This window comes from Myotis myotis, unplaced genomic scaffold (assembly GCF_014108235.1).
Source record: "Myotis myotis isolate mMyoMyo1 unplaced genomic scaffold, mMyoMyo1.p scaffold_m19_p_18, whole genome shotgun sequence".
NCBI classification, from domain to species: Eukaryota; Metazoa; Chordata; class Mammalia; order Chiroptera; family Vespertilionidae; genus Myotis; species Myotis myotis.
This window is the reverse complement of record NW_023416322.1, coordinates 10,085,470-10,155,294: the sequence shown is the minus strand read 5'-3', so window position 1 is coordinate 10,155,294 and position 69,825 is coordinate 10,085,470. Positions and strand designations below refer to the sequence as shown.

The 69,825-nt window shown below is 46.1% G+C and overlaps 4 protein-coding genes across 13 annotated transcripts in view; 2 read left to right on the top strand and 2 right to left on the bottom strand.

Moving 5' to 3' along the window:
• C4BPB (complement component 4 binding protein beta) overlaps positions 1-5,990 on the bottom strand; it is a 6,236-nt gene extending 246 nt beyond the window's left edge. Inside the window, exons 1-5 of one of the 2 annotated variants that reach the window (XM_036344574.1) lie at positions 5,635-5,990; positions 4,916-5,086; positions 3,347-3,523; positions 2,203-2,296; positions 640-766 (exon numbers count right to left, since the gene is read on the bottom strand). In XM_036344574.1, the coding sequence (XP_036200467.1) occupies positions 640-766; positions 2,203-2,296; positions 3,347-3,523; positions 4,916-5,086; positions 5,635-5,692 (627 nt within the window). In that variant the 5' untranslated portion in view covers positions 5,693-5,990. Of the gene's footprint in view, positions 1-639; positions 767-2,202; positions 2,297-3,346; positions 3,524-4,915; positions 5,090-5,634 lie in introns of both variants that reach the window. The other variant, XM_036344573.1, reaches the window with a different exon arrangement.
• Positions 5,991-12,206: 6,216 nt separating this feature from the next.
• On the bottom strand, positions 12,207-39,839 carry PFKFB2 (6-phosphofructo-2-kinase/fructose-2,6-biphosphatase 2). Of its 6 annotated transcripts, none has more exons than XM_036342769.1 (16): positions 39,703-39,839; positions 38,902-38,995; positions 37,349-37,456; positions 30,894-31,019; positions 30,056-30,152; positions 29,558-29,624; positions 29,344-29,418; positions 28,923-28,979; positions 27,934-28,058; positions 25,595-25,802; positions 25,037-25,183; positions 23,932-24,036; positions 23,052-23,181; positions 22,258-22,320; positions 21,952-22,016; positions 20,404-21,329 (listed from the first exon to the last, which is right to left on the bottom strand). In XM_036342769.1, exons 3-16 carry the CDS (start codon positions 37,437-37,439, stop codon positions 21,129-21,131), a joined length of 1,557 nt encoding a protein of 518 aa, XP_036198662.1. In that variant the 5' UTR covers positions 37,440-37,456; positions 38,902-38,995; positions 39,703-39,839; the 3' UTR covers positions 20,404-21,128. The 6 variants fall into 6 exon arrangements, with proteins under 6 accessions (XP_036198667.1, XP_036198662.1, XP_036198661.1 ...); XM_036342768.1 differs by having other exon boundaries at positions 38,902-39,143; positions 39,703-39,802; XM_036342770.1 differs by having other exon boundaries at positions 38,902-39,139; positions 39,703-39,741.
• A 1,007-nt stretch (positions 39,840-40,846) lies between these two features.
• YOD1 (YOD1 deubiquitinase) lies at positions 40,847-47,909 on the top strand. The gene is made up of 2 exons (XM_036342775.1): positions 40,847-41,219; positions 42,238-47,909. Exons 1-2 carry the CDS (start codon positions 40,874-40,876, stop codon positions 42,939-42,941), a joined length of 1,050 nt encoding a protein of 349 aa, XP_036198668.1. The 5' UTR covers positions 40,847-40,873; the 3' UTR covers positions 42,942-47,909.
• A 5,308-nt stretch (positions 47,910-53,217) lies between these two features.
• On the top strand, positions 53,218-65,137 carry CUNH1orf116 (chromosome unknown C1orf116 homolog). 4 transcript variants are annotated; one of them, XM_036342765.1, is made up of 4 exons: positions 53,218-53,375; positions 58,135-58,320; positions 60,819-60,993; positions 62,214-65,137. In XM_036342765.1, the coding sequence occupies exons 2-4, from the start codon at positions 58,216-58,218 to the stop codon at positions 63,875-63,877; spliced, it is 1,944 nt and encodes a 647-aa protein (XP_036198658.1). In that variant the 5' UTR covers positions 53,218-53,375; positions 58,135-58,215; the 3' UTR covers positions 63,878-65,137. The 4 variants fall into 4 exon arrangements, with proteins under 4 accessions (XP_036198658.1, XP_036198660.1, XP_036198659.1 ...); XM_036342766.1 differs by lacking the exon at positions 53,218-53,375 and adding an exon at positions 53,639-54,336; XM_036342764.1 differs by lacking the exon at positions 53,218-53,375 and adding an exon at positions 55,325-55,540.
• Positions 65,138-69,825: the final 4,688 nt, after the last annotated feature.

Genomic DNA, 69,825 nt, shown 5'->3' with positions numbered 1-69,825 from the left:
CGAACGGAGAGCCAGCTTGATATTCTGAAGATAATGAGTAGTGCCTAGGTCCGTGAATGGGGGCTCAGAACCAGGCTAATTTACAGAGGGATGCGGATCTTAAAGATGATGCTCAAATGCACTTACTATGATCCCAGTAGTAAACATAAACTAAAAGAGGAGTCTCAATGACAACTGATTTGTCACCCTAGCCAGTTTAGCTCAGTGGATAGTGTTGGTCTGCAGACTGAAGGGTCCCGGGTTCGATTCCAGTTAAGGGCATATACCCGAGTTGCGGGCTCAATCCCTAGTAAGGGGTGAGCAGGAGGCAGCCGATCAATCATTGATGTTTTTCTCTTTCTCCCCCTTCCTCTCTGAAATCAATAAAGATATGATAGACATGAGTTTATGTACCTTGCTCTATAAAGTACACAAGACAATGAGTCCTACTAACAGCACCTCGTCGGGTGGCAAATGGGAGCTACCATATATAAAAATGTGAGGTCATAGTTTATGCGCCCCATTCTACAATCAGGTCAAGGCCAACCCATTCCAAAGCATCCCAAATGGATCAGCTGTTTACTAAGCAAGTACTAGGAGCAATGCCAGGCCCTGAAGATCCAGCTGCGAACAAGACACACAAGAGCCTATACTGCTCACCAGTGCCTTCTCGTGTGCAGTCTGTGGAGCTGGTTTGGGAGCTTCTGGGATCAATTCACAGACCGGAGGTGCTCCGTTCCATTCCCCATCAATGCACTGCTGCTCTTGTGTGCCCACCAAGCGGTATCTGCACAGAAATTAGAATGGCCACAATGCTTAGCCTTTCCACCTTCTGAACTGGACAACGAAGGCTGGTTTTGTGTTGCTATATTTCGGTATTTCTTACTGTGATAGAACCCACCTCTCGGCCCTGGATCCACAAGGCATGTTGAAGCTCTCTCAGTATTACAGGGTGGTACTAAAGTAAAACCCCTTCCTGGGGTGTGGAGAGCCCAACTGATGAGTCAACCCATAAAATATGGAGAAGTGAGAAATTCTGAATATGTGCGTTTATACATACAGCTTTTGGGTGGGGAGGGTGAGGGAAGAACTTTAAATAAGCACCTGTCATCTAGGCTCTAAAAAGGAGTAGAAAGCTAGAGAGAGCCTTCAAATACATCTTAGTGAACTGGCTGAAAAGAAGCTGCAGCTTCTAATCAGAAAAAGACGTGAGAGTTGACTGCAGTCTGTTGACAGTACATAATGAGATTGAAATGCTAGTGAGGGCACATAACCCTGAGTCAATAACAATGAGGCAAGGGAAAGAAAAAGCTAGGCAATCTGTAAGGTGGGTGACCAGGCAGTCTAAATTAAGGCTAGACTTTAACTAGGGTATTTTAAGGACCTATATTCTAAATCTTTCTATTTCTGCAGTTCCATGTGTTCTGTGGTTCTTTGAGGGTTTTTTCTGAAGGTCCTTAGGAAAAAATATACATTTATAATATCTATTTTGTCTTACTTAACAGAAAAAAAGATGATACTTTAATTAGGATAAATAGGAAGGTGAATCTGTCTTCTAGGGATTGGGTGGAGCTGGGAGTCGACTAAGGCAGCTCTCAAAATTAGAATGAGCTCAGGATCCTGAGCAGTAGGAAATCAAGGGACTAGTTTGAGACAGACTGGGTGTGGAAAGCAGCTACAGCATTTGGACAGGTTCAAGCCTCGGACCAATGAGAGGGCACAATCCTCTCCTGGCAAAGCCACCTGCAAGTCCCAGCACAATTCTAGCCAAAGCCTATATGTAGTTATAAGCTTGACCTTATGGTCCAAACCTGTAGCCCCACGTGGCTGAGTGCAGGTGCATGTAATTGAGTAGATTTGAAATCCATGAGAATGTTGTACCCACGCCCTTACTTTACCTCATGGAATCTGGCTATAAAATAAAGACTTGGCTTGAAGGCTGTGGCACTGTCGCTAGCTCTCCATCAGAGAGGACAGCGTCCCACCCAGACCCAGCTTTCCTCTCTTGTCTGTCTTTTCTCCGTCCTTCACTGCCCCCTCTCAGGCTCACCAAACCTAGCTGTGCTGGTACAGCACATATGGTGCCCAACATAGGGCTAAGTATGGGGAACAGGGGCCTGTTCCCCCATGGTCATGCTGGCTTGGCACAACTGGGTCATTCCCAAAAAGAATGCTACTACTCAATGGGCAAGATCTTGTATTTGAAAGGCTGCATCCTCTTACCTGTCTTCACAGTGATAAGTAATGGTAGATCCTGAGTTGAAATTTTTTCCTTCATAATAGCCATGAGCTGGGTTCCCAGGAGGGCCACAGTCTCCTGAGGGGCAGGAGATAGGAGAGACAGTTTTGAAGTTCAGTTATACTCGATTAACAACACCCCCTACGTGTAATTGTCTATGCCAGCACCTACTATCTTCATAGCAGCACGTGTGGCATCTAGGGACATGTATGTTCTCCAGGCATTTCCTTCTCCTCAAAATCATATCTGTCCATGGGAAAGACCCCCTCCCTGGGCTCATCTTGAGTCATTAGCGATTTGAGAGTACTTTTCTGATTGGCAGGAGCTCAAGGAAAGGAAGGTGAAGTGGTAGAGATGCTAATTGTCAATATACAAGAAAAGAAAATTTAGCCCACAAACAGAAGTCGAAGAAGTAACTCTCTGAAACAGGAAATCAATAGTGTGAGCTCAAATGGAGGCTGACATCCCCCAAGGGACAGAGTTATACAATGAGGGCTTCATAAAAAAATTTTAAAAAAAGGAGAACAGAGCTTAGATCATTGAGGATGAGAATTGTGGAAACAGAGCTGGAGGAGGTACTGGATGTTGTGAGTTTTAGTTCTGGCTCTTCCAGTAACCACGTGGCACTAAAGAAGACATTTCATCCCTCTTGGCTTTCTTCCTAACCTATAGGATGAGCAGGTGAAGTGATATTATGCTTTCAGCTCTGAGCTTAAGTCTAAAAATGTTGATCAAGATTAAAGGCTAAATCAAGAATAATTACATAGGTGTATATTTACTGAAACATCAAGTTCTTCAACACATATAGCTGAGTAAAAACAGCAAGACATCGAAGAGTATGTATAATATAATATAATTTTTGTAAAACACCATCATATACAAACATATATGAACAACAATGAGAAAAGAAAAAAGCGCTGTTCACTGAAATGCTGCTCATTTCACGGGAATACACCACCGGAGCTGAGGCCCTGGTCCGTGAGCTCCCCGTGTTTCTGGGCTGTCTGTTAGATCCTAATCCCTCCCCAGATACACAAGAGAGGAAATCATCCAAGGGATGTGGCGAATGCCCCGCTGCCAGTGTTGATCAACATCTTTGGGATTTGCATTTGTTTCCACTGTACTCACTGCTTTTGCAGGTGGGAAAGGGAGGCACCCAGGTGTGGTCCTCGCGGCACTGGCTCCAATTGCCGCCTTTGAGGATGTAGTGCTCATCGCATGTAAACGTGATTGTGTCTCTCGCTTTCACAGGCCACCGGAAATTGAACTTGCCATTCAGCAGCACAGGGTCGGGACAGTGGCCCACTGAAGAAGAAAACAGGCGGTGATCTGAAAGGGCCAGGATGAAACCCACCACAGCGAACACTAGACCTCCTGGCGCTTCATTGAGAAAACAAGAAATTAGAGCTAAAACTGCACTTTCTTCCTAGGGACCATGATACCAAGTGGTATCAATCAGGGTGAGAAAAGACTGGATTGGCCCGAGTGTCCCTCTGGTCATTGTCACTCCTGTGCAGGACTAAGAGTGAAAAGGTCTTCTTGGTCGTGCACAAGAATGACAATGGGCGCTTGAACTTACTAAAAATAGTTAAGCATCTAACTGGAAATTACCAATAGCAAGCTCATCGTCCTGTTATGTAAAGCATTGCTCAAAATTCTGGAGCCTATGTTTGAAGCAAGTGTTTCCTTCTTGTTTATCCAGCCAAATATATACGTGTACTTATCATTTTTTACTTCATTTTGTTTTCTTAGGCATAAAAACAGGAGAGAGCCCTGGCTGGTTTGGCTCAGTGGATAGGGCATTGACCTGCAGACCGAAGGGTCCCGGGTTCGATTCTGGTCAAGGGCACATGCTCAGGTTGCGGGCTCAATCCCCAGTGGGGGTTGTACAAGAGGCAGCCAATCAATGACTCTCTCTCATCATTGATATTTCTATCTTTCTCCTTCCCCCTTCCTCTCTGATATCAATAAAAATATATTTTAAAAAAACAGGAGAGAATGCAGAAATGTGAATTTGGTCATATGAATAAAAGGTAAACAAGCTGGTGTTCTTTACTCTGGGAATAAAGGAGAATCGATCCAACTATTCCTAAAAGTAGTAATAACAAAGAGAATACGGACTACTTCTCCATCTCTACAGACACCACAAATGAGTTTTGTGAACTTGAGCAAGTCACGTGGATCTCAGTTATCACGTTTATAAATTGACGACATACATTTTTCTCAGTTCAAAGTTATAGGATGAAGGACGTAAAATGATACAACAGATTTACCTCCAAGTAATAATAATGCAAAGCAGAATTGTAGGTGGAAAAAAGATCAGTCATGTGCTGATACTTGTTGAAGCTTGGTGATACGTAACCACGCCTTCATTTTACTCACCCGTCTTTTGTATACATTTAAAATCTTCATAATATAAAAATTGCAAATCAGTATGACATCACAGTCCCCCCCCCCCCAAAAAAAGTCATCTTACTATTTGGTGGAAATTCTTTCCTTCTTGGAGGGGTGGTTGAGTCTATTCAGAGCTGATTAGGTACCTTCAAAAAAGTCCCGCCACTACAGTGCTTTACAAATGGATTCCTAGAAGTTGGGATTTTTGCCTGACAAAGTTTTAACATGAGCTCCTGGAGGTAGAATGTGAAAGAATACAGTGGGATGACAAGATGGACAAAGAAGCAGAAAGATCAAACTTACAGCGGCACCTGGGGGTACCGGCATTCCACTCCTTGGAGGCGTTGCAAAACAAGGTGCTCTCCCCTACCAGGTGGTAGCCCTGGATACAAACGTAGGTCCCCAGAACGTGTCCTTCTGCTTCCTTGGCAACAAATATGCTGTTGTCCACCGGGGGAAGTTCCGGACAGCTCTCTGCTGGAGGGAAAAGGAACCCGATCCACTGGCACCTCAGGGGCTGTGAGGTAGCCCTCGTTCGATCCCCCCATCTGACTCTCTTTTTGCTGGATTATTGATGCTGATCCCTTGTACTCTTCCATGTTCGGGTACATCCACATCCCTCCCTACCCTGCAATTCCCAAAGTTTTATTTTCGAAAGGGTAACCGGAATTTCACTCAAATTCAGCCGTAAGTTATCCACTCCTAAAGGAGCAATTCCCTTCCCAACAGGCATTCCTGCAGTTTGTATAAGACCAGTGAAGATTTTGAAACGGATATTGTTTTTGCTCCTAGAACAGAAGGGGAAAGCAAACAGGTAACCCCCACTTAGAGAGCAGACTTAGTCAATATTTACTAAGCCCCTATGGAGCACAGAGAACTCAGCCAAGTAACCTGAGATTTTTCAAGACGACAAATATATTTCATTGATTTCAATTTCTTTAAAATCCTAGACAGAATGCCTCCCAACCGACAGACTGAGAATCAAGTGCCTTGAAAACTGAGCGTAAGAAAAACATACATACCATCTGAGCCAGAAATCAGCCACACAACCACAAGATAGTACACAAACCGAAAAAACATCTTGTGATCAATTGCTTGACTCAGGCCGAAGTTAACTCAGCCTGAACATCTGGTTTGGATCAAAACAGGTCTTCTAGCACCGCTAAAGGTCAGACCGTCCAAACACCTCCCTCCTAGAGAACGAGTTGTATTGATTCTTCTTCCCTGGAAAGAATGCAAAAAGAAAAGAAAAAAAAGAAAGAAATTGTAACAGGAAATGAAGAACAGCTGTATGAAGTTGCTACAGAGAGGACTTTGCAAAAACATAACTGGGTGGGAAAAGAACAGCCAGTTTTAAAACTCAATTTCAGAAATTGCTTAGGTTCTGTTCATGCAAATCCAGCTGACCGGCCCCTTTGAAGTGCAGGCTTCTCCTTCCGTGACAGACGTGGGCGACAGGGCCTTGCCATGACCTTCACTTCTGTCAATATTTGCCATTGTTTAAAGTCCACCTTCTGCAACTCTCTCTAGCGTTGCTGGTGGAGAAAGGGGTGGCAATCTCTGATGCTTTTCCCGGTAAAACCCAACTCTGGGCACTACCTCATCCCCTTTCTCAAATACCAGCTCTCTCCAGGCTGTGAGCACACTGAAGACTGAACGCCCAGGGAAGTCAACTACCCTTACCTGTCTCTGATCTTCCTGATTTATGGCTTCCCAGCAAGGAGCTGGTCCTGGTGGATGCCAAACCTGAGAAGAACTCCAAAGTCCTGTATGTAAACTAGCTTTGGGCTCTCATCGCTCCTTGTTCGTGACTGTTACAGCAATTAGCTGGTTGTCCATGCTCCGTGGTAAAATACCTACCCAATTTTAGGTTTAAAAAAAATAGTACAAAAAATTGTAATAAATATAAAGTCTATAAGGGACACAGTAAGGCCTCAAATTTGATTCTCTTCACCAATTTGCATTAGTTTGAAATGACTTGTTCATATCTTTCTCCCACGTTGTGTTAACAACTCCAGATCTCCCACGTTAACTGTTAACGACTCCAGGACAGGGAGCGTGCCTCATTGGTCTGTTCCCTCCCTTCCTCTGCACTCCAGAATGCAAAGCAGAATTGTCTGCCAAGTGAATGGAAAGCAATGCAGAATCGATGAGAACAGCAGCCATCCAGAAACTTGACCACAGCCCCTCAAATCCAGACTGATCATTTATCATTTATCACTTAATGTATACTTACTGCCTTTATAGGTTTTCCATAGCTTATCTTTGGTCAACTGATATGTGAGTTGCTAGAGAGTAACACCTTTTAAAGTTGTTTTCCATAGTTAATAACATTCATAATGCTTATTAGTAAATAAAAATTACAGGCTCTTCTAGACCTTTAACATTAAGAGCAATTTAATCTAATCTATATTGTTTCCTGGAGAACTAGGGCAATAGGTCAGGTGCAGAATTGTATTGAGACTGGTTTGATTGCTTTACAAAGAATGGGCAGGCAGTAATTAGTGGAAGAGATCAGGTGAATGGGGAAGGGTAGGAAAACAAAAGCCAGCCATGCCTAGGCTAGGGGGAGGGTTGTGGGGAGTTCAACAAAGGGCGTACATGCTGTGGCGTGTGTGTGTGTGTGTGTGTGTGTGTGTGTGTGTGTGTGTGTGTAAGATTTTGAGAGAATTGGAGATAGTTTTAAGAAGTTCTACGCTATGTTATAAATGCATTCACTTTGCCCTTTGTCAAATCAATTCTCAAAATATTCAATTTGTTTCTCTAATTAGTTTTTTTTAAAAAATATATTTTATTGATTTTTTACAGAGAGGAAGGGAGAGGGATAGAGAGTTAGAAACATCCATGAGAGAGAAACATCAATCAGCTGCCTCCTGCACACCCCCCACTGGGGATGTGCCCGAAACCAAGGTACATGCCCTTGACCAGAATCAAAGCCGGGACCCCTCAGTCCACAGGCCGATGCTCCAGTCATAGTCACTGAGCCAAACTGGTCAGGGCTCTCCAATTAGTTTTTGTATATTGACTTGGTATGTAAATATAAATTGAGTATGTGTCAGAGATTTTACTCAACTCAATGAATGAGGGACCATTAAGATGCTATACCTAGTTCAAAGAAGAATTTGAGGAACAGAGATTAATGTAGTCAGTTAGGCAAAGGCATTCTGAAATCACTTTTCCAGTAGATGCAAAACTGGTTAATATTAGACAGGGCAACAAACTAATATTTGGAATCAGCTTTTCTAACTGATGAAAATGAATTTACTGGACAAAATCCATTTGCTTTGCTGTGATCAGAATCATTTGTATTGTTCTCAGAAAAGAATCACTTGCATTCTTAATTTTTATAAATTGACTTCTACTTTTTATAGTTAGTAGCAAATGAAACAGAATTACACATCCCTGTGCAATTTCTGGGGAAATGGTAATCCCCAGAGAGGGTCTGCTAGACCGTACTTAGTAATCCACTGAAAACTTTCTCCAATGATCTCTTTTGCCTAGTTCCAAGTTCTGAGTAATTTTTCTTAACATACCACATGTTCAACTTCTTAAGGCACACATATTTCACAGTGCCTAATGTATATTGTGTTTGTACAACAAATAATTTTAAAAAGTGGAAGAAAATTTTGTTTACTCCCACTTAGGCATAAAATAGAGCATTGTCATAGGAAATAATTGCAAATAATTCTCCATCTAAATGGTTTACTTCTGATTCAGAATTATTAGGACTTCAGAAAGGTCCTATATTGCTTATAATACTGTTTTACTAATATTTCTCCATGAAGTATAAAATTATTTCTACCAAGTGGGCTATCGAGACTATAAATGCCCTCACAGGTTAAGGTCAGGTTTTGCTTGACAAATAAACTAGAAGAAATCTTTCTTTCTAAAGCTATTTAGATTTTGCAATTACATATAAGGGGTTATAGAGTTATATGTTTTATTATGTGTCCAAGGTCAGATAAATTAATAAGCATTATAGGCTCTTCTAGACCTTTGAACATTAAGAGCAATTTAATCTAATCTATATTGTTTCCTGGAGAACTAGGGCAATAGGTCAGGTGCAGAATTGTATTGAGACTGGTTTGATTGCTTTACAAAGAATGGGCAGGCAGTAATTAGTGGAAGAGATCAGGTGAATGGGGAAGGGTAGGAAAACAAAAGCCAGCCATGCCTAGGCTAGGGGGAGGGTTGTGAGGAGTTCAACAATGGGTGTACATGCTGTCGTGTGTGTGTGTGTGTGTGTGTGTGTGTGTGTGTGTGTGTGTGTGTGTCTGAGATTTTGAGAGAATTGGGAGATGGTTTTAAGAAGCTCTACACTATGTTATGAATGCATTCACTTTGCCTTTGTCAAATCAGTTCACAAAATATTCAAATTGCTTCTCCAATTAGTTTTTGTATATTGACTTGGTATTTCTTGAATGCCTCACCAAGAAAAACCTGGGACAGAAAAGTAGCCTGTATGCAGATTATATGAGAAAAAATTAACATAAATTTTCAAAAGGTCTCATTGTTCATGAAATATTGTAGAGTTTGCTTTGGTTGTGAGTCAAGACAGCCGCGCACTATGGCAAGATCAGACTTGATGAATGAAAAGTACTCTCTCTTTAAGTGATGGCAGCATAACTGCAAAGACTACTGCTCACCTTGTTATCCGGACTTGCTGAAAAGTCCCTGCTACCAGATAGCTAACCCTTACCAATATCCATTTCATCCTTCTTCTTTAGTAATTAAACCCCATATTTATTCCTGGCACAAGACCACCTGAAATTAAAAAAAAAATCCCAGCCTGTCTTGCCTTGGACAAAACTTTGGCCAATGGGATGTGAGCATAAATGTTATATGCAACACCTAGAAAATACCCTTAACAGAAGTTGGTGTGCCCTTTTTGTTCCTTCCAGCTGACTGGAATATAGCATAGACCCAGTTCCCGTAGTTTGAGTAGCTATATTGTACGAGAGGTAGAATCTGACACGCTTTGAGGATGGTGAGTTAACATGTCAGAAGGACCTGGGTCCTTGATGGTTGAGGGAGCTCCAGTCTAGTCTCAGACTGCTAATCTCCAAAGTTCACTGTAGCTGACTGTAACCTTCCGTCACACAGAAGATGCTAGTACTTTGGGTTTGCTGACACCTTCCACTGAAAACAACTTCCATCTGAAACACGGACGAATGCAGAAAGTAAGGGTCAAACCATGGACTGATTAAAATGATCCAGAAACTTAAATTTGGAAAAGAATGTTTAATAGGCCTTATTAAATCATGCGTAGAGAGTGCTTCCCATCCCATCCATAAATTCTAAAAAGGCAATGGAATGGATGAGAGAGGAGAGATCTTAGGAAGCGAAAACTGAATGTAAACAATAATGTAAGCAGATCACTGATGAAGAAAACCCAAGTGGATCAACAAGGTATTTCCTGAAAGTGGGCAGGGTGGTTGGTGAAGGGCGTTACACTGTTCGAGGCTAGGCCTCATTAGATTTGGAATGCTGCTTCCCAAGGGTCCCTCTGTTTCCCTAAATTGCAAGGATAAATGCGCCTATCGAATCTGACCTGGCTTCATGGGTAAAGGTATTGCATACAACCAGAAAGGACATTTAAATGCCTTTGGGAATTCAGGAGGGAGTTCTGTCCATAATGATTAAAGTAATATAGCTGGTATGGGCTTAATGAGAATCAAAGAAGACAGTGCCTTGAAGTTTTTAAGAAAAAGAAAGCATTGCCCTGGCTGGATGCTCAGTTGTCTGAAGGCTAACCTTACACCAAAAAGTTGTGGGTTCGATTCCTGGTCAGGGCACATACCTAGGTTGCCGGTTCCATCCCCATTGAGATGTGGTCTGGAGGCAATTAATTGATGTTTCTCTGTTTCTCTTTGTCTCTCCTTGTCTCTCTCTTTATGTCTGTCTCTCTCTCTTTAAAAATCAATAAAAATGTATCTTCGAGTGAGGATTTTAAAAAAAATTACTCTCCATGATTACAACCTACTCAAATTCTTAAATAGTCCACACTGTCCAGTAAAAACAAAAAAGTAAGCATTTCCTAATTTCATATGTTCTCCTTCTCTGCTTAAAAAAAGTATCAAATGGATGTCTCAATTTTTTTTCATGTCAAAGAAAGGGAGATGGTGTGTGTGTGTGTGGGACAGAGAGAGAGAGACAGAGAGAGAGAGAGAGAGAGAGAGAGGTATGTGTTATCTAGCTCCTGGTGTCCCACCCTGATGCCCAGGGATGGGTTTGAGGAGGTCCTGACCTCCATAAATGGAATGCAAAACTTACACATGTCTACTTTTTTCTGAGGAGAGACCTTGGCTTTTGTCAAAATTTCAAGACGTAGAATGTAGGTTGGCTACATCGAGACCATGGTAATAGGTGATAGCCCAACTGCCACAGGAAGTGCCAATAAGGTTGTCACCAACCAGGACAAGCTAATGAGCCTGAAGGTTGACTCTTCTCACAATGAGCCGTCAGTGAAAACCCTGGAGAGGTTTACGACATGATGTAATAATTAAGGCTACAGAAATCAAGCAAATAATGACCATCACTGGGGCACTCACTGAATAGTCATTTTCTAATCCTGGTATATTTGTTAAGTTTCCAGCTATATTTAAAAATAGTGGTTAGCATGTTGTGTTTGTTGAGCCTTCACTATTACAAACCTTATGGTTTACCTTGTTCTGAGGTATGGGCTTTGACAGAAACTCAATCAGTGTGGAGGTGAGCCACTCAAAAAGGGTGTTCATTCACCTATTTGGAAAACAGGGTTAATGAATCCAGACCCTCTCTGCCTTCTACAAAGGATGGATTGGTTGGTGAATAAAACACCTGCAAAGGTGCTTAGAGATCTATGGAAATTATACCCTTGACACCCTCATTATTGTTACTCCTCCAGATATATTGCTAAAGCTGAGTACATTTAGCAATACTTATAATTATTGTCTCTCAATTGCACTTGGAGAACTGATAAATCGTTCTCATCCTATCAGATGCCTTGGACTAGAGAACTTGCAATTGTCCTACTGTTACTATGAACATTTCACTTTATCTCATCTCTATTGCTACTGACACTAATGAGAGTGTTCAATGTCCCTTTATCATAAACATTTACATAACTATTGCCTAATAATGGTTTTGGTCAAGGCTATTTATGAGGAAAGGCATCCCCAGTAGGGAGGGATGAGTTACAGAACTGCTGTTCACTTTTTCCTTTCCAATCATAAACTCTAGAAAGAGGACAGGGACTTCTTGTTAGCTATGGCATGGCAAGGCAACTAATAGGTGATCATTAAATATCTGTTGAATAAATTAATAAAGCTTTAGAATGCCGATAATGCATGACCGTAACGATCCCACTCCCACTGATATCATTTTGAAAAGCTAATGAACTTGATAAAGACAGGAGTCACCAGTTAAAACCATCAGTTGGAAATATATACACAATCTAGTAATTTGAGGATAATTTTAAAGAAGCTAGTTTCAAACACATTTTGCACGGTTGTTAATATTCTGTGTATGTGTAATGTATCCAATGTTATCTTCTTTTGTGTGCGATTTCAAAAATTGCACTTTTAGTTAAAAATAACTTTTATTGTATTTATTATAAAAGCAATACATATTACATATTTCAGCGTGATTTTATTGATCGAGCAGATCAACTTTTGTGCAGAGAAATGCATCTCTTGATTTATAGATAAAAATTTATGAGCAAAGCAGTATTCAAAGAAATCCGCTGTGCTTTAACATAGTTATTAGCCTTTTACAGAAGACATATATCTATATTCTGGAAATTTAATTTAAGGTAATACTATGAACAATAGACTTGAATGCTCCAACGACCTCAATTTCTACCAAAAAAAAAAAATTAAAAAAAATGACAACACAAATGACCGTACATTCTGATTAAATACATGCAAACACTACTATGGAGACTTGAAAAAATACCTTACATGGATGAATAAATAACTAAATAACAAATGATCTGATCATCTAAAGACAGTGTATACAGATGCAGGGACACCTGCATTCCAAGGACACAGCCAGTACAGTAGAGCACGCTCCAGGCAGCGAGATGAGAATCACCTGCTACAGAGCAGAGTCAGGAGCCTCTCTGAAGGCAGCTTCGTGCATATGAAAGCAGCTCCCGGGTGCTGGATGCTGAACTGCCTGCAGCCCAGCTCGTCGCATCTTCGGTAGCAGCCCCGTATCAACCACAGTATAAAAGAACCATTTGAAAAAAGCTACATTTCATTACTTTTCTGGCTACTCACCCTCTTGCCCAGCAAGTGGGCATCTGAGTGAAAAGGAATAAAAAATGTAACAGCTTAAAAACTTACCATTCTTGAAAGAAAAGGAAAAAAAGCAATGATTTTGAGTGTAAGATATAATAATATCCTTTGGAGCTATCATCCTCTTTCAGGGAGTGACATGAATATCTACAGACACATGTTTGCATATCTGATCATCACTGATCTAGGGGATAATTATCTGGCTTATGTTTAAGGGAAACCAGCTAACTAAGGGCTTGGTTCCCCTGCACCTCCAATATTTTACATGAGACAGACTAAAACAGAGACAGCTAGCTAAGAGGCAGGCGTCAGAACACCAGCTGCTCTTAAAGTCACAGCCACAGCTTTCTTCAGAGACCATGTCATGGTGACAAACCCCGAAGAAGGGTACCTGTTTTGAAATCAAAAGAACTCCCCGGTAGAGTTGATTCCCAAGGAGCCTTCTTTACCTCTTCGTGTGATGGAAAGGGCACCCTGCTTTTCTCTTCAGCCCTCATTCCCAGTCACCACGGAGAACACTGGCCTCTTCAGCCCTGAGAGGCACACATCAGGTAGAAAACACAGCAGCTACAGAGGAGAGCCTAGAAGACAGGCACCCGTTTGTGGGAGTCTTGCAGTCAGATCCTGCCCTCGAGGGGCCTGGAACCAGCACAACTTCTCTAAAGGAAAAGGTTGCTGTGGACACCTCTCTCCCATCACCACGGAGAGACAGTTCAGGGACTGCATTACTCACATACCCTCCATTCACCTGGTGAATTTGTCTGTTTGCAATGTGAAATAAGTGAATGCTAACCTATGTAAATTGTACTCCAATCCTGCTCACCTGGAAAGGTTGGGAGACCAGCTCATACAGCACAGAAAAGACTTACTGGGGTTCAGCCCTCTCACCTGGAAACAATTAAATTTGAGAGGTGTATTTGCACCTTAGACAAAAAGTCGCCAGCTAGAGACAGTCACAGGTAGGGTGCTAGATACCGAAAAAGAGCGAGATTGGCCAACTTGGGCCAAACATGGCAAAGAGATCATAAAAAAAAAGTGAACCAGTTCAGGCTGTTAATATTTGGAGGCACAAAGAAAGTTAAGTTTTTCAGTGTAACTGATATTCCCATTCGGCATGAGGGGGAGAAATGTGGTGATGCTTTTCCAGGCCCCATTTTGGTGGTGCCAAATGTCCAATCCCCACTTCACTTCTCGAACAAGCCCTGGTGGTGCTGACATCCAAGTTTTCCAGCAGATCCGAATCCCCCAAGGAGGTCGGGCCTCAGCGTCCGTATCAGGAGAGCGCTGGGAGGGAGGCCGGAGAGGAGTGTCTAGGCACAGCCAGCGAGGTCTTTGCCTAGGAGCCAGAGAGGAAGAGAAACAAAGCAATTACACCACCACCGAACTGGCAAGTCAAGAAAAGTAGAGCAGAATCCCTCCACTGCTTCCCCTCGCCCACACCCCATCTGCACACAGACATGCGCACAGACACTGGTGTGCTTGCACACACCCTTCTACTCCTGGGGGTCAGGCAGACCCCAGTGGCACAGTCATGGGCCTCTTTCCCAGGAAAACAGACTCTCCTTGCACCACCAGGCAGTCCTTTGACACCTGGGCCATAAGCTACATACTCAAGAAATGAGGCAGAAGCTGTAGGGAGGCCTGTGCTAAAAGGAGAGTCTGTAGGCTCCACCAGCCAAAAGAGCATGCCAAGAGGGTGACATTGCCGTCGGGGGCTACTTGGCTTCTGAGGAGGGTCTCTACCATCGTAGTTACGCCAGCCCATTCTAAAATCGACTGATGACTTCAGAGCAGAAATCAACCTCTTCCCATAAACCGGGATTTAACGTGTTAACTTGGGAGAAATCCTTCCCTTTAGAACAGTGTTTCTCAAATGTTAAGTGTGCATGTGAATCACTAGGTAGTCCTGTTAAGACGAAGATTCTGATTCGGTAAACCTGGGATGGGGCCCGAGAGCCTGCAGGTCTAATGAGCTCCCAGTCTCTGTTAGAGTAACAGGAGTAAGGCAGTGGTTCTCAACCTTGGAAACAGAATTTCCGGAGGGTGAGGCCCAGAAATCAGGATTTTAAAGATTCCCAGGTGATTCTAATGTGCAGCCAAGGTTGGGAACTACTGGAGTAAGGCATGGCAATGGTGAGACAATTCACCTGTATTTTCCCGTCCCAGAAGCTAAACGCTGGTTTATCCCACTGGCTGTCACCTCTTTAAAAACAGGCAGGCGATATTTTAGAAGGAACAGCCCAATAAATTCTAAGAGATCTTTAAGGTTTTTCTTTACAATAAATAGTGAGTTACATGTTTGTTAATGGAAGTCAAAGGTAACAGGTAATTCTTGTAGAGGTCATTCTCAAAAAGTAGACACAACTCCTGCAGAAGTTCATGTGCCTTTCATAATGTCCTTCCCATCTTCCCCAGAAGGTGGTGGAAGAGAGCCATGCCTACACCAAGGACTCCAGTCACTGGGAACTGGCTTTGGCTGGTCTGGGGTTCAATCACTGGGCAGTGTGAGGCAAGGCTTGGGGTGTGGGGGTGGGGGAGAAGGGATGGCATGGGTAGAAAACACAACCCAAAATACAAAACAAAAAACCCAGGAGCCTTCTGATAGGTTCAAGTTACTCAACAATTTTATTTACCCATTCTGCACACACACACAAAACACATTTCAAATACAGTTATACACACCTTCTGTGGATCTGAGTGGCATATTTTGATATCAATGTCACCAGATTAAATCATAATGCTATTAAGGACTTACATTCCTTTTTTCAACAGAGCTGTGCCTAGGAAATCAGCAGGATAATTCTATTGCTTGGGTTCCCAATTCAGTCCATTCCTATTCAACCCAGTAGTACTCAGCCCATTCCCAACCCGGGCACAGTTGGTGATCAGTCCTTTGCTTTTGCCATAGCAAAACCATTACCATGTCAGAATAAGTTGATCTAGTTACTTCAACACAATAAAAAAAAATGTACAAAAGCAATTCAGACACAAAAACATTGAATAGTAAATATTGGTCATAGATCCCCAATGAAAGGCTTACTAAAAAGAATACTTTGCCACCTCTTAAAATCAATTTTGAGTGCAAAATTACCTTTGCATCTTTATTTATTAGGTCATGAATAAGTGCCAAATGCATGGCAGACTAAAATCACCACATTATCCAATGGAGTGCTACATTCTATAACAGAGAAGCTGTGGACACAGGAGGTTCAGACACAGGTGGTAAAAGTGAAATCTGCCCAGAAGTTGGGGAATGAATGAAATGACTTCAAGTAGAATAACCATTTCAGGCTTTGAGCAGACATTTCCTTAGCTGAGTTTACAAAACGTCATACAAGTGATACACAACCTTCATTTTCTAAAAATGACGAAATCTGGCTGCTACTCTAAAAGCAATGTCTATTAAAAATCATAATTTACAGAACTTCCCCCTAAAGAACACATGTGGAGTGTTTACTTCCTTTCTTTGTAGGACACATGCAATAGACAGAGAACTACAATAATATACGACCAACTGGTACAGTAACAAAACAGTCAGACTGTCAGCTTACATATCCTAGTACAGTCAGTCAGCACATAGACCCTACTAGAGTCTGTCAGTCAGCATTCAGACCTACTAGAGTCTGTCAGTCACAGACCCTACTAGTGTCTGTCAGTCAGCATACAAACCCTAATAGAGAGTCAGTCAGCGTACAAACCCTAATAGAGTCTGTCAGTCAACATACAGACCCTATCAGAGTCAGTCAGTCGGCATACGGACCCTACTAGAGTCTGTCAGTCAGCATACGGACCCCACTAGAGTCTGTCAGTCAGCATACGGACCCTACTAGAGTCTGTCAGTCATCACACAGACCCGACTAGAGTCTGTCAGTCAGCACACAGACCCCACTAGAGTCTGTCAGTCAGCATACAAATCCTTTCAGAGTCCATCAGTGAGTCAGGACATAGCTACTGCTACATACAGTCTTCTGGACACTATGAATCTCAATTAAATTCCTGGACATACTTCTGGTGTCTATGTCACCTCTATAGGAAGTAAGAGATCAATCCTGCTAAACCTGACTCAATTGTTATGTAACTTTTTAAATTAAAATATTTTAAAACACAAACATGTCAAAATGCACACTGGAACACCTGGGTAAATTTATCAGATTTCTTGAAAACAAACACAACCTGGCGTCTGAGCTTAGCAAAAGACAATGAACTGTGCGTAAGAGATAGTTCTCTCAATTTTTAGATACCCCCCGACCTTGTCCTTTCACTATCCCAAGCAACCATAGTTTCTCTGGAACTCGGAACTCCTGCTCACAGAAATGCCATTTAAGATGGATTTATTCCAAACAGCTATTCCATGGCTCTTCAAAACGCCAGGACCTCTGAAAACCAAGTAGGTTCCAAAGAGGAACAGCAAGAGTCTCATAGAATACACTCACCTGTTCAGCCTAGGAAAACAAGCATCGTATTCCTAACTCTTAACTTCTTGGGGGAAAAGAAAACAAAATAAAAACAAAAACTAGAGATAATGATAAGACCACCTAGCACAACATTTTAAGAGTTTTAAAATATTTTCCTATTCTGCTTTCCAATTGAATGTAGAACAATCCCCTTACCAAAACAAAATCAAGACAATGCAGATAAGTAACAGCTAAATTCAAATCTGAGGATTAAAGTCTGTCACAGAATTCCTCCTTCAGCTTTAAAGCAATAAAAAAAAATAAAAAAAAATAGAACTCAATGGCAACTGCAACCGAAAAATGGGGTTGGGGAGGAGTGTAGAGAAATTGAATATAGTGCTTTCCCAATTTTCTACCAATAGATGCTAAATCCTTCACCTATTACTCCTATAACAAAACAGAAAGGCTCAGCAAAAAATGCTCGAGTCCGCCCTTTCTTCATAGAATTTGTAATACAGACATAATCATAGTAATGTGGATATATGACCAATACACAATCAAGTAACGAGAGGAGGACAAGAAAAAAAAAAGATAGGAAGTAGGACTTCTCTGAAATTTGTAGCTCACCCCGCTGGCAAGGCTCAGCGGTTAAGTGTCGACCTATGAACCAGGAGATCATGGTTGATTCCTGGTCAAGGCACATGCCTGGACTGTGGGCTTGATCCCCAGTGGGGGGCGTGCAGGAAGCAGCCAATCAATGATTCTCATTATTGATGTTTCTCTCTCTCTCCCTCTCCTTTCTTCTCTGAAATAAATAAAAATATATATTTTTTAAAAATGAAATAAATAAAATAAAATTTGTAGCTCTAGTTCATCCTATGTTCTCCTGGCTTCCTCCTGCTGAACCTTCTCTGGAGAAATCTTGCTCTAAAAACGGAAGAATGCTGAAGCCCTTGCTGTGGTCAAGTTCTAATTTCTTGGGTCCTATCTGAGAAGACTAAGACCACATCAGCATCCTCTTCTGGGGGAAGCAAACTAGCACAGGGGGTAGTGCAGGGAAGTCATCCCCATGAACATCTCCGTGACCTGTGGCTAATGCTGGGGCTCCTAACAAGGTAACATAATGCTAGTTGTTAGACACTCCTCTCACTAGGAGTATGGACAGCCCAAATCCCAAGTCTTTGGAGCAAAATGCTCCTTCGCATTCATTAGCTCTGAATTACTCTCTCAGCACAGCGGGAGAAAAGGTGGAGTGAATGTTCATTTGGGCTAAAGATACCACCAGTCAAGCAAAGTAGAGGAGACAACCTCCTAAAAGTGCCACACATACCTCATAGACCACACCTCATTCTCCCAATGGGGCAGGGAAGTGGGGAAGAGGCATTCCCACCTCCTACCTTCGTCAGTCTCATGGTCAAGGACAAGAGAAAGGTCAGAAGTAATCTGCACTCTACTTTAGCGTCCACACCTACAGACTCAGGGTTGCTGTTTCACAAATGCTCATTTATTATAAATTATATGCCCTGTCTCTAATATAACCTTCTTCAAGGCAAGCACCTTTTTCTTCTACTTCTATGTATTCCTCCACCCTCCATTCCACCCAGCCCAAAGCCCCACAAACTGAGAACTAAGTACACATTATGCAAATGGCTGAGCAGGAAGAGCAGGTAATTCCAAGCAGAATCTAGGCAAGCAGCCTGTGATGTCCTATTCAAGATAGAATAAAGGACTCTGATGATAATCTTTCTCAACCTACAGGTTTTATCTCATTGCCTATCTCCAGGTGCTTAAAATTCCTAGCTAATAGCCAAGGACGCTTATTTACATAGTGATTTGTTCCTGCAATGTAAGTGGTTAAAGGTGGGAGTAGGACCTAGATCCTAGAATAACTCTAAAACACAGCAGCCTGCTTTGGGGGCATCACTTCACTTAGTACTGTGGCCTGCTCATCTTGCTCCTTGAGAGATGCAGAATCTCTAGGTTGCTGCGTTGTCTGAGGAACTCTGTCCCAGTATTCCTTTACCCAACTTCACAGAACGGCGCTCCAACCTGGAGAACGCACCAGAACCCACAGGGAAGCTATTTAACCACAGGCACGTGCAGACCCCAACCCTAGAGATTCTGAGTGAACACTGAGCCGAAAGCAGAGCCGGGCATGTGTACATTTCCAAAGTGCGAACGGGGGTTCTCAGGACGATTCCTGGATAAGAGCCTTGACGAAAGGCCTTCGGTCACCCAAACCCCCGTGGCCAACAGCTACTATGTTCTCGCCGGTTACTTCTAAAGGACAAACTGATAACTTTAAGATGGGGAGTCATCTCTCTCTTTTAAAAATCTCTTGAGGACTCTAGACTTGCTTCTTGGAAAAAATGCCCATGTATTCATGTTTTACATACAAATTCGGGGGGAGAAGCATGCCATCATAAGTCACCAAGGGGCTAAGAATCCCTGCTGTAAACCTTTTCTGTGTAACCCTACAGAAAAAATAAAGTGACAGAACGGAATAGGGAAATAAATATAAGCAGCGAAGAGCTAGACCCCACAGGGTCCCGAAGCCCGCTCGAGATGTTTCAACTTAAAAGGGAGTGCTTTGCTTCGAAAATAATAAGCAGCTGGATGAACTCTTCTCTGCCTTTTGACTTGAGGAATTCAAACATCAGTGGTGACTCCTGTGTCAGTGGTTACTGTCCTTCTAAACAGCCCCAGAGGTCACTGGCTGGCAGTGGCTGGCAAAGAGGCTGGGAGCCACTGGAGAACACTGACCGGCCCTGCGACAGCCCTGCAGCAGCAGGGGACCACCCTCCTCTCCTAAACCTCACCCCGCAGCTGCCACAAGACCTATGCCTGGCTCCAAGCTACTCCCCCCTTTCTCAGAGGCAGCTCTCCCCAGGGCAGCAAAGCCTTGAGACTATTCCTCACGAAAGGAGGCAAGAACTCTCCCCTTACATCCACTTACTAGCTCCAGAGCATCTGTGGATGTTCTAGAGCCTAGGCCAGTGGTTCTCAACCTTCTGAATGCCGCGAGCCTAATTTAATACAGTTCCTCATGTTGTGGTGACCCCCAATTTCATCGTTACAAATTAAACATAATGAAAGTATAGTGATCAATCACAAAAACAATATGTAATTATATATGTGTTTTCTGATGGTCTTAGGCGACCCCTGTGAAAGGGTCGTTCGACCCCTAAAGGGGTCATGACCCACAGGTTGAGAACCGCTGGCCTAGGCGGACCCTTGCAAGACCCGGCTTGAGAGAAAGGGAGCAGGAGAAAGAAAGGCTCCCCAGGTCCACGTCCATCTGGGCCCCCTGCAGAGAGAATTTCTCTTGCTGACCTTCCCTTCCCCCTAGTCAGACACTACAGGGACAATGACATGCATCACACTGGACAATCCAATGGGGAGATGAGGGAGGGGGAGAAAGCAGGCAGGTAAGCACGGTGAGTAAAGCACACTCTGAAGAGACAAGGGTAAAGGGGAAAGTGGGCTTCTGTGTCCCCCTCCACCCCACCCCCAACTTACTAACATCAGTCACTTTAGACACCAGACACTGACAAGAACCAATGTACTGGCCCTGCTTAGCCTCAGTCCCAGGTAAGCTTATCAGCCCTTGGGCGAGCACCCCGTTTCCTCCTCCTCCAGACCACCCCATGAGGACGTGTTCCAAAGCACCCAACTCGGGCCACTGGCCCCTGGGTGGGGAGAGGGTTCACACTGCAGGACAGCTAAGGTTGGTCTGCGACACACGGCCTCACGTTCACGGTCGGGGGTGGGGCTTGGAAGTTAAATGACTCCTTGGTGATTAGTGGCAAGGGCAGGAGGCCAGGACTGGAGGGAAACACAGAGTTACACCACCGGAATGCTGACTTGGGTCTTCGGCTGGTCGGCCCCTTCTTGCATGTCCAGGGCACGGAGAGGGTTGAGGGGCTTGAGGGGCCGGCTCCCAACACTGTAATTTCTCGGACGCCTGATTGTATTCGAACTGGACAGAGGAGTAAAGCTGTTCCTTCTCATCCTTACAGGGGTTTGGTTCTTGGGAAAGTTGTTCTGATTAGAAACGGAGGGACACCACACAAATGAAAGCTAAGACAAAAGCTCGCCCGTGAAGGTTATATCATGCTCATAACCACAACACTCATCCTGCTCCTGAGGCAGCCTCCTGAGCCCTGGCTGGGGCCTGGTCCCCTGGCCCCAGGAAGATAAAGGGTTGTGGAGGGAGACGCCCCTTGAGCATCGAACTCCAAAGCAGGAAGGAGGGACCCAGAAAGGAAGGGGCTCACTTAAGAGCAAACGGACTACCGGGACAGACCTAGGAACAGAACTGCACCTCTTCACCCCACCTGACAGGTGAGGGTCTGCTGGATCCTGCTTCCTAAAGGGGGTGGAGGGGGGAGGGAGGAGGGCATTGCACTTCACTTCAGCCAAACGCTTTGCATTTTTAACTGGCTTTCCAGGAGGTCCCAAGGTCAAGGCTCATGAAAGAGGTACTAATCTCTAAAAATAGTTCATTCCAACATCTCTGCCTCTTGGAAGTGAGCAGACCACCTGGACGTGAGGCCTGGATCTGTTTTCCTTTAGTACACAAAAGCAACCCCAGTGTCTTGATGCCAAAGGTTCCAGTTCTCAAGGAGGCAGGGAACCTGCCCGCTCGTCTGTGGGAAATACTTACCGCTGGCTTGTCTCGGTGAGTGTTCACAGCCTCCACGTTGACCTTAATCGTTTCCACTTTGCACCCTGGGAACACAGAGGGAGAAAAGAGGCCTTTGAGGGGCAAATCTCCGAGAAAGATCCCTCTGTTTCAGCATGAGAAAGCACACCAGAAAAGAACGCCTACGTCCCCAATACATACATACATTTAAAAACAGGGCTTTCCTGGTATACAGGGGCGATGAAGTTGAACTTCTACAAAAACTTCAGAGAAATCCTGACCTTGCTCAATCCCCACCTTCTGCCCAGCTCCTAACTGCATATTTACCGTAGGCCACAGGAGTAAGTTTGAAGATGGTATGGAGAGGGCACCTCAAGTATGGCAGCTCATCTGAAAGCAGAAAGACCAGGTGAGGAAGACCCTTCACATGGAGTGAGGTCAAGCTAGTGGCAGAAAGAGACTAAGGAGCACATGAGTTTTCTTTACCTTGACCTGGAGAGATACAGCTCCTCCCTTCACCTTGACCTGGAGAGATACAGCTCCTCCCCTGAACCCCAGACAGTTATCAAGACAGCCACCTAAGAAGCCACCCAAGCAACTGCGTGGCTAAGGAAGGATGTAAGCCCATTTTCAATCCCTCCATGCCGATAAAACAGGAGTAAGTGCTGCAGCCAGGACCCCATGGAAGGAAAGAGCGTGGCCCACCTGCAGGCTTCCCAGCCGGTCAGGTAGGTCGGGAAGGGAAGTGCCAGCACTTCCTTCCAGCTCCACCCAGAAACTGTCCTAAATCTAAGGATGAAGATGCTTCTAAGGTACCACCCTCCTTGTAGCCAAAGTAACAAGCTGGCATGTTCAACCGCTTTTCTGAGGCTGCCAGAAGGGTTAGCTCGAGGCTGCCCTCGAGCCAAGCAGGACTGAGCAGCCCAGCAGCAGCCCCTCCACTGGGGGCTTTCGGACCAGCAGTCAATTCAGCCAGTAGCTGGCTCGGTGGCTGCTGGGCACCCCACACTGGTGCCTGAAGAATGCACTCCAATTTGAGTGGAAGAGGGGGAGGCCCAGTTGCCAGGGATCCTGGTGCCACCCCAAGCCCAGTCCCCTCCCAGCCCTTCCCTCAATGGCACCTGCGCCCTTATCCAAGAAGTAGGCCAGGAGGCAGCGCATGACAGCCTGGTGGGAGATGACGAGGACATTGCCCTGGCGCTCCAGCTCCATGATGACAGGCTCCAGCCGCTGCACCAGGTCCTGGTACGACTGTGGGGGGAAAGTGGGCAGGCTGCTAGGAGGCCGGGCGCAAGCTGGCAGCCGAGGCAGAGGCTGTGTCCAGAGTAAAGAGGCCACTGCTCCTTCCTCCCCAGCTGGCTTCCCTCCTAGAGCTTCAGCGACTGCATGTCGCCTGCTAACTCCCCAGCTTTGGAAGCTCCTAAGAATATTGAGACCTTTCAAGGGTAACATTCAGACAGAGGAAATTCCAGGTCAAGAAGAGAAAATCTGCATTCAGCACGTGGGTTTTTTCTTCCCCAGATTAACGGGCAGAGCATAAGGCAACCAGGGGCTCCTGGAGGCCCCCTGGACCTCGGTCATACTGTTGACTTCCTTCATCTCACACATCCCTAGACTGTGAAGCCACTTAGACCAGGAAACAGCCCAAACTCTGAAGCTGACAGGGATTTCATTCACAGCCCATATATCTACTTGGTGCCCATATCTGGGCATGGGATGCAGTGAGTGGAATGAAAAAAATAAAGTGAAAAAGATGGTGTTGATTCAACATACTCAACAGTTTGTCTTGCCACTCTTTCCCCTAGAGATCTTAACAAATGAATGAGGCATCTGACTGCCTAAGCTGAATTAAAGACAGTAGGACCCAAAGTTAGGAGGATAAACTAAGTTCTGCCTCAAGTACCCTTTCTAGATCTCCCCAAATCCATTCAATCCTTCCCCAAATTAACACTAAACTCCCAGCACAGGGTGGGGCAGTGGCGCCACATGAGGGAATCTCACCTCCCCGCTAGGATAGCGATACAGATATTTCTCTTGATCCCGAAGTGCAAACTCCTCTGGGTACTGCTTCTCAATCTCTGCATAAGTCATCTCCTCGCACACGCCCTGCAAGGAGCCACACTGGCTTACGGAGGTAGACTGGCCCACACAGCCCCACCCAACGAAGGCAGACGACACTGAGGAACACTAGTTTCTTACTACGTGCCAGGCACTGTGCCGGGTCCTGCACGTCCTGCAACTGCCTGGCCAGCGTGTCTGGGACGGGCGGGGTGAGGGCCACTGCGGAGAGGAGGCGGCTTCTCTAGCGTAAGCTGCCACTTTCTCCTACTACTGTGGGGAATTTAAAGGTCGAGAAAAGTCAGCGGGATAAAAGGAACAGGAAGCAGGGAAGGAGAGGCAGCGGAAGGGACTGCAGAATTCGTGCAGAAGGCATAAAAGGGTGCAGAGGGAGCAAAGAAAAAGGAATGCCTACTTTTGTGCTCAAGGACAGAGAAAGCCAAGGAAACAAATGGAAAGGACTTTTTTTAGAATGGCTGGCCAAATGACCTAAGTAGACATTAAAGAAAAGAGCTGTTAGCTATTTCTTTTTCCCAGGAAGAAAATATACTGAGGTACCAAATGGAACTCCCAGGTGCCCCCAAATTGGCTGGAGTGCCATTCCTGGCACAGGTGTTCTGGCAGCAGGAAGCCCTAATTCGGGGTAGAACTGTTCCTACTTCCTCCCCACACCAGCCACAGTGTTAGCTTCTGCAATGTCTCTACTTGGTGGTTCTAGAACAGTGATGGCGAACCTAGGACACGTGTGTCAGAGGTGACACGCGAACTCATTTTTTGGGTTGATTTTTCTTTGTTACATGGCATTTAAATATATAAAATAAATATCAAAAATATAAGTCTTTGTTTTATTATGGTTGCAAATATCAAAAAATTTCTCTATGTGACACAGCACCAGAGTTAAGTTAGGGTTTTTCAAAATGCTGACACGCCGAGCTCAAAAGGTTCGCCATCGCCGCTCTAGATGTGAGGTGAAACTGCCCCGATGGTGGCTTCTGAGAGCGCCTGCCTGAATAGGAGGCTCTCAGGGCCATCTGCGCTGCCCACTCACAGCGTCAATCTCATTCAGAATCTTCCACTGCTCGTAGGTCACCCCCAGCGACTCCGCAGTCTGGATAGTCCTCTTCAGCTGGCTCGTCCACACCTTGAGATCTGCTATCTCCTGTTCCTCCAGAAACTTCCTGAGAGCTTGGGCAAACTGGGGTTTGAAATAAAAGTTTAAAGAGAGGAAACACGGACACACACATACACCTGCTGACTCTGCTGAGGAGGGCACCGTGCATGACCGCAGTCAAAATCGGAAAGGTGCTCCGTGCAATAAACCCAAGAGGAAAGGAGCTTCCGCTGAGGTGCCCTGGTCTCTGCCAAGCACACAGGCTGTGCCCGATAACCGATGGCTGAAGGCCCACAGCACGAATGGTTCCAAGCTATCCACCCTTCACTACGGAGCTAGAATCAGTGGACAAGGAAAACCTTTAGCCCTTGCTGGACCGTCTGAAACCTAAGCCTCAATGGGGTTTAGGAAGAAGTAAGGGGATAACAGAGATGACCTCCACTACACCCTCTAATTCTAAGCCTAGGAAACCCAGCCTGCGGGCTAACTGCTCACCTGTTTGCCCCGCACCGAGAGGCCAGAGTCGCCCCCAATCTTCCCCAGGAGGTTGAACTCGCTCTCTCCGTGCCGGCAAAGGTAAATGGTGCGGGGATAGACGTGGATATTCATGAGGTAGTAGACTATCTTGCTCTGGATGTAGTCCTGGACTCTGTTCACTAGAAACCGCTGGCCCACGTTGATCACCTTGATGAAAGAAAGATCCCTGGGACAGAGGGGAAAAACATCCCCTGAGTATAAAAATCTGAGGCTAAGGGTGGCAGGGGAAAGGATGTCGGAGTTACTCACAGACTCACTGCAGCTCTCCTCCTCCCCTGTCAGAGCCCCGCCCGGCTGAATGGTAAGAGCTGGCTTACTCCCCAGAACCGAGACGAAGTACAATCTCCCGAACTCCTGGTCAGTCCCTCAGTGCCTACACTATGCCATGAAATAAGTGTGATCGGCAGAACTCAGGCTCCCCTGAGGGGCTACACTAGATGACCTGAAGGTTTTGCTAACCTTGAATTTGGGTGAGAAGCACAGCCCCCCCCATCTGAGGGGTTTTGACCTGGCCAGAGTACAGCATCACCAGCGGTGAGGGGGAGGCAGGAGAAGCAGAACCAGAGAAACCTCTGTGCATTCCCGGCATCTACCTACATCAATCTTCTCTCAAAGGCACTTCCGTGGACAGTCGCTTTGTGGCCATCATGAATTACCTCATTATAAAAATAATGCTTACTCCAAAAAAAAGTTTTTTAAAGGTACATTGATGCAAATAAAAATCAATGTACCATAAGCCTACCACCAGAGATAACATCTATAAACACACACACACACACACACACACACACACACTTCCAGAATGTGTTCTATGTAGGACTTTGGGGGTAACTAAAGAATACACTATGAAGCCATATCGAAGGCGGTGGTTTGCAACCTCTTGTAAAGAACACCTGCAAATACTAACATTCCGGGCAACCCCTTGAGGAACTGAAAGACTCCACAGCAGACCAGTGAAGTGATTCAGCAGTGGTCATGCACACTTGTCTCATTTGCTTGGCTGCAGGGCTGTATTCTTATTGGGCTAGAACTGGAAACTGCTGACTGCGTGCCTTTTCAAAGGCCACATTCTCACAGGGTTTTTTTGTGTGTTTTTTAATTTACTGGGGTGACACTGGTTAATAAAATTATATAGGTTTCAGGTTTACAATTCTACAATACATCATCTGTATATTCTATTGTATTTAGCACTCCAAGTCCTCACGAGTTTCCATGTGCACACATCTTTCTTCAACATGAACTTGACCTTTTGCTATGGCTCCTATACCTCACACACATCAAGTTAACGTGTATTGTACACCACTTTGCTGATAGATGCTGCCAAAGTAATGACAGCTAGCCATGATCAGACATGTCACTAAGCCAGGCATGTTCCTGAGAACTTCATGTTTAATTTATATACCTAAATGTTATCTGTTATATGTAACAGATACATATTACATATACATTACATGCATATACACATGCATATAACATACACGTTGTTTTATATTGTATATGTGTTGTTATATATGTAATATATGTAGACATATGTATTAATATATATTATTTAACATATATGTACACACACATACACTTTTAAAATTGATCAAAAGCTGATGACATATCTCCAAGGGGTACCCTACATTACCCTCGTTTAAAACTACTGATCTAGAGCAGTGCTTCTCAACCAAGGGTGATTTTATTCCCCAAACAATGTCAGAAAACATTTTAGGCTGTCACAGGTTGGAAGTTATTACTGGTATCTAGTGAGCAGAGGGCAGGGATGCTGCTATGTACCCTACAACGCACAAGACAACTACACAGAATTATCTACTTCAAACTGCCAACAATGTGGAGGCTGAGAAATCTTGCTCTAGAGCAGGGGTGGGGAACGTCTGGCCCGCAGGCCGTACAAGGCCCGCACAATCATTTGGTCCGGCCCTGCCAAAGCAGTAGGGGTGAGTTAATTCAATGTTCGACCAAATATAGCCGACTAATTTTTACATTGATAATTTTATATGGCCCGAGAATTATGTTATCAACACCCAAATGGCCCTTGGCAGGAAAAAGGTTCCCCGCCCCTGCTCTAGAGGAGAGAGAGGAAGAATTGATGATCGTAAAAACAAAACAAAACACTTCAGTGTTCAAGGGAAAGATGCAACCCACATAGAAGCCACAGATCCATACCTTGTTTCTCTGAAGAGATACAAGGGTCTGGAATGGCAGAAGGGAGTTTGGGGACAGAGAGAGAGAAAGGCTCTTTTCTCAAATGAGATCCGTGTTCATGCTCTTTAAACCGTGGCCTCAAACCTTACTTGTCATAGTTGTCTGGGTCAAGGGGCTGATAGGTGACTTTGTAGCACTCAATTCTCTTTAGGAAGTCCTCCATCACATTCTCCCTGTTCCTTTCAGGGTAATCAGGGCTGGACACCTTTACTTCCTGGAATCACAGAAGAGCAGGACCTGGTCAGAGGTCTGCCCTCACTGGCCCTGCTGCAAACCGCCACTGCTAAATAAAGAAAAGGAAGTCCACAGCAGTGGCCTTTCACTGCAGCGCTGGCAATCCCCACTCACTGAGCACCACCCCCACTCTGTCCTATGATCCTGGCAACCCAGAAGGGCAAGACAACTGGGGAGTCATGTGCTTGCCCTTGGCTGAAGGACAGCCAGCAGTCATGCAGCGGAAGCTGCTCCTGGGCCCCGATCCCTTCATGCACCTCCTTGGGAAGACAGAATGTGCTTCCATTTCTCCCTACAACCATTTAGAATAAGATGCGTGATTGGACACATGCCTGGCTTGGACCAGAAGCCTCTTCCTTAGATGGTCCCCAGTGCCCGCGTGGCTGGGAGAGCACCATCTTGACACCATGCATGGATGTCTACTTGGCACAGCACAACCCACCAAATGGGCGCTGGTCTATACTCTGACCATTAGACAAATGCTGGGCGGATGACCTTCCTAGAAAGTGGCCCTGACAGACCATGAGAGTTTGGTCTATTCTAAGAAGACATCTAGGCCTTTGCATCCAGCTAACACCCAGAACACGGGGCCAGTCTAAGTCCTGGTCTCCATTCAACAGCTAATTTTTATCTTATTCCTCAAAGCCTGTTTCCTCTCCCAAGAGTGTGGAAGTACAAAACGGTGCTCTGGCAGATCAAATAGATCAGTCAGTGATGTTAAACATGTCTATTTCTTTCTTTCATTACCCAGTAGACTCTCCCCTCCTACCGCCCCCCGCCCCCCTCCACCTACACACCAGGCACAAAGGAAAAACAGGTGGTGGTATACAGGGGTGTCACCCACCAGGATGTTGGCAGCGATGACATCAGGATCATCACACACAGATTCCACAAAGAACACCTGGCCAGAAAGAGAGGGCAGTGATGAATGAGTCAGAATTGGCCAGGCTGTTCATTAACAGCACAAGCTCATACCTACCTCACCCAGCCACCACATCCCCCAGGATTTTCTTTCATGACAGTGCCTTCAAGGCCTGTTCATTTAAAAATAACTCTTACCACATCCCCAGGGCCTCAGACATATAGGCTAAGGGGCTGAGAAAGTACCTGCAAGAAAACACTCAAGGATTGTGGGCCTGCCCCAAGAGAATAGAATCATATACCCAGTCTTGGCCTCACTCACCAGAGCCAAACAGATCTGCATGTGCCTTCCAACTGCCCACTTCCACTCATCCCCTTCCCTCCGACGTGGAGTCAGATCCTACCTTGAAGGAATTCTCCTCGGCAAAGTTCAAAATCATGTCCCTCCTCTCCCTAGTTGTATTGGTGGCATCAAACACCTGGGAAGAGCGTCCACAAGGTAAATGAGTGGGGAGCGAAAAATGGAACCCCTCCAAGTGGACCCAAGGGGGCGGGGGGAGGGGTACACAGCTTTGAAAGGGTAGAGACCAAGGCGGGGAAGAGGTAGGCAAGGCTTACCGCAATCTGCCCGCTCTCCTCGGTGAGATACGCCTTAACGTCTTCTAGGGCCACCACAGCACACTGTCTGCCGTGAGAGCAGAGGAGATCAGCAGGGCGAGTGCAGCGAGACCAGGCTCAGGCATAGCCAGAGACCGGAGCAGCTGGGTTGCTATCGGAGTCACGTCCCTTCCTGCTTAAGTTTTCTCACTGGTCAAACACTTCCCTAACTAGACCTTTCAACTCCCCACTGAGATGTTTATATCAGCCTACATCTTTCCCTTTCCCCCAGCCCATGCATATATCTTATCCCTCTGTAGGCTTAATCTGCAAGCATACATACATCTCCCTAAGCCCCGTTCTTCTACCCACACAAGCCCAAAGTGACCTGTCCAGAAGATAACTTCCACTCCAAATCCCCACAAAATATTTACTGAAAAGGAAACTAAGCCCCATTACATCCACTCTTAGGATGGCCGAGAAAGAGCTGGCCCAGAGGTCAGGCGTCAGAAGACTCACTTGCGAATCTTCATGGCCTCCTCGTTGTCATGCCGGAAGAAGTCATAGGACTTATAGGACTTGACTGCTTCGCGCCGATATACCCCAAGATTAAACACTGCAGAAGACACCAACACCCCTAAGCACCGAGACAATACAGTGGCCCACCAAAGGGGACATCCTGGTCTAATGTCAGAGTGGCCAAAGGGGATACAAAAAATAAAATAAAATAAAAAAGCACCAAGGCATGTAGGGAACAATACCAGGTTAAGAATCAAATTATGCTGGAGTTCAGACTTATTAGACCTTGGGCAAGTCTTAAGTTTCAATTTCCTCAGCTGCTTCTGCTATGTCACTGGGGTACTGCTAGGATTAAACAAGATGATGTATAGGTCAGGGCTTTAAAAATGTAAAGTGTAGCCCTAACCAGTTTGGCTCGGTGGATGGAGCATCTGCCTGTGGACTGAAGGATCCCAGGTTCGAGTATGGTCAAGGGCACATGCCCAGGTTGCAGGCTTGATCCCTAGTGTGGGGCATGCAGGAGGCAGCTAATCAATGATTCTCTATCATCACTGATGTTTCTATCTCTCTCTTCCTCTCCCTTCCTCTCTGAAATCAATAAAAATCTATTTTTAAAAAATGTCAAGCGTATACGGTCAAAGGCATTGAGGAAAGAATCATATATTCTGGAGGAAGTAAGTCTGTGAGCAAGAATAAATTCAGCAAATCCAGAAGCAACAACCGCTTCTGCCAGAAGCACCCTGTAACCTTGATGCCAGGAAGAATGAATCCCGCAGAGGCCTGTGAGATGGAGGAACGGATCGTTTCCCTTCCCAAAGAATGAGCGACCCACACCTACCTTTGGTGGGCACTCCAATCCAGTTGAGGTAACGTGTGAGTTTCTTGGACACATAGGTCTTGCCCCGGGCTGGCAAGCCAATCATAACAATGAGCGTCGGGGAGTTGGTCATGTAGGATGCCCACGCTAGAGAGAAAGGAGACAGAACAGAGCTAAATGACTAGGGGCCAAGTCAGGTGCGTGCACAGGGCTAGCGACTTCATAGCTAGAATCTTGTTTAACCCTCAAACACCTCAATGAGACAAGGGTTCAGGAAGATTGGGAAGGCAAACTGAAGACTTATCAGGCAAACCCTCCTGAAAGAGTAGAAGAGTCATGTAGGTTTTCAGAAAGTCCCCAAAACATGAAGACATGTTTTCCCCACGTGCCCAAGGTCTCACAGAAGTACCCGAGGTGGAAAGAGATAGAAAGACAGTAAGATGGCACCCTGCTCAACGCAAGGATGATAATAGCTTCAAAAGAGGGTCTTATGTCTGGAGATCCTACCCATTTAGAACTGAGCAGGCTCCTAGAATAGGTCCAACAGAGTGTGTAGGCTGATATCTCATCTATCCCTTCAGAGCCATGGGCAAGAATTAGCTTGCCCACCACAAAAAGAGCCAGGCTTCAAGTTGTTTTGGCCTTGCACTCGGGACATGAGCTTAAGCCAGAATGTCTAAACCGCCAGTGAGATTAGACTGTGGAAAAGCCTACTTGACCAGGTTCCGACTAGACCACAGGAAACTTCAGTAAAGCTTAGCCCACAAGGGCATCACGGCCAGCCTGCCTCAATGGCCCACAAGAAAGCAAGACAATTTAGAAGCAGGAACAGTCATTGGTTCGGGCTTCCTTTGGAAACTTATTTCAGAAATACTCATTTACATACTCACTGGACAGGTGGGGCAAACTAGATATTCAGAGTCAGCCAGGTGACTTGCCTATGGACACACAATAAGACAGGGAAGAGCTGGTACTAGAGTCCGGATTTCGTGCTCCCTTGGTGGCTTTTCTTCTTAAAAAGAGCCTGTGATTTCTCATCAGCTTGCCCATAGGATCTGGCTCCTCTCTGCCCATCCTGCTGGTGGGTGAGGGCCCCGCACTGCTGCCAACCACTTCCCGCGGGCCAAGACCCGAAGGAGGTCATCTGGGAGGATCGGCTCTGTGGGTTCCTCTAAGGCACAGGGACAGGAGAGGGAAAGAACCAACTGCCTTCACTTCCCAGCACTGCTTTCCAGAGGGTGCCCTGCAAGTCGTTGCTGCTGCTCTCTACCCTGGGACAAGGGGACCCCATAGGGCTAAGAAACAATTCTGTAAAATTGGGGAACATGGGTAGAAAAGTCATCATTTTTCTTCGGGGAAAGGAATGTCAAAAGAGCTCAGTGGAGAAGTGGGCAGAAGGGCCCGGGTAGAGAGCAGGCCTTGGAAGGAAGAGAGTTTCCTAGGGGTGTTTGGCAAGAAGTACACGGAAGCCAAGGAGTGGCCCAAGTGGTGAGGGAGGTGTAGGCTCAGGGTCAGAGGGCTTGGCACATAGACAATTCCTGGCCCTGGGCACCAGAAGTGATTTTCATCTCTCAACAAATCTGCAGGACGAAAGCAAGAGAACTCAACCCAGCATCCTCAGCTGATGTTCATCCCTGACCCCTGACCCCTGACAGGCAGATCTCTCTCCCTGGGATCAGCTGCCCCGGGATTTCAGTATTTAAATCCTCCTGAGTCTTCACTTTCTCCAGCTCAGCGCCTCGATCTTCTCCATCCCCCGTGATCTGGCTCATTACCTGCACTTCCAGGCCTGCTTTGTCCACACCTTCCAGCCCATTAGGCGCTTCCCCAAAGGTCCTATTACCTCCCTAATGCTGAAAATAAACTGATGCTTGGGAGCTGCTCTGAAGCCAAGGAAGGAACCAGCTGCTCTGTGTAAACCAAACTGGACGGAGGGCTCGGAACAAAAGAAAACAAGGGTCACTAATGTCTCCCCACAGTGGCCCCCAGAACCACACCACCTGCCTCTGCCCACAATCCACCCACGCACATCTGCCGCAACCAGGGCTTCTCATTTTCCACACTTCCTGTCTCAAACTGCCACATTAGCAGAACCAGGAACAGACTGTCCTGCCTGTTAAAAAACACCCCCACCTTAATCTTCAGTAGTAGACACTTCATGCTGATTAATTTCAGAGACAATGTAACACACCCATGGGCCTATCATGGAAAGCTGTTTCAATCGTGAAAGCCTCTTCTATCTTCTTTACATGAGGTTTAACTTACTTTCTCAATCTTTCACTTACTTTCCTTTCCTGAACACACTCATGGAAATGAGGAAATGAGGGCTTGGTGACTTCCTTCCTATAGACAGAAAAACTTAAGCTCAGAGAAAAACAGCATGGCCCACAGTAGAGAGTCAATCAAGGTCAGGGCTCTGACCAGACTCCTGGTTTCATGGCCACCCATTTAGTCCCAGCCTCCACTCTTGTCAGCACCTGAACAAGGAGCCATGTGGTAATAAGCACAACTAAGTTTTCTAATCCGATCCTGAAGGGTGGTCCGGAAGGCCACTGGTTCCCAGCCTTTTCATGATCAAGGTCTTCTTCACTACTTGTCCTAAGTAGAGCCAACATTTTTGAAATATGCTGCCCATTAAAGTGTGTTTCATTAATAATATCTTCTTTTTACTCCTCAGAAGTCATAAAACTGACAGTTATCGCCTTCTATTTGACTGATAGGCATGAAATACCCAAACTGCTAAGAAAGTTGTTTTGCTAATCAGTGCAGCTATCCTATATAATCCTATATAATAAAAGGCTAATATGCAAATCGACCGAACGGCAAAAGACTGGTTGCTATGACACGCACTGACCACCAGGGGCAGACACTCAATGCAGGAGCTCATGGCTGGCGAGCACAGCCACAGTGGCAGGAGCCTCTCCCACCTCCGTGGCAGCACTAAGGATCTCTGACTGCTAGCTTAGGCCCGCTCCTTGTGGGGAGCTAGCTTAGGCCCCCTAAGCCATCAGTTGGACATCCCCCGAGGGCTGCAAAAGGGCGCAGGCCGGGCTGAGGGGCCTCCCCTCCGAGTGCATGGATTTCGTGCACCAGGCCTCTAGTAGGTAATAATGCCCAAGTACCATCAATTATTTTGAAATATTAAACAGTTTACTATACAGAACTTTGTAGGACAGTCATTCTGATCAACATTTTAAATGTATCGATCTTTTCTTCTATTATTTCTATAGAAAAGTTGCTAGCACAAACATGCAAAGGTATGTGTGTGTGTGTGTGCAAGGATGCTCACTGCAGTATTGTTTGTGATAGTGGAAAACTGGAAACAGAAATGTCCATCAGGGGGAGACTGACATATCCATACAATACAATACTGTGCAGAATGAGGTAAATCTGGATTTACTGACATGGAAGAAAATGTCCAAAATATAGCAAGCTTAAAGGGGATGGGGGTGGGTGGAATAATGGCAGCAGAACCAAACGTGTACAGCGTGAATCTTTTTTTCTTTAATAGGATACACCAGAATGAGTTGTTAGAAAGAAGCAGACTTAGACAGGAGAAATTGTGGGAATTTTTTACTTTTCACTTTCTTTCTGTACTGTTTGAATATTTCATGAACATGTGCTGCTTTTGTCATTAGGGAAAGGTATACATGGGAATTTGTCTGTTCCCGACCTACTCAAAATAATCAAGAATAGATGAAGCGAAGAAAGAAAAGCATGTAGGCCTCGCCCCACACACTACTGCTTTCAGAGCCCTGACAGCAGTCCTCCCAGCACCCTAACGGCACCTCAGCCATCACCCCACCCCTGGAGCAGCTGACATCCCAGGAAGGTTCCTTTGGAGGCTTTGGTTCCCTAAAGTAATCCTTCAATCCCCAGCTCAGTCACTTCATAGAGTCCAAGTCAGCCAGCACAGGTGTAATTAGCACCAAGGGGGTAATGGCTGAGCTATTAATAAAGGAACTGCTGGGTATGAACACTGAGCAGCCAGGGGAGCCCATTCCAAGATGCAGGCAAATAACAGAGAAAAAGGAAATGAATTAACATATAGTCTCATGACTGTATTTCTCCTTAGACCGTAAGGGTTTCATAGTCCAACCGGAAGGGAGAAGAGGTGGGGCAAATGAAGAACAGGGGCTTTAGGACAACCCAAATGCTTCCAGTGGGGCAGAGGGTGGAGCTTCGAGAGGCCGATCAGAGCCCAAACCAGGAATGAAGAGCCCAGAGGGCTAGAAACCTGGGATTACTATTTCTTGGCTAATCAGAAGCCTTCAGGGCAGAAAACTTGCAAAGAGTCAGGAAGGCAGATAGGAGATTCCTTTGGAGAATAAAGCAGAGTCGGGACTGACACTGGGCATTCATTGTGCAGGGTCAGAGGCTCCCACAGGTATCAGCTCCTCCCCACACATGTACCAGCTCTCTGTGCCCTGGTGAATCAAGTGCACCTCTCTTTAGAATGTGCATCCACACCCCAAAATCTGGGTTACAATACTGTCAAATAAGAGGAGAAAATATTCTTTACTGAAAATATAATTCTGCCCTAACCGGTTTGGCTTAGTGGATAGAGCATTGGCCTGCGGACTCAAGGGTCCCGGGTTCTATTCCGGCCAAGGCCATGTACCTGGGTTGCACGCACATACCCAGTAGGGAGTGTGCAGGAGGCAGCTGATCCATGTTTCTCTCTCATTGATGTTCCTAAATCTCTATCCCTCTCCCTTCCTCTCTGTAAAAAATCAATAAAATATATTTTTTAAAAAAAGAAAATATAATTCTTCACAGGGTTCTTTTAAACAGAGAGTTCCCCATCAGAGCATTTAGACCACAATTCAATTTAGATATTTCAAGAATAAACACAACATGCAAATAGAACCGCCAGTAAAAATAATACACCTAGCTACGTGCCCAACACTCTTCTAAGTGCTTTCCTATATTTACTCATTTAATTCTCGAATCATTGGGGGGTGGGGGGGGGGAGGGCATGCTATTATTATCCTAATTTTACAAAGGGGGTAAGCAAATTGTTCAAGTGCACATAGCCAGGAAGTATTAAATCCCAGATTCAAACACAGAGGTTCTTACTCTAGAGCAGAAGTTCTCAACCTGTGGGTCGCGACCCCTTTGGGGGTCGAACGACCCTTTCACAGGGGTCGCCTAAGACCAACGGAAAACACATATAATTACATATTGTTTTTGTGATTAATCACTGTGCTTTAATTATGTTCAATTTGTAACAATGAAAATACATCCTGCACATCAGATATTTACATTACGATTCATAACAGTAGCAAAATTACAGTTATGAAGTAGCAACGAAAATAATTTTATGGTTGGGGGTCACCACAACATGAGGAACTGTATTAAGGGTTGCGGCATTAGGAAGGTTGAGAACCAGTGCTCTAGAGGCTGCCCTAAAAACAGCCCGCAGTACCTAGGTTTCTGCCCTGGCAGAGAAAGGAGACCCTAACCGGCGAAGTATGCCAACCCCAGTATGACATCCAAACCACCTGCCCCTGCTACAACCCAAAACCCAGCAAGCCTCATGGGCGCCGGGTGAAGAGATTATCATCGTTAATCCTGAGACTGAAAAGGGCATGAGATCAAGGTCGAGACTCTGGGGAAAGCTTTGAACATGAGATGATTCCAGGTCTCATGCTGCCTGGCTGTTTCCACCTGCCAATATATATATAACCACTGATGTGAGAAGACTGACTAACGGCAAGATGCAATCTGGACGCTGCGGGGAGAAGGATTGGCATTCCTTTAGGCTCCCCAAGACATCTGGAGCCCAGTGGCCCAGGACCTTCTGAACCTACTGACCCTGTTGAGGTCTATAACAATGCTTAGCACCGCAATTGCTTCATCGCTCTGCAATCCCACCTGCCATCTCTGTCTAAATAAGTAGCATTAAAAAACTCCGGTGAAACCTCGTCCCCAAAGGAATGAATAAAATCTGTAGGGAACATAATCTGCAAAGTTCAAAGGCTAAACCTGTGAGAAAGTAAGGTGCCCAAGACACAGAGAAAAGTCTCTAATGTCAGGGCCGGTCCCACGGAGGGCTGTAGCAATGGGTTCCTACTTGCAATTTCTCCAATGAGCAGCACCCTCCCAAAAGGTAGCCCAAGAAAACCAAGGGAAACTGTTCACAATGTCAGCCCCAGGTAATTCCTGCACATGGTCCCTCCCAGTGTATACTTCTAATGCTTGCCCTAGCTTTTAGCTTGCAGTGTGCAGATACTCCCAGGAGACAGATTCAGGTGAAGAGAGCAGTAAGAAAATGCTGGGCTCCACCCGCAGGCTAGCCCCAAGGACAGACACTTCACCCAGTCTACTTTTTCTTCCCTTTGTAGACTTTGTTTTCAATTCCCATGTCAAAGAATTACTTCTCACTCCCACCAAGCAGCAAAGTCTCGAATGACAACTGTATTCCCAAGATAAAATTCTGGGAGAGTGCAACCCTCTTTTTTGCCAGAACTTACAACATATCTTCTTGGACAGTCGAAGATTGGAGGCTGTGGTTTGATTGCTGCTATTGTTCTGTTCTGAGGAAGATGCAGTATCCTCAGACATGGCGGCTCTTCAGACGTCTGGAAGGGACAAAAGGAATGTAAGGGAGGGAAGGAAGAAGACGTCCTTCAAAACACTCAGTGAAGAATGGATCCCTGAGGTATCAGTGGAAAAGTCCAGCCCTCTTTCTCCCAGTTAATAGCTACATGCCCTAGGACAGCGGTTCTCAACCTGTGGGTTGCGACCCCTTTGGCGGTCAAACGACCCTTTCACAGGGGTCGCCTAAGACCATCCTGCATATCAGATATTTACATTAAGATTCGTAACAGTAGACACATTACAGTTATGAAGTAGCAACGAAAATAATTTTATGGTTGGGTCACAACATGAGGATCTGTACTTAAAGGGCCAGAAGGTTGAGAACCACTGCCCTAGGATAAGGCGTGAAACCAGAGCCCTCAGGGTTTCCTCGTCTGCATAAAAATAGAGCACTAGAATCTTGCATTTATAATACTGATTTAGGAGTACCATTCACATAAATTATCGCCTTCACTCTTTCCAATATTCCTGTAATAAGGCAGATTTTACTACCATTTATTACTCCTTCCCATTTTACAGATTGAAAAACTGAGGTCAATCAAATTGTGTGGCTCATCCAAGTCCTTGCTGACCTCAAATTCTAGATTAAGAATCTGGGGAGAGTAGTGGCAGCAGGTGGGGGGGTGGGGTGGTTGTGAACAGATAAAGTTCATTATCACAAACAAAGGGCAGTCCAATGGTAGGACTCAGTCCTGGAAAAAAAAAAATGAGAAAGTGGGAAAATATCAAATGTGTTCCCTTAAGGAAAAACTGTAACTGGACAGACACCCCATTTCCAGCACGTCACCATTTCTCTTCTGGTGCTCTTATTCTCAAGCCCTTGCTCTGCACCGTCTCCCCAATTAACCCCGGGACAAGGTCTGTAGAAGGAACATGGGGGCACAAAAGAGGCGGTAAATGACTTCCTCAAGGTCATCTACAGAATAAGGGTATGCAAACACCCTAAGGTGTAATCAGATCAGTTCAAACTGGGGTGGGAGAGCCCCCGAGCTCACTCCCCAAACCCAGACAAGCAATTCGTGAGGAAGGACGGTCCTATGGCTTTAAGGACCTGGCACTGGCTGCGCTCCCACTGACCACGCAAATCCTCCAACCCAGACACCTGCTGCGATCCAAGTCCCTGGAGGTCCGCACTCCGGGCTGCGTCTCGGGGCCGGCACTTCACCGAAACAGCAGGGCGCCTTCGTCTCGCACCTCATCCGGGTGTACGCAGTCCCCCTCCTCCCGCCCTCCCAGCCTCTTGCAGGCGCAGTGCAGCTGTCGCTCACCCTGTGATCCCCAAGATCCCTCCCGGCAGCGACCCCGGCAGCTCCCCGGTAACGAAGCAGACACCAGCCCACACCCGGCGGCCTCGGGCCCGGCACACCAGTCATTCGCAATTCAAGTGCCCCCGCCTGGCTCCACCCACCCCCACGTTGGTCCTCACCTGGAGAGAATCTTCGACCAATCGGCGCCCGCAGACTCCAGGGGGCGGGGCTCCAGGAGGACTCGCTGACGCAGGCTCCCCGAGGAGGACGGCGCTGTGAAGGGGAAAGAGAGCACGTTCCCAAGTTTCCCCGCACCGTGGAGGTTGGTTGCATCGTTGCCCGGCAACTAAGAAGGCTGGGGGCGGGGTTTGTGGAAATCTACGTCTTTTTTGCATACTCTCGCGAGAGTGGACGGAGCTGTCTGGAGAGGGTGTGACTTTGAAGACACAACTTTGGGGAGGTTAACCCTTTCCCGCCTTGAGTCCCCGCGCTTGAGCTGGTTACCCAAGGCTTGCAGTGGTTCTCAACCTGTGGGTCGCGACCCCTTTGGCGGTCGAACGACCCTTTCACAGGGGTCGCCTAAGACCATCCTGCATTTCAGATATTTATATTACGATTCATCACAGTAGTAACATTACAGTTAGGAAGTAGCCACGAAAATAATTTTATGGTTGGGTCACAACATGAGGAGCTGTATTTAAAGGGCCAGAAGGTTGAGAACCACTGGCTTAGGGTGTTTGCATATCCTTCTCATAGGCCAGACTTTCTAAATTAAGAAAACCAACTCATTGCTGAGCCGCGAGCTTCTTTGGGCCCAACCGCATATGCCAGTGGACGTCTACCACCTTCACCACCCCCTCCGACCGCCCACACTATGCCTTCTGCTCGGGTCATCTTGAAGAACCAAAGAGGAAAACGGCTCCAGCAGGAAAACGGGTCCTGAAGGGCGTGAAAAGACTCAAAGCTTACACGTAACTTACGCAGAGGTGGAGGTGTTTGCAGGGGAGGTGAGTTTGCACATCTCAAGGACACGTTCCACGTGCGCTTGACGCTCGATTCTGTTGATACACCCCCACCTCGCAGGTCTGGGCGTACTGCTCTAAGGGGGATGGAAAGCGAACAATGAGTGTGGATTTCTTGCAAGAGAGGTAAACTCAGAGATGTCTTTATTTCTCCTTCGGCTGGGGGTTGAAGTCTTCCTTCAGACATCTCATAGTGAAGCCCTATTACAACGCCCAGTCTATGACAGTTGCCCTCTGTGACTCTATAACTTTATCCATTCGGCAGGCATTGACTGAGCATTTATTTGCTGGACACAGCCGTCGGTTCTAGGGATGCAGGGTTGAAAGGGGTCACATAACCTCGCATGATCACGTTGCTGTGAAGTTCAGTGGTTACGGGTCCTTGACAACCCGCCCTCTCTTCCGATCACAGTGCTTGTCACACGGAAGGCAGGAAGGGAACCATCTTCCTGTTTGTGTACTCGGGGCCTGAGCTGGAATGTGGGTGACACACACAAGTCCTCCTCGTTCCTTCTCCGCATGCTGCCACCCCCTCCCTGCAGGTGGCAATTGCCCTGGGGCCGAGGGCAATGGCACAGCCTGAGTCTGACCTCATACTGAGCTTTCTGATGTGGCCAATGGACGTTTGCAGGTGACAGCCTCCTGCAGGTGGCGAGGCCAGTCACCCCTCAACCTCAGTGAGTCAATGTTTGCCGCCGCCATGAGTCTAATCCTGCGCCCCTGGTTATTTTCGGCCGGTCCTTTGACTCACTGACCATGCTTGGCATTCATTTGCGTGCTGAACCATGATTCTCTTTCTCCCGGTGTAGTTCGCAAGCCCCAATTTAGTAATTCCCGACCTCAAGTCAGTGCAAGACGACATTCCAATGTACTGGATTCAGGAACTCCTTCCCCGCCCTCTCGCCTTGAGCATATATGCGGCCGATTTCGAGGGCACCTCACTCGACCTACAGGTAGCAAGACCTTTTGTTCTTTAGAAATACTGATACATCTTCACCCTTCGGCTCCCGAAGAGGCGGGAGGAGTGGGGAGTTAGCTGTCCCTTTAAGAGAACTCGCTCTGCTTCCAGGGCTGAAACGAAGCTGCGCCCAAATATCGCGAAAACGGTGGCCGCCCGCGAGTTCTCGCGATGTTTGGCCCGGCGAAGGGTAGCCATTTTGGAGTCCGCGCGGAGGCTGAGTGCCCCCGCGGCGGCGTCTGCCATCCTGCTGCCGGGACCAAGGCCGGCCCCGCGGCTGTCAGGCCCATGGGTGGCCTGACCGACACGATGTGGCGGCTCCGCTGCAAAGCCAAGGACGGCACCTATGTTTTGCAGGAGTTGTCCAGCCGGACGCGGGTGCGGGAGCTCCAGGGCCAAATTGCTGCCATCACGGGGATCGCCCCGGACTGTCAGCGGATCCTCGTGGGATACCCACCCGAGTGCCTGGACCTCAGCAATGGGGACGCCATGCTGGGGGATCTGCCCATCCAGTCAGGTAAGGGCGTCGGGGCTGGGGCCCGGGGAAGCCTGGGAGGATGGCCAGGGGCTTGCGGGAGAGCACACAGTAGAGGCGCGGCGGCTGCGGGCCGGCCCGGGCTTTGAGGACCCGGCTGCCGGCAGGTGGAAGCTGGAGAACTCGGGCGGAGGCCGGGACGCGCTGAAGCAGACAGGGAGGGCCCAGCCCCTGCGAGAAGCTCCGAGCCTTTGAGTTCCCCCCTTCCTCCATCTGCTTTCTAGTCTGTCTGGGAAACGTCTCATTCATTTTGTTTCCCCTCGGCGTCCACAAAGGCATGCATTCAGTAGGACCTATTTTCTCCGTCCTGATGGTCCATGCCCCCTGTACCGCTGAACGAAGATGGCAGGTCTGAAGGAGGCGGGGTGCTTGTCTTGCTTGCTTCCCTGGTTTGTTTTTGCGATCACCTTCCTGTGTATATACTGCCTTGGGCGGGTGTCCTCGCTGTAGCGCTTGCTTGTGCACAGCCACTAAAGGGCCCATCAAGTTCTAAGCAGCAGCAGCTATTTCTGTCCAGCATGGAACCTGGAATAGCAGCCTTGATCCTGAAAGGCTTCCCGCGGTTGTATCTGGGATCCTGTAAACAGCAAACAGGCTGGGTAACTTTCAGGGCGAGGGGAGCCCCCTAGTGGTCCAGACTCCAGACGATGATGAACAGCTGGTGGAAGATGTGCGCTTGTTAAAAACAGAGCAAACAAGCATCAGGACATTTTGTTCTGGAGATGTCTCTTTTCGGGGAACTATGAAGGTGCTTAGCCCCGGCCCCTTCTCAGAGTTGGGATGCAACCTAAGATGTTCTGGGTTTTTGTTTGTCTTGAACTTGAAGATTCGGTTGAACCAGCAGTATTATTAGCAGGTGGTCACTTGTTTGCAAAGCTGGGCTCTCCCTGCTGACCCCAGCTTACACTTTAACTCCTTCTGTTTGTGATTAACAGACTTGGCTAGTGAACCCCCCCGTTTCGTCTCCGCAGTTCTGGATTTGTGTTCTTGTTTTTAACAGGCGACATGCTGATCGTTGAAGAAGACCAAGCCAGGCCCCACGCCTCACCTGCGTTCGCCAGACATGGTGCTCCTTGTTATGCCAGGGAAACGGTGCCCGTGCTTACCAGGACCGTGGTCCCAGCAGACAACTCTTGCCTCTTCACCAGTGTGTACTACGTGGTTGAAGGAGGGGTCCTGAACCCAGCCTGTGCCCCTGAGATGAGACGCCTCATAGCACGCATTGTAGCAAGCGACCCAGATTTCTATAGCGAAGCCATCCTGGGGAAAACCAATCAAGAGTACTGTGAATGGATCAAAAGGGATGACACGTGGGGAGGAGCCATTGAAATATCGATTTTGTCTAAATTTTATCAGTGCGAAATTTGTGTGGTGGATACACAGACGGTAAGAATTGACCGTTTTGGGGAAGACGCAGGCTATTCCAAAAGGGTCCTGCTTATATATGATGGCGTCCACTATGATCCGCTTCAGCGTAACTTTCCCGACCCCGACACCCCTCCTCTGACCATTTTCTCCTCTAATGATGATATCGTTCTGGTACAAGCACTGGAATTAGCAGATGAAGCGAAAAGGAAGAGACAGTTTACGGATGTAAACCGCTTCACCCTGAGATGCATGATATGTCAACAGGGGTTAACTGGACAGGCAGAAGCAAGGGAACATGCCAAAGAGACGGGCCACACCAACTTCGGCGAAGTCTGATCTCTGCGTGATGAGGATTGACCCCTACTACCTCACAGATCCAGAAGGTTCTGGGTTTTCCAATAAGCTATTCGTAACCTTAAAGACACCATGCTTGAATCATCCTTTTAACTTAGAACCACGAAGGCACTGAAATTCCTTGTTAAGATTAAAATTAGTGTGCACGTTTACAGATGTGTCTACAGCGGTGGTACATGCCCTCTTCCTGCTGGGGTGACAGAATAGGTGGTCCTTTCTACCTGCCGGCACTAACCTGAAGATTGAGTTTTCGCGTTGTAAGGTAGCACCCAGCAGCACTAACGTGTAGAAGAAAACGGCTGCCCGTTTTGGGTAAAGCGGAAGGCTTCATGTGAGGCCACTGGACGTAAACCACAGTGTCTCCAGTAATTGCGTCCTTTTAAAAACTCTTGCGTTAATAGTGTCTAAATTATGAATTGATTCCTCAAAAGAAGATACACCGACTTGTCAAAACTGATTTTATATTGCAATTTGGTAGACTTTATAAATGTGTACTTAACCAGTCACAAGTACATTACAAGCAGTTTTTACAGGGATGAGTCTTGCCCTGAGAATGTTACCTAAAAAACAGAAACTGCTGGTGCCCACTTTAGGATCGTTAGGGTATAGAAGGAGAATGTATGAGGGAAAAGGTGCCTGAGCCGCTTACTGAAGCTTTAAAAGACCATTGGCCTCGTGTTTTAATGCAACTCATTTATTAATCTTTGTCACATTGGATACATTTTAGTTAAGCAGGGTATTTATTTAACTGAAGTACCATGAAATTTGAATGCTTGAATTTTGCCTTTTTACATAAAGATTTGAAGGGATTTAATTTCCTCAGCTTTTTGTTAAGAGCACTTCCTCCAACTCGTAAAAAAAAAAAATCTTTCTCTAAAGTGCTAATGATTATGCTTTGGTTTGGATTTTGTGAGAGCTTTTGCTTATCTAAACATTATGTTTTTATATCTTAGCCTTATCCTGCCACTAATGCTCTTGTAATAATTTCACCTTTCTGCAAATTATTGCTTATCCATGATTTTGATCTTGGACTTTTGAAGAGTTTTAAAGTAATTGGGATAATAACGTTGAATGAATTAGTTTCACTTCCAAAATATGGCAGTTTGAAAACTGTTGCCTTACCTGAATAAGCTTCTTCCTAATATTAGATGTGTAGCCATTTGCTTGGTGGGCTAATCCTTAAAGCAAACCCTCTAAAACTTAGCTTCACTATGAGATCTTCCAGATAAAAATTTTCTACCTCTTTTCGTGAATCTTCTGACGATCAGGGATGCTAAATTTTAATTTGTTGTGTATTAGCTCACATAATGTGAAGAGGCTTAATGTTGTGAAGTTTTCTTACATTGGTCTCATTTTTATTAAGTGTCTCCCTTAGAAAACTAATGGTATACTTTAATGCACTAAATTCTTTTTCACTGTATCTTGTTGACAAATGTTATACAATTGAGATCTACTTTTAGCACTTTCACTTGGTGGAGGTAGCCATATTACATTAGGGAACACATAAGCAATGTAGGGGAAAAGTACCTTTAAGGAACAAGTCACTAAATATACAGGAAATCATTAGATGACATTTTTTTTAGTACTTTTTATGTGAATAGCCTCTTTAGGCAAAAGTTGCTATGGTCAGTATAACTTAAAAGTGTTTAATTTTCTATTTTAATGAGCCTTAAAAATAGCACTTGTAAGTTTGTGATAATTAATGTTTGGCAATCATAATGTGTACAGATGAATATGATTGAAAATCCCTTGGTACCTGTCTGTCCTCCAGTCTAAAAAGTTTCTGTATCTCTTATTTTCCCCAGAAAATACTAAATTTAAAATTCTAAGTGAAGAGTATACTACTGGGTAACATCTATCAAATTGTTTTCCTTCCTTTCTTAGGTACTTCAGGAGCCAAACTTGACATTTACTAACTGGAATTTTAGAGAAGTATATTCATGCAACAGATATTTATTGAGTAACTTATAATGTACCAGGCATCTATTAATGTGTTTCCCAACATAAATTTCTGACACTTTAAAATTGAGTATACTCTACCTACATTGGGTTACGTTAGCAAATAGAAAAAGAACCTGATAACTTATAAAATTAAATCCCTCCATTTAAAATATTGTTGGTATATGTAAGCTTATAGTAAGTGTCCAGTGTTTGTTCAGGGGATCTTATTTTATTCTAGTTTGCTGTTGTCTAAGTTGTCCATTCACCAATTAGAGACTGACATTGCTCTCAGTAATGGCTTTTTAAAATTGATCAGCTGCTGAAATTCAGCACTAGGACTTTAATGTTCTGATCATGGAAAATTCAAGATGGCAGATCATTTGACTTAATTGTTGAGGATTAAAAACCTAAGCTTGTCCTCATTCTAAACTCAAGTTTATGAGCCTCACAGAATTTATAGTTTGTTACTGCACTTACTAAACTCTTGAAATTACTTCACTAGTGTGTAAATTCTAACCTTGAGACTTTGAAAACCTATGGATTTAGTACTTGCAATGGGATTAAAAGAAACTTTGTCTTAAACTTGTGCTTGAGCAGAATGAAACCATTCTTCCTAGTCATTGTTTTTGACTGCCATACAAGAATATGTTTTTAATTAAAATGAAAATAGTTTACATTAGTGGCTGAATGAAGATTGTGCTTTCCCATCCCCTCACTCCTTTCCGTTATTCTTCTTTCCTTTACTCTTTGGATTTAAAAATTAGGTGTAGGGCTATAAAGATGCACTTCTAGAGAGAGTGATTTCCGAAGTTAAAATTTTATCCTTGGTCATTTTTTGATGTGATAGCCACATTAAGACCCCATCTTCTGTTAATGTCTGTGGTTGATTTTTTAAATCCCATGCATGAAAAATGGGTACAGTCGAGTGGTACCCTTGAAAGTATGGCTGCTGGTCAGCTAACCCTATAGGAAGAAACTAATATAGTCATGCCACTTGATTATTACTTGAAGTTCACGTGCCCACAGAATCATCATCAGGAATGAATTATCTATCTATACATGCCCCTAAGTGCCCGTGCCTAATCTCCTTATCAAGCCTATTCTTTTTATCCTACGCAGGCTTTAAAACAGATGTTGCAGGCTACCCTAGCTAAACATCGTTTTCTCTGTCTTTTGAAAAAAATTAGAATGAGGAGTATGCAAGGTTAGCGGCAGAGTGATTTTTTTTCTTTACAAATTAGATGGCCTTCCTAAACTTCCATGTATTAAGATTTATGTTCTATCATGTGTTGAAATAGGCATTTGTTATTATTTGCAGCACTTTAAAAAATACGAAATAAAAGTTTACATGTTAGCCCTCCCCAGGGATCTTAAAGACATAATTCTTGAGCTGCTTACAATCAGCTATTCACAATTAACAATTACCATCAGTGTATAGTGTATCCAGTGGTACAATGTTCTGGTGTTTTGATAACAGTAGCACACAATTTCAGTAGCTATGAGGGGCATGCTCTGTGCCCTAGTGTTCAAAATGTTAATTCTCTAATGTGATCGTTCTTTATCATTCATTGTACAGTGCAGTATTCAAATTGGTTCTTATAGCACAAAGATGACTGTCACAACTTTGAAAAGATTAGATTCTTAAAACTCATCATTTGTTTCTAGGCAAACTTACTTTAAGGGAGCTGATTTTTGAGTCAGAGGCCTTAAAAGTATCATAGGTAATAAGCAACATTTTTAAGACTACAGTGAAACACTTGATTTGAATAAGCTAGTTTACTAACTAAAGATGTTTTCTTAACGAAAAGTTACAATATTTCAGCACATTTCATCCAATTGAGAATGTAAAACTTCCCTGATTGTAGGAAAGAGTTTTATTTATTTTCTGCAAAAATTGGCTGGTTTTGTGTTTATAGTGCTTAGCATATTTGACTTTGAAGAAATGACTACATTGATAATTGAATTGTGGGGTGCTGATTTCCGTCTTGGTTCCTGTGACTCTAAAAGAGATTGACAGCCCTCCTGTGCTGTTTTAGAGTGAAGGGAGAAAGGGGTAAGAGGATAAAGTACCACTTAAACAGAAGAGGTCCTCAAATGGCTGCTTTCCTAGTCATGAATTATGCTTATTGGAAAAACTTTCAAGCAATGCCTTTGTGTGGCCTTAAGCCTTCTCCCCTGGCATAGAATGTAGCAGGGTCATAACTGAAAGGCTAGTCATTAAAGTATAAAACCATGAATATAAGCATTTTGGTAAGATGCCTTTCTAATACTTGTTTTTAAAAATACAACCCTACAACTAGAGTTTAGGGATGATTTGGTTAAGTTGTAGGTAAAAAAAAAGTAAAAATTAACCTAAGAAAGCTTTAGAATGTCTACTAAGATAACATAAGCCTGACTGTATAACTGATATAGGACATGTAGCTGTTTGTAGCCCCTAAGTTACTTAAAAGGACCAGGGCACCCAGTTCCCGTCCGTGTTCCAGTTCACCTTGGTGCCATTCAGGACTCAAGTTGTTTACAGGAAATACAATTTCCTTAGCAAAATAATTCTTCCTTTTAAAAAGTATGGAATTCCGCTTAAGATACAAAATATGTATAGCTTGTCGAGCAGGACGTATTTTCTGTATTAATGCAGTAGAAGAGGATACCCGAGGCCAGAAGAAAACCACAAGCCTGTCAGACCAAGCGCTTTAGACCGGGGCTTGAAAAAGTAGTAGGGAAGAGCAGACCAGAACAAAGTTCTGTTTTTCTTGTTAAAAACATTTTTCTTAGTGAAAATGGACAGGGCTTTGTGGTTTTAAAAATGTTCTTTGGTCTGTTTGTCAGTATTTTTTTTTCAGTGAGTGCACTGCTGCTACCTGGGAGATGTCCAATTTTATTTTGTACGACACTTATGTGATATTGCCATTGTCATTAAGATGCGTTGATTTTATTTATGAAGTGTATAATTTAAATATCCAAATGCTGTATGAAATGACTTGTTTTAAAGGAATAAATGAAGTGAAAATATTGTTGTCTGAGCATATTTTGGGGTGAGGTAAGAGGGCCAGTGAATAGCTGCTGCTATACTCAAGTTGCATAGTATTCATTATTAAAAGCTTAAGAGACCACTGCTCTGTCTTGAGTGCCCAGATCTGCCAAATCTCACTCTGTAGGTGGAGTCCTAATGACTTCAGCACGAGGAACTACTTTTCTCTTTGTAACACCAGAGGGCATTTGAAATTTCCCTTCCTAACTCCCCATTTTCTGGTGTGCAGTCAGCTCCTGAGAGTTGGAATTCAACGTCTGTTGCTGACAAATTGTCAAATTGTGAAGGCTGAATATTCCCTTAAGTTTATAAAGGAGAGCTGTGTGAACTTAGATCTATTTGGAACCTGCAACATCTCTCCTGGAGCATTGACTTAATCTTTGACAATATTGACATTTAAACATTTATTTGAAACAACACGAGTTACTAGGCTTGGCCAGTTTAGGCTCTAATTAAATTGAACTAACCTCATTGAAAACTTTAAAATTATGGAAGTGGATCCATAATGTAATTAATTTGCGCACCAGGACGGAATATATCTTTGGAGTCAGCATAACTCCAGCTTAAGAATAAGTTAGGCCAAACCTCATATTGAAAGGTCTGTAAGAAATCTCATGGTGTGTGCAGTGGTAGCTGGTTGAACAGTAACGGTACCCAAAATGTATTCATTACATTACCTGGGAACTTGTTAGAAATTCAAATTCTCCAAAAGAAATGAGGTCAGCAACCTGTTTTAACAAGCCCTCTGGGTGATTCTAGTGCATGATAACGTTGGAGAACCACCAGTTATACCATGGTTGTTTAAATCAACTTGGAGAGAACTCTAATGGCTTACATCAGTGCTATGTTCTTGGCCTCATGCAATTTACTTCCATACACTAGTTAATACAGTTACTACATTTACAAAGAATATAAACCCAGAGAAGACGGATAGTCAATGAATGACAATTCAAAAATCACAGCAGGCTGAAAGCCCTAAGATTGCAGTTTCAGAAAAATGAATATGACTATAGTAAAGCATATGGATGAATATGTGATAGGAGATGCCAGCTCACGAAGGTCTTTTTATGTCATATGGGGACTTAGAATTTCATCTTGAATGCTATGAAAATACATCAAAGCATTTTGAGAGGAATGAAACTCCGATGTGCATCTATAAAATGGAAGATATAAAACAAGGAATTCCTTCATATTTCATAACCTATGATTCTACATGTAGTAAAATCCTGAGTCAGAGTAAGGAGGATGAGGAGCTAAAAAGAGATATGAGCGCAATCTCATGGGAACATGGGAGGATTGCTGGGAGGTGTTGAGTCTGGGTGAGATTAGGTATGGTGATGCTGTTAGCTGGCATGCAGATAGAGGCGGGAGGGCAGGTTGGAGGGGCAGGGGTCAGATGAGTTCAGTTTTGAACAACTTAAAATTTGGTGTTTCTTACAAAACTCTCTGGTGCTAATAGATGACCTCAGCCCTCAAACTTTCATTAGCACTCGGAGGAAAAGAACCACTGAATCCTCTAAATGTCCGTGATAGGTGGGCCAAAGTAACTCTGCTCTCAAAAAAGAAAGAAGAAAGAAAGCTGCTCCCAGGAACTACTTAATGGTTAAGCAATGTCAGAACTCCTTCATCCAAATCCAGTTAATAACACCCTTCACTTTCTATCTAATTATATTAGGATTAACACTGATATCACTTTGGTGAGAATTTAGTGATCTAATTCATCTTAATCTGGCCTATCAATTCCAAATTCTGATCACCTTTATCCAAATCCTTCCCTAGCTGTTTTCTCTTTAAAGAAAGCCCTTTTTAATACTTTTATTGATTTCAGAGAGGAAGGGAGAAGGAGAGAGAGGTAGAAATATCAATGATGAGAGAGAATCATTGATCAGCTGCCTCCTGCACACCCCCTACTGGGAATCCAGCCCACAACCTGGGCATGTGCCCTGACCAGGACTCAAGCCGTGACCTCCTGGTTTATAGGTTGATGCTCAACCACTGAGCCAGACTGGCTGGGCTAAAGCAAGCTCTTGCTATAAGGAATAAAACCTTTCCTCCCCTCAATATGTTAGAAATATGCTCAGAAATATACTCAGCACATTGTAGCCTGCCCAATACCATGAACATTGTGGGCACCCAGCATTTCTTAGGGATGATGATATACATGTTCAAAGTAACTTCCTTTTTTCTTTAGCAAGGAAAAGGAGAAGAAAGACACTGATAGAAGCTACTCTAATAAAAGATAAAGATGCAAATTGACCATACCTTTGCAATGCCCACCAGCCAATCAGGAGTGAGTAAGCAAATTAACCCAACAAAGATGACAGGTTAATTTGCATATGCAGGCGCCAAGCAGCCGGGGGCGGGACCATGGCGACGACCCAGGCGTTCTGCAACGCCCCAGCTGCTCCGGGCCTCTGGGCAGTGTGGGAAGGTGGAAAGGCAGTTCTGGGCCTGAGCAAAGGCAGTGCCAGCAGCCAGGGGAAGGAAGGCCCATTCTTGCGTGAATTGGGCCTCTAGTGTGACTATAATGTGAGTAAACAAGTATCATGAATGGTTAGAATGGAGGCCCATGACTATTTTGCAGAGAGTTTGCCAATATAAGTTGTCTAAAGAGGAAAGATTACCCAATGACTCTCTGTGGTATATTTCAGTTTTGAAGGGGTGTGTGTGTGTGTGTGTAGAAGTGTACTTGAGTGAGTAAGTGAGATGCCTCGCTGGGAGGCTGTACTCAGAAGGAAATAGTAAACTAGTCTCCGACGGTCAAGAAGATGACTGCCCCACAACAGCATGCCAGGATGGAGGAGTGAGGACACAGATGAGTCAGGTGAGCTGGACTGTAATTAGATTTCATGGAGTCAAGTCATCAAACAGGAATTCATACACAAAGAGCAATGACACACACGCCACACTCCTCCAAAGATGACCTGCATCAATCAGGGAGCCTTAGTCTCTCAGACACTAGAATGTCTGGGTTTTGAAGCCCTCTCTTTCCCCTAGTCCCAGGCCTCCTTCCCAATTCTCTTGGAACCTTAGAGACTTGGTATTTTTCCAAGAGAGCAGAGAAAAAACAAGATTCCAGGGTAAAACATTTAAAGACATAGAGAATAAAAAAACATGACATGCATGATGGTGATTTATTTCAGCCTGGGTGTATGTGTGTGTTGAGGAGGCAGGAGAGGAGGGAGGGGTGATGCTTGTAAGTAACTTCAACTGTAAGGTTCCTGTTCCAGTTCTTGAACTGGGCGTTAGGTACATTTCAATTAGCTGGAATATTTCATACTTTTCAAAAAGATGCCTAAAAGGAAAGAGGAACAGAAAGATCATGTTGTCTATGTCCCTGCGTCTACCTGGTAAAAGACAGGCGCTCTTCTTAACTATTTCGACTTTATTATAAACTGAAAAACTGTCAATTCACAAACAAGACTATGCCTGCTATCACTGTGAGGTTAATGCTCACAAGTCAATTCATTTTTTATTTTTACTTTTTAGCAAATGTTCGAATTACACACCTATGAAGCTGGATCAACTTCAGTGACTTCACCCATGGGTGTAACTCTAGTTACATTGAACTCCTCAGTAGGAGGTGCCCTTCCTCTTTCGTTAGTATTGTGACATCATACATGTTTGGATTACACATCATGAAGAGAGGTCATTGCCCTTAAATGCTCAATCAGCTCAGCCATCCATATCCTGCTGACAGGGTACTGGTTTTCTCCGGGGTTCCTCTACCTCCTTCCTCCTCACTAGTCCTGCCCCACCTCGTCTCTCTACCTTGGCTCCAGGATCACTGCACTTCTCATTTCCTACCCAATTATGATCATAGAAAGAGAAAAGATGAAAGCCATGTGTCATCTTGTGATGAAAGATCTGAATAGTGACAAGACAGAAATGAGATGGGAAAGGATGAACCTAATGGCTAGAATTAGACCTGCAAATTACCCGAGTATTTCATGCTTCCTACTTACGATTTTCTCCTAAGTCGAGGCTGACTGGCATCATACTGGCATGTGGCAAGCTTGCTGTCATGGCGCCTACATTGAAATCTCTGCTCTGCCACCTTCTAGCTACATGATCTTGGACAAGTTATTTAACCTCCCTGTAAGGTTTGGGTATTAACAGCATCTACCTTTTGAAGTTGAAATGAAGATGAAATGAAAGGGTGGATGAAAATGCAGAGCACAGCACAATACCTAATGCCCAGCAACAGCTTAATAAATGTTGGCAGTTATTATGGGCATTGATTTTAATTTTCCTTCCCGCCCTTTTGACACTGAGGAAAACCTATGTCCGGGAAAGATCAGCATCCAGGCAAAAATCACAAGTGGTAAAAGTAGCTTCCATACTTGGAGGGAGATTTCTTCCTGAAAGTACCGGATTCTTCCACCTACTCTCTTCTCCCTGCTTCTCCTGGTTACCTACACGTGCCAAAAATCCGCCATGGGAGGATTCAGGAGTTGCTAACCTGGTGGGTAACTTATTTTGTTTTTATTTATGAATGGTTATTGCTACCTTCCATGAACAGCTAAGAGACCAGAGACCCAACGACAACAAGCATGTTCTCTCCATTGAGGCTGTCCAGGCACTTTTGTAGCAGGGAACTCTCCGGAGAGAAAATTGTTTCGTTTCCCGCAGAAAGAAATGAGGCCAAGAAGGCCCTTGGCAATCTGGGGGGCGGGTGTGGGGGGGCGGGGGGGGGGGCAAGGGTGTGTCATCCCTAGTCCTAGGCATCCCTAGTCTTAAGCATCTCCCTCACGGTCAGGAGTGGACTTTGAAACACTATGGGCTGCTAGGCAAAGGCTTGAGGATGAAAGTGATTCCGAAAGATTGGAAAAGTCATGAACGAAATTGGCCACAGGGGATTTTAATTTGGAGAATTCTGGGGAAAACTTCGTTCCAAGTGGAAGAAGGCAGCTCTAGATAGAAAACCAAGTTTCAGACCGATGCGTAAAAGAGCAGACTGCCCAGTGGACTGTTTCTTTATATGAAGACGTAATTTAAAAAACAATTTATTTTATTTTATTTTATTTTATTTTTTTGCCTACTCCCTCACTGCCAACTCTCCTTTTCCATTCTCAGCCCAAACCAGTCCCTCTTCCTTCCAGCCCTCCGTTTTTTTTAAAAGGGCCCTTTATTGGCTCTTAATAGGGGAAGGAATGGCAAGAGATGATTGGCTAAGTGAGAGCAACACCGCCCTGCCCATTCCCCTCCCACACCTTCCCTGGAGAAACAGCTGGAATGAGAAGGAGGGAGAGAATGCTGGGATTGGCTGAGAGTCAGGCAGGGTGGGGCGAACCAGCACAGATGAAGCATTTACCTGTCCAGGTAAGTCAGGAAGAGGTCAAAAGAAGAAAACAGCAGGAGGCAGGGGAAGCCGGCTCTGTCCGCGTCTCCGCCCTTTGAAATATAAGGGTATCTCTTTCCTCTCTTCAGCCCCCGACCCAGTAAAGGTGAGTTCATCGCTAACCAACTGTTGCTTATACTGTAGCAAGGTGTGTGTGTGTGAGGGGGTAGGGGGCTGTGTGGGAACTCAGAGCTAGAGGGTTGTGGGGAGCCCTATACACCCCAGCTAGCGGGCTTTCCTCTCTGTTCCTCAACTCCCAGAGGCCAGTCGGGGATGCGAGAAGGTTGGATTGAAGTGCTTTTGTGGAGACCAGGGCTGGAATGTTTTTTTTTTTCTTTCCACCTGCTTATTTAGGTTGGATAAGCGTACAAGGGGGGGAAATAGGTTTGTTTTGGAAATTTCCATCTCTGAGCAATTCCAATTGACTTGTGACTTTGGACGAGAATCGTTGGAGTAGAGAAGTCAAAATGCAGGAAGGCCCAGGAAATGGGAGTAGTTTTTTCCATTGCATTTCCACTGGAAACTCTCCCATGGCTTTATCAACTCACCCACTATCTTTATTTAAGTAAAGGGTGCAGTGTGTGTGTATGTGTGTGTGTGTGTGTAATACTGGCAATGTGATAATGGAGCTTTCTGTGGACAGGTGTGTAAGGCATGAGCTCCGCTGGCTTGTTTGTGAGGGGAGGCGAGGTTTGGTTACATTGGAAAAACTCCAGCTCAGGCTACCAGCTCATCTCTGGAAACCTCATGGACAAGCCAGTCGCAGAGTCCCCCTTTATTTGGGTTCAACTCAATTAATTTTCTGACTTGACCTGTGAATAGACATGGAGACTGGCAAACCGAAAGCTACTTGGCTGTGCTGGGGCCTCACCCACATTTTTATGACTCTTTCGTGGTTGCATGATGACTCTGGTAGGAGTTCCGAGTGGGGCTCAGGTCACAGGAGTGTGATCGTGTCCACAGAGAGAACCAGCCCCGGGTGTGCTTTCATCAGGGTTCCCAGTTAGCAGCTTGTTTGACAGGTTTACTTGCACAAGGAAGTTGGATGCAGAAGTCAAGTCAGAATAGTAAGTCAGCTCTCCATTATCCACCTCTGGGGATGGGGGGCACTCTGGCCTGTAACTTTGCCCTATGTCTCCTTTCTCCTGCTGCAGGAAAGAGGGAAGCAGGAAGACCTGGGGTCTGAGACACAAGCTGAGTGAATGTACAGATATACAGGGGTGGGCAAAAGTAGGTGAACAGTTGTGACTACGGGAAACAGAGTTTATTCTTGTTTTTGCCAATGAACAACTGTAAACCTACTTTTGCCAACCCTTGTATTGGCTTTCTAACAAAGCTCTTTTGTGCAGAGAATATGTATACCAACCCCTTCCCTCAGACCCAGGGGTGAAGAGGGGGTTTAGAGCGTTTCCATAAAGCACGCAGAAACTTCCCCACGTGCTCGGAGAGGATGCACCCACAGTACAATGGAAGTCGTCCTGGTGGTTTCCTTGGGATCTTGTCCAACCTGGGATGCATTTCTGGGTAGAAAAGCAGAGACACCTAGTCTGAAGGAAGTAGGCGACCTCCTTGACTACTGGGGAGGGAGACCGAGCCCTGGGAGGATGTGGGGGTGGCTCAGGGGAGGAGTCTATTAAGAAGGTACAGAGAAAACTGAAATGGGGCTGAAGCCTCCTGCCCACCCCACCCCTGCAGATGCCAGAATCCCACACGCTATTTATTTACTCTCCTCCAAGGCTTGGCTGCCTTTAGTGGAGTGGTTAATATTTAATGTGCCTGTGCATGGCCAGCCCTAACTATACACATTTCTTAACCCATTCCCTCCTCCCCTCAAGTCCTCCAGAGGTCAAGGGTTCAAAGATACCAAACTCTCACCTGAGTGCTTGTACTCGGGCTTTTTATCAGGTTGAAATATCTCAGGTTTCAATGATTGCCCTGAAATAGTCCCCAAGTTTCAAGGTTGTAAAGTTGGTGGAAGGAAATGCAGCCGCATCCAGATCAGGCCAAACTGGTGAGGGAGGGTGGGAGGGGAAGTGGGAGTGGGGAGAGACCTTTTCACGGGTCAGACGCTGCGTCAGAAAGCAAGGTGTGGAGCCGAGGTTGGAGCACTTCAGGACTCACTGAACTTTGGTTTCAGGTTGGGATTTGTCCCTGCAGTGGTTATGTAGCGTCTGATGATATGATCTTCAATGGCACTTGGTGTAATGTCTTTAGTATGGAGATGGCTGTTGTTGGGGCCAAACCTGGCCTTGGAGCATGAAGCTGGAGAAGGTAATGTACAGGGTTCAAGGTGTGAGTTAGAAGAAGGGTGACTGTAGGGCTTCTGTGCTCAGCCAGGGGTGGCCAATGACCTTCTTTAGGTGCATGGCCCTCTTGCATCTGGACGGTCTGAGATGCCCTCTGGAAGGGCAGGGGCCACCGGCTGTCCTGGATGTACAGTTAGAGGGAGGGGAAGTGGGCCACACCCTGCCTAAGTGATCAGGCTATTTTGAATATCTCATTAGCATATTTAAAGTACTTTGTAAGCTATTTCTTTTTTTTGAAGTAGTGCTATTCAAATTGTTTCCATCTCTTCCAGCTGCTTCAGGCCACCCTGGTTCTGAAGTGAGAGTGTGACAGGCACCCTAGGAGGAAGGACAGGCTAGGAAACCACTATAAACACTGAAGGGTGCTTAGAAGAACCCGGGTAGTCATTTTCTCTGAAAGGAAGAGGGAGCACCCTCTCACCCATTCACGGAGAATATTATATTCATGACAGTGAGCCACTTTGACTATTTACTGCCCCGATTTTTCAGAGAAGAGAAATGAAGGCAAAAACTAGACCCATGGTTCTCCACTCACTTCTCAGAAACAGCGCATGCTCCAGGCCTGTTAGTTTAACTGAAAGCACTGACCAGATTCCATTGCGCTTACAGTAATAGGGTAGAAGCCAGAAAAAGAGGTCTTCCCATAGTTCAACTCAACAGACACTAAATGGACGTCAAATTCATTCATCTAGCATTCCTTGAGCCCGTCTTATGAGAGATGGTTCCCCTTTTCTGTAATGGCATCAATCTCATAGAATGTCAAGGATGAGTTAGTACTATCTGAACCTAGTCATCAATGGAGTGGATGTAGGAGGTGACTGGACTTCATTCACATGACTTCTCATGTTTCTGTGTCTTTGGGGTTCTAGATATTGGGCAACTAACCTCATGAAGGAACTCTAAGACCTGCCTTACCCAATGATGACTTGTCATTGGGCATCTTTGGCATTTCTGTTCCTTCTTGTTCCCTCTCTATCTCCTGAGAGGCGCTGGGCCACCATCAACTACCTGTGTCATTAGGGATCTTCCCTCTTCGTTCCCCATTGTCCTTCTCCTCCCTCCCTGCTCCACCTGAGGGCTTTCTCCCGAGCAGGAGGGGAGCTCTCTGAGGCCTTGTGCTTGTCAGCGCCTTGGAGCTGGCAGGCTGACACACCCAGCACAGCCTAAACCTGGCTTAGGCATTGGGAGCAGTGATTGGTGAAGGAACAACGAGCCCTGAAATCCAAACCCCAAGTCCCGAGATCTCAAATAGAACACATTTTTTTTCTAGGGCATTTTACCTAGTATTGGAAGGGTAGGAAAGGTGGTAGAAGACAAAGTATGGTGTCATGGGGGAAATATGGATTCAGAATCAGACTCTATTCTATATTTTGTATTCTACCTCTCCCTCAACTTTCTGTTTAGACTGTCTTTTAATCTTTATATATTTTTTTAGAATTTCATGTTCACAAAGGAGCGTCACCCTGGCCCTCCCAATTCTGCTGGAGTGTTTCCCACACACAGGCATGTGAAAGTCCTTGTGGTTTTCAGAAGGTGGATGGCCTTCCTTTGCTGTTACTATTGGCACAGTGAACTTGAAACGTTTTTCCCTAGGAGTTGGAGTTGGGAGGACGCTATCTGGGACATTTTTCTTGTTTATTTGACCTGGGTTAGGAAACCTCCTTGGAATCAGTTCAACCATAGAGGGGGTGATGCACACGAGGAAAATTGGGTTTGTGCCAACCACTGTAGGTGCTATGCATGTGTGTCCAAGGCTAGGGAGACAGTGGTGGCTTGCTGGTGGCTGCTGTGATGATGGTGCTGTTGACTATAATAGCAGCTAACAATCGGGCCGTGCACTGTGCAAGTGTTTTACGTGGACTATTTTGTTGTATCTTTAAGACAACCCTATGATGTAGGTACTATTAAGGCCCTGTTCCTTCTTTCAAGCCTATAGTCTCCCTGAACCCGTCTTCTCTAAACTCTTGTTTCCCTTCCTTCAATTTACTTTGATCCCAAGCGGATTTTGTCTTTTTCTTATTATAAGAACAGTAGTAGTTAGTTATTCATTGCTTAATATTGACTACCAGCTAAATGATGCTAACTGTTCTCATTTAGTCCTTACATTAACCCTGTTCCATGAGGAAAAATAAACTGAAAGAGTCATTTGCTTCAAGTCACATAACTGTAAATGGCTAACCTGTGATTTAAACCCAGATCCAACGACCTCCAGAATCCAAGCTATTAACCCCTATAATATTTATTGTTTATAGTAATGAGGATGGAGGGTAAGCCCCCTAGTTCAGAGAGAAAGGTGACTAAAGGAGATGATGGCATTTCCTTTCTGACTACATGCTCCTCCACCACCTAAGTCCGTCCTTCTGCATGTATGTGAGCCAGCTTGTGTGTCCTTCCCTGCAGGCTGGGGGGGTTGGGTTTGGGTAATGGCTGTCCACGGCCCCTTCCAACACTTTGCTTGCTTGATGTCCCTGCTGCCATGCTGCTCCAGGGCCTGCCTGGGCAGAGCCTTGCCAGAGCCCAGGCTTGGCTCACACATGGCTTTGATTCTTTTCTTTTCAGGCCCAGCTTGGGACATTCTTCGCTTCTCTCCGCTTCCCCTCTGGGAGCCCCTTTCGCCGTCCCTGCACCTTGCTTCTGGCAATGCCCGAGAGGGAGCTGTGGCCAGAGGGGCCTGGCTCGGAACCTGTGACCCGCATCGGCAGCTGGGACAGCATGACGAGCACCACCTCCACCCGCTCCGGATCTGTATGTACTCTCTGTCCTGCAACCTGGCCCGCTGTCTGCACACCTGCCCTGCCCCGCCCCGCCCTGCCCACCACCAACCTGGCTCACTGCTCCTTCTCTTTCATCTTCCTTGTCAGGGAGTGAATCATCCGAGTTGATGCTTTCTGCCTCTGAGTCACCCATGGTTCTATAGGGTGGGACAACCCCAGAGCGCAGTTGGACAAGTGAGACTTTTTCTAGTTTTCATTAGGTTGGGGGTCTGAGTGGAGATGAGGGAGCAGGCCGGTGATCTGAGGTCGTGGTGGAAACTAGGATACAGACGCTGGTAGCACATGGGTTCCTGAGGTTGGTTCTCTGCAATTAGCAGCTTTATTTCAGTCTTTAAAAAGATCAAAGAGACCAGAGTAATTAAGTGCCTGGGTTCTGGAGCCGAACAGATCTGGGTTCCGTAGTATGAGCTGTATGACCTTGGGCAAATGACTTCATTTCTCTAAGCTTCAGTCTCCTTAGTTTTACAATGGGGATAATATTAAAACTGAATTCATAGCGTTCTTGCAGGGAGGTGAATGAAATGTATATATAGCACTTAGCACATTTCTCTATGTAGAAAAGAATTAATCTATGTATGAGCAGAGATTGAGACTCTTCCGAAGTCACTATGTTTAATGATTTGTGAATGGCACATAATAAATTATAATTTTTCTGGGCATGAATTTAAATCTTAATTGTTGTATGGCTAGTGTGAAAGAGTAAACCTGCCCTATGTGAAATGTAAGCTTGCCTTTCCTGTGGAAATTCATCACATACATAATAACACCTGAGAATTTATAGTTATTTATAGTTTATGGCTTTAGAGGTATTTGAAAATGTAAGGATTATAAGGGTGTCGACTGTACACCGACATGTACGAGGATGTTTAATATAGTCAGTGAGCCCTGGTCGGTGTGGCTAAGTTGGTTGGAGCTACAACAAAAGGTGGCAGGTTCTATTCCTGGTCAGGGCACATACCTAGGTTGTGGTTCGATCCCTGGTCAGGGCACATATGGAAGGCAACCTGGCGATATTTCTCTCTCTCTCTCTCCCTCTCTTTCTCTCTCTCTTAAACTGGTGAAAACATATCCTCAGGTGAGGATATACAGTCAATGAGTTTCGATATGTAAAAATGGAGCATAGTTACATACCACTGGACGCAGAGTATGACTGGGATGTAAGGTTTTCAGAAAGAAACATCCACAAAGGGTAAACCCAGAGCTGGCTTATCTTTGTCCGGAGTTGGCTTCAGGGCTTCCAAGGGCTATGTTTAGGGCTTCCCTTGAAATGTAAATGCCATCTGTCAGTTGTCACTCGGTCAGCTGACAGATGGCACTTTAAGGAGTCTGGGACTGGAATGGTTATTCCAACAGCTCCCTTCCCTCCTCCCAGGATGTTTGTAGGGCTATCCCAAAATCTTTCCTGGCCATCTGAGTGGGTCTGGAGAATATATAACTCTGAAGCATCTCAAATATTAGGAAGAGGGACAAAGATACCAGGAACAGACTTGGGCCAAATTTCATATATTCCTATTTGCCCTTTTAGTTTTCCCTTCAACCTCTTGTTTGGAGAGTGACTGTTCCATGGGTCTTCCTGGCCTGTAGAACATTGGTCAGTAACCATCGGAAATGACCATAGCATTTTTTTCTAGATATTCCTATGGGCTTTCTCATAATTCAAATCAGTTACTTAATATCTACCTAATATTTAATACCAAATAGCTTTCTCCCCCCTCCCCCTATACTCATCCAATTTCTTCACCCTCCCCCCTTAAGTTACTATTTGCTTAAGAAATGCACACTCATTTGAATGTTAGCAGAGCCAAATACTATCAAGAAGGTAAATACGCATGGGAAAAAAATCCTGTATGGAATGCATTTCAGAGTCAAGTATAAATTATTTAGTAGATGTATCTGTGGCTAGTCATACCACTGTTCCCATTGGCCTGGCAGCCAGCAGTTGGCCGATTTTCCTGTTTGTCCTCATCCTGTCCTTGACATGCCAGGTCAAGTATGCAGAAGTACTTAGAAAAGTTGAAAGCAATACCTTTCAAGTGGAAGGTCAAATCTTTATGTTGCTTGTATAAGTTAGAGCTAAATTGGAGACACAAAAAGTGAAATATTGGGCATATTTGAGCAAAGAAACAACAAATAATTGCAGAGAAATCGGAATGAGAACCTGGGACTGCTTCTGATCTGTGCTCCCAAGCATGTCACCCAGGACTGAGCAAAAGAAAGGCCTCTTGCCATTTGCCTGCCCAGCCGCCTGACCCAGGTGCTGGTGGGACAGCAGCCCGCCAGTCTCTGCCCTCCCTGGTGCCTACAGTTTCAGGAAGCAGCTCCAGCAGGTTTGCAGAGTAGCACCGTGGAAAGGTTTCCAGCTCTTCAGCATTCCTTCCCCAACGCAGGGTGGTTCTCGGCCCCGCCAGTTTCTGCCGAGCTTTCTCTCATAGCTGCCTTCTCCTCTCCTTCCTCCTGTCCTCACTCCAGACCGACAGCTACGACTTCCTGTCCGCTGAAGAGAAGGAGTGTTTGCTCTTCCTGGAGGAGACCATTGGCTCATTGGACACCGAGGCTGACAGCGGACTGTCCACTGAGGAGTCTGAGCAAGACACAACTCCCCAAAGTCCCCGAGCACTGCCCCTACTCCAGCCTGCTCCCCAGGGTAAGAGAGACTGTCTGGGCACCTTTGGCGAAACGCAGGAGATCTGAACGTCCTTCTACTTTGATGGCTCTTGGCTTTAAGGGTCACAGGCAGCAGAAGGAGTGACCACACTCCCTTCCACTCTCCTGGCCAGAATAAAGCTTTGACCCTGGAGGGAAGGAGGGTGTGCTGACCAGCCAGCTTCCTAAGCCTTTCTACCTGTGTCAGAGGCCTGGGAGGAAGAGGGTTTGACCAGCTGCCACCCACTCATGGAGGAATTCTAAATAGATAGAACCACAGAGGTGAGGGAGGGGTGGGTGGCTCTGTAGAGTCTGAGTCAGTGTGGGGAGCTAATCTGGATGACCCAGAGGCTGAGGCTGCAGGAGATAAGAAGAGGGAGGGGCCCCCTCAGCCTGAGTGGGTGGCACCTTAAGGCCCTGGGGAGAGTGTGTGCAGAGCCAGTGGTGTTGAGGCCCAGTAGAAGGGGGACAGGATGGCATGTGAGTGTGGGGCCATATGTCCCAGGGTAGGTGGGCACTTTCCTCCTGAGGAGAGTCCCGCTGGAATCAAGGCTGCAATCATTCATTCATTGATTTAGCAACTATTTATTGATAATGTGTTAGAACGTCCCTGAAGCTCGAGCCGTACATGGGAACACGGGGCTTCACTGCCACCTCAGACTCACTCCCTGGCCCAGTGGGCCCGGTGCACCTGACTAGCTCACCGGAAGGAAAGGGCCCAGGTCGCTCTCTGGTGTGGGGACAGCTTTGGCCATTACCCAGAATCATCCGGGTACTTACCAGTATGGGAAGTGAAGGAAGAAGGTGGACCCCAACAAGGGCAAATCACCTGTTCATGCTGCTCGAGTTCAATGTTTCCATTGGATCACTTACCGGGGAGCCCCAAGATACCTAGGGGACAGTCCTGGGTCTCTCCCACCACTGGTGCTTCTGTAGACGGTTAGAAAGAGCCTGCTTTCAGGACAGGGAGCCATCGTGGGCTGCCTTTTCCCCAGTTGTTGTGAAAAATTAATCCCTGATGGAAGGGAATCTGCTAGTATCAACCTGCTCATCTAAATGATATCCAGGCAAGAGTGCTGCCCCTTTAAGAGCAAAGAACCAATAACAACAAAACCCATCCATGCAAATTAGAGACCAGAGTTCAGGGAATATTTGCTTTTCCCTTGGCAGCAGGGTTCTCACCTCTGTCCTCTCTTTGCCTGTTCTCCCGGCCCCTCACAGGACATCCAGAGGAGACGGTTGCTCAGCAAAGACCAGAGCCAAGGAGAGCAACCCAGTCCAGCGTCCCCCCTCTGCCTGAACCCCAAGGCCTGGGCTTCAGATCCGGCTCCTACAGCCTCCCCCGCAATATCCACATCAGTAGGAACCAGAACCTCAGGAAAAGCACCCCCCAGACGAACAGCCACCTGCCAGGGGAACCCAACAGGGTCATCCCAGACCCCAGGGAAGAGCAGCTCAGCCAGGGCAGGGAGCCCAGCCAGGCTCCAGTGCAGAGGGTCCTCCCAGACCCTAAGGAAGAGCAGCTCAGCCAGAGCAGGGAGCCCAGCCAGGTTCCAGTCCAGAGGGTCATCCCAGACCCCAGGGAAGAGCAGCTCAGCCAGGGCAGGGAGCCCAGCCAGGCTCCGGCCGGGCTCCAGGAGGCCGTCCTTGATTTGGACATAGCGCTCATCCCCCCACCAGAGGCTTTCCGGGACGCCCAGCCCGAGCAGCGTGGGGAAGACAGCTCGCCCACAGGGCCAGGGGAGAGGACCCCCGCGCCCCAGCTCCTCACGTCACTCAGCCCCCAGAAGAGAAAGGAGACTTCTTCAGAGGCCATGTCCCAAAAAGCCAATGAGAAAGGCTCGACGGGGGCACCAGGACAGCCTCGGCCTCTTCCTGCCATGTCGTCTCAGAACGCCAGGGCTACAGATGCTTCCGTCCCACCAGGGCGGGATCCAGATGCCCAAGTGGCTCCCCTCACAGGGCCTAAGCCCCGGAAGCTGCCCCCTAATATTGTTCTCAAGAGCAGCCGAAGCAGTTTCCACAGCGACCCCCAGCCCTGGCTGTCCCGCCACCCCGAGGCTGCCCCCTGCGATTCCGGCCTGGTCTCCTCTTCACTGCAGGAGCAGAGGAAAGCACGCAAGGAGGCTCTGGAGAAGCTGGGGCTGCCCCTGGACCAAGAGAAGCCCAGCCCCCACTTAAGTAAGCCCCCCAGCTCCATCAGACTCAAGGGGACTGGCGCTCAGGCCCCTGCCCCAGCCCCAGCATCAGCTCCCGCCCTAGCTCAGCCTGCACCTCAGGTCTCAGCGGGGAAGGCACTGGCTCCTGCTCCAACCCGGGGACCTTCTCCAATGAAAGCCCTGGCTCCAGCTCTGGCTCAGGGATCTACTCCAGGCAAGGTTTTCATTCCTGCCCAGGAACCCACTCCAGGGAAAGTTCCAGCTGCCAAGTCTATGCCAATCCTCATCCCTAGGGCCCCAGGGGTAAGTAATCCCCTGACGCTGCAGGAGAGCAGCATCCCTGGGCTGAGGCAGATGAACTTCAAGTCCAACACGCTGGAGCGGTCAGGTGTGGGGCTGAGCAGCTACCTCTCAGCTGAGAAAGACCCCAGCTCCAAGGCCAGCAGCTCTCTGGGAAAAGACTCCTTCTTGAACAAACTCTCACCCAGTGTCTTGCGTAATTCCCGGCCCCGCCCCGCCTCCTTGGGCACTGGGAAGGACTTTGCGGGGATTCAGGTGAGCATGCTGGCTGACCACGAGCAGAGCTCCAAGCGCCTGTCTTACCAAGGACAGAGCCGCGACAAGCTGCCTCGTCCCACTTGTGTCAGTGTCAAGATTTCCCCCAAAGGCATCCCTGATGAGCACAGAAGGGAGGCTCTGAAGAAGCTGGGACTGTGGAAGGAGTAAAGTAGGCCCTGGCCACCAGCACTGCCCGCACAACCTCGTCCCTGCCTCCTGTCATACAAGACGACACTCAGGGCTCCACCTAGGAGCCCTGTCCACCTCACTGCTCAGGGGCTGGGCAGGGTCAGGCTTCTCTCCAATGCTCTGCTCTCCGAAGTGAAGAGGAGGGAGAGATTGGAGTCCAAGCCTACGCTCAGATTCAGGGTGGTTGTGCCAATGAGTACCTGTGATCATCCTGAATATGATTTCCAGAGAGAGAGAGAGAGAGAGAGAGAGAGAGAGAGAGAGAGAGAGTGTGTGTGTTAGGCTGTATATATCACTGAAACTATTTATAAGACACAAGGAGTCATTGAGAATTCTGCTCATGTTGGAGATTTTTGTACATTGGGTAGAGTTCGGCCTAACTGAGTGGAGAGGGGTGGCCAAGCCTGATTTAAAAAAAGAAAGTCAAAGGAGACCATTGGATGTGCCAGTGCCACACGTGCAGCATCACCTGAAATGCGGGTCTGCCAGAATTCCTGCGATAGATGGAGACGGGCTCCTACTTTGCTCGATCCCTCTCTCAGTTCTGGCCTGCTGGACAGGAGCCAAGAGGAGTTGGTCTGTCATCTCTTCAGCGGCTACCTTCTCACCATCCCCCGTCCCGAGGACAGGACATGTTCCTGCAACTGAAGACTCTTGATTGATTGAGAGCAGCAGAGCTCTTGTTGGTCTGAGAAGGCGGGATACGTGGCCAAAGCGCACACCTCTGCTGGGGAGGGTCCTTGACTGTGGACTTGATAAATTCACTAAAAAACTATGCGGTGGTCCCTGATTCTGTGATTTCTGCTCCTATCTCAGTCTGCTCATGACTGGCCCCAGGCTGGGCCAACACTGAGATGGGAACCCGAGCCCAGAGGCTCGGTACTTACAGTAGAACTGTCTCGGGCCTTGCCCACGCTATTGTAAGTAGTTTTACCTTCCTCAGTACCTACGGAAAATCAACACGACACATTCTCTGCCAGTTATGCATAGAATATCAGAGCTGGGAGGAGCCTCAGAGATGCTGAAACCCAACCCTGTTGGAGAAGGGAAGTGACCCATCCACAGTCAATGCCACTTAGTAGCCGAGCCAGGGCCAGAGCTGGGCTCCTGATCCCAGTCCAGGCTGCATGCTGCCTCCCCTCACGCAGTACTTGTAGGCATCCACACAGCACCCCATGGGACCTTCACATCCTAAAGTGTCTTCTGAAATATCAGAGATTAAATGCTGTCCGTGTCATATTTAGTGTTGTGGCTTTTTATTTCATCTTTGGGAAGCAACAGTAGAGTAAGTCATTATTAACCCCGAATTTCCTGACCACGTTATGCAATTTGAGAAAATGCCAAAAGAAGGTAATCAGAGTGGGTGGTGTGAGCTTGTGAATACAGGCTTGGGAATCAGACGTGGCGAGACATGACTCCTACTTCCCCTTAGGAAATAAATGGGACCCGTGGCTGTGACCTGGTTGGAGTCCAGGGTCCCCAGATGTGAGGGGCAGATCCAGGAAGGAAGCTCTTATTGGAAAGGTACCCTTTAGGTTGGCTGAGCATTTTGGGGCTGCATCCTTAGGGGCCCAGCACAGGCAAAGCTCAGCATTTCTGAACATGATGAGAAGGTTAAGGTAAGGACAAGTGGCCCGCTCCACCCTGTTGTGGTATGCGGGGTGTGGGTGTGATGGTTTCTGTGTACTCTCTCTCACACACACCCCAACGCCTGGTGCCTTACTCCTGGCCCTGGCTGAGGACTTGGTCTGTCACAGCCCACAGGAACTCCCTCAGTTGGTCAAGCCAAGTCTTATTACAGACTCCCCAAAAGGGAGAAGGCCCCCTCCCGGAGGACTGAGTGAGTGGACACGATGTATTTGGTTGATCTGCTTCATGTGTATATTTCAAGACACAACCTGAGGAACGATCACTTTGCTTTTTGTTAATTGCCCTGATAAATAGGGAAACGTAGGGTTCGCTGTAAAGTAAGCCTTGGTAAGAATCTGGGGCCCTGACCCCAACTCAAGGCTGACCGACACAGGTTGGTCAGGAGTGTTTCCTGCGAAATCCCCACTCCCTGAGAGAGGTCATTTCTCTCCAGACCAGAGTTACGTACAGCCTGCCTTCCAGCCCTGCAGCCTCACCCTGGTGGCATGCCCACTTCCGCAATTCTCTTCTTTTGAGAGCCTTCCTTCCCTTGTTATTGAAAGATGCCATGTGTCCCATGTCCTCATTCTTCAAAGAGCATGTTTCTCTCTATAGATGGTCTTTGGGATTCAAAAATAGACTAGTTGTCCTCACTTTGAAGATGGACAATGGGATCCCAATGAGGACATCTGCCATCCTGAAGGTGATTTAGAGCCACCTGTGGAATGTATGTCTCTCTCTTATATCCGTATAGGATTGCTCTTCATTCAACTTTAACTGATTGGGTGGGAGGTGAGTGTCTTCAGGGTTGTTGTTATCTCTTTTTGAAGGATTTTGGATGAAAGTGTATAAAAGTCAGTCATTTGATTTAAAAAACCAAAGTGACAACTCTACTTCCACTTGACCTTGCATCTCTGTTATACCCTGTTGCAGTCTTGCTACTGCTAGGAACAAACCACCTGCCAAATACAGGCCTCTCAGCCTGGCACGCGGGGTCTGTGCCCTCAGATATACTGGCAGCTGCTCCTCTGAATCACTACTCAGGTGCTACTCTGGGAGTTCTGCCCTGTGACTCGGTGGGGCAGGCCTACGTGCAGTCCTGCACAGAGGTCAGGGGATGGGTGCAGGCATGTCTTAGATGCCTTTCTTCCCAGTGTGAAGTATGGTCTGACAGAGGCCTCCCTGTAACCCGGGGGTAGGCAGGTGTGCAAAACTTGGTGTTTATTCCATGGAAGGAAGGGCAGATGGGAGGCTGGAGAACAGGCGCTGTTTGATATGAGTTAGAGCTGGAGGTGAAGATTTCAGGGTCTACAATATGTGTATGTGAGATGAGCCACTCCATCCTCTGATCCATGCTCATACATGTAGGAAGGAAAGGATCATACTATCATAATATGAAGCTGTAGGCTCTTAGACGAGAGGAGGTAGAGACCAGGGGCATGGACAAGAGAATTCATGTTCATCTCAGTCAGAATCCAAGAAGGAATTCAGGTAAAATGCTCCCGTGCCCTTTTCCTCATGGGAGTGACTATGGAGCATATAGATCTGGGCTCAGTTCAACCTCCATCCCTTACCAATCAGGGAACCCTGGGACTTCAAGTTCTCAGTCTATAACATGGGGATAATGCCATCCTTTTGAAAACTGTGGGGATGAACAAGTGCTATAAACTGTGTAAAGTTCAGTGCTTGACACGGTGTAGAAACTCCATAAGTGATAGTATTGTCTTCTGGATCTTATTCCTTCCTCCTCACAGGGAGCAAATGTAGAAAGGGTAGGAAGCCAAGAGCACACTCGATGCAGCGCTGAGGAATCGGGAGATCTTTCTGCAAATGGAAGTCCAAAGTAACAACGAGGCTATGGCACACCTTCCAGGTGACTCAGCTTCCGCCACACTGTGATTCCTGGAATTGGAAGAGATCAGCATCAATATGGTGTTTGTGTTTCCATGAAGGCTGAACCGTTTATTTCCAGCTTGTCTATCCTCAAACTCGGCTTCCCCCTTTTTCATCAATCTCTTGCGGCCCATGACCAGATAGCTTGATTCTCTTTGCTTCCTTTAATTTTTCTTTCACTGTGTAGTTCAAAGGACTATAGGCTATCCAATAATTATGTTTCATTATTTATTTACCATTTACTTATCTATTGTTTCAATCGTTTTTTAAATGAAGGGGAAGAATACTGGTAAACATATAGCAGGAGAGAACTCTGGCTAAAGTCAGGAAGAGGTGGAGCTAGAAAAGGTTTCAAGATTCTTGGGGCCATTTTTAAAAATAGGGTTAGGCATATTTCAGGAATGAATCAGGCATTAGTTAACAGGAGGCAAGAAGGTACAGTGGATGACCTCTCTAAATCCCTTCTGCTATAAGGGCCATATGATTTACTGAACTCATCATCATCACTGCCATCGCCATCATCACTTCCATCATCACCATCACCACCATCATTGTCATCATTGACATAGCATACGAGTGAGAAAAACCAGGTGATGCTCTAATTCCAGGCCGTCCTTCCCTCTTGCTCATTGCCTGTCTGAATGGTTGTTCTTATTCACCACGTGCCATGTGTTTCGAGTTCAAAATAATCTGAGTCAAAATGATATCCTGACAAAGCTCAGGACAAGGTGAGCTTCACTGAAAAATGTATGTTTCAATGAAACCAAACAACTTAATTGGAAAGACCAACACCCTGCCAAAAAGAATCACGATATAACCTAAGGTGAAAGATACCTCCTATAACTAAGGGCTGAAAGGAAATGTTTAGATTATCTAATCCAACCTCCTACCTGAAGAGGAATTATACCTATAAGTGGATATAAATATAGTCAGAAAAACGAATGGATAAATGGGTGGGTGAGTGGATGGATAGATGGGTGGATGGGTGAATGGATGGGAGAGAGGAGGGGAGAGGAAAAACTGAAAACATACAGTGGGCGAGGGTTAGGTCAAATATGGCATCATTATCATTTTGAAATCTGGTACAATTCTAGCTTTAATCTTCGGCCACCCTGCTTCCACTTGGAGAGGCAGGGACTACCCCGTGCCTCTAACTTCACCCACCACTGGAAAAGTGCAGCCTCTGGTGGTTGCCCTGCCCTGAGGCCAGCCTCCTGCAAGAAGAGGTTGGATGATGACCAAGTTTTTTGTCTGTTGTTTTTCTTCTGCACAAGACTGAAATTGTGATTTCAATTTAATATGAAATATATATTTGGTCTTCATCTCCATTTCTGGCTCAGAGATCCTAAAACCTTGGGAATTTCCTGTGAGGAGGTGGATAAAGGTGTGTTTTGTTATGTCAAGGAGTGACTTGTGAAAAACCCCAAGGTCGCCTGAGGATGGAGGCTGACCACCTGGGAACTTTTAGTCCCACCCTCCCACCCACCCCACTTCTGGGCGAAGCAGAGGGGCTGAAGATTGAGTTTAATTGCCAATGGCCAGTGATTGAATCCATCGCGCCGATGTAATGAAGCCTCCCTGAAAACCCCAGAGTTCGGGGAGCTTCCAGGTCGGTGAACCAGAACAGTTCCCACCCCGAGCTCCCAGGAACAGAGCTCCTTTGTTCCAGACCTCGCTCTGTGTATCTCTTCATCTGGCTGTTCATTAGTTTCCTTTAATATATTTTGTAATAAACCAGTAATCCAGTGAATAAACCGGTTTCCCGAATTCTTTGGGTTGTTCTTGCAAATGAATCAAACCCAATGAGGGGGTCCTGAGAACCTCCGATTTAGTCTGTTGGCCAGGAGCACAGGTAACAATCCTGACTTGCAATTGGCATCTGAAGGGAGGGGGAGGCCACTTTGTGGGACTGAGGCCTCCACTTGTAGGATCTGACGCTACCTCCAGGCAGACAGTGTCAGAACGGAGTCGAATTGTAAGACACCCAGCTGGTGCTGAGACCTGCTTGGTGGTGTGGGGAGCTCCAGGCTCATTGGAACTCAGCAGAGGGTCCTGCTCTCTGTGCTGCTGCTCTCGCACGTCCGGACCTGTGTGTGCGGAAGACCAGGCCAGAATTCACAGCTTTAGAAATTTCTATTGAGACCTCCCCTCAGTGCTGAATGCCTCAGCAGCCTACATCATTTGCACCTCAAGCTCAATATGTCCAAACACAGACCCACGTGGGGCCCCTCCCATATCTGACCCTTTTGCCGTGTTCTGTATCTCAGTTGAGCAAGACTGGCACTCACCCAATGAGTAAAGCCAGAAATCAAAATACCATCCATGACACTGCCCTCTGCAAACAATTATAAAGCACGGCACTATCACCCCCAAACATTACTCAAAACAGTTTTTTCTTCTTTTCT

Bases quoted from the DNA above. Each gene is read 5' to 3' on its own strand.
- PFKFB2 (XM_036342769.1), bottom strand. From the start codon at position 37,439: ATGTCTGAGGATACTGCATCTTCCTCAGAACAGAACAATAGCAGCAAT. The intron at 28,059-28,922 runs GTGGGTGACACC...CTGTGATTCCAG, and splicing joins TCATCGCTGCCAACATCCTG to GAAGTAAAGGTGTCCAGCCC. The intron at 23,182-23,931 runs GTGAGATTCCCT...TTCCCCCCACAG, and splicing joins ATCGCTATCCTAGCGGGGAG to TCGTACCAGGACCTGGTGCA.
- YOD1 (XM_036342775.1), top strand. From the start codon at position 40,874: ATGTTTGGCCCGGCGAAGGGTAGCCATTTTGGAGTCCGCGCGGAGGCT. The intron at 41,220-42,237 runs GTAAGGGCGTCG...TGTTTTTAACAG, and splicing joins GGATCTGCCCATCCAGTCAG to GCGACATGCTGATCGTTGAA.
- CUNH1orf116 (XM_036342764.1), top strand. The intron at 58,321-60,818 runs GTATGTACTCTC...TCCTCACTCCAG, and splicing joins CCTCCACCCGCTCCGGATCT to ACCGACAGCTACGACTTCCT. The intron at 60,994-62,213 runs GTAAGAGAGACT...GGCCCCTCACAG, and splicing joins ACTCCAGCCTGCTCCCCAGG to GACATCCAGAGGAGACGGTT.